The 72,089-nt window shown below is 39.4% G+C and overlaps 1 protein-coding gene across 1 annotated transcript; it reads right to left on the bottom strand.

The window, feature by feature from the left end:
• Nucleotides 1-39,281: 39,281 nt before the first annotated feature.
• LOC107780757 (phosphatidylinositol N-acetylglucosaminyltransferase subunit C-like) lies at nucleotides 39,282-44,633 on the bottom strand. The gene is made up of 2 exons (XM_016601338.2): nucleotides 43,997-44,633; nucleotides 39,282-40,558 (listed from the first exon to the last, which is right to left on the bottom strand). The coding sequence occupies exon 2, from the start codon at nucleotides 40,528-40,530 to the stop codon at nucleotides 39,619-39,621; it is 912 nt and encodes a 303-aa protein (XP_016456824.1). The 5' UTR covers nucleotides 40,531-40,558; nucleotides 43,997-44,633; the 3' UTR covers nucleotides 39,282-39,618.
• Nucleotides 44,634-72,089: the final 27,456 nt, after the last annotated feature.

Here is a 72,089-nt window from a genome sequence, read left to right as displayed (position 1 = left end):
TTCTTCTTCTACCATATTACAGTAAGCATGCTGATCACGGACCTGAATCTGCAAAAGGTCCACATAAGCCTTATCTGGATGATCTAACATTGACGCCAGAGTAGCCAAAGCATCGGCGACTTCATTATGGATCCTTGGGATATGCCTGAATTCTATCGACTGAAACCGTTGACAAAGATCATGCAAACATTGTCTGTATGGTATGAGTTTCAAATCTCGTGTTTCCCATTCTCCCTGAATTTGGTGCACCAAGAGGTCCGAGTCACCCAAGACCAAGACTTCCTGGACACCCATATCCACAGCTAACCTCAAACCCAAAATACATGCCTCGTACTCAGCCATGTTGTTGGTACAGTAAAAACGAAGCTGAGCTGTAACAGGGTAGTGCTACCCTGTTTCAGAAATAAGTACTGCTCCTATCCCCACGCCCTTTATGTTTGCAGCCCCATCAAAGAAAAGTTTCCGCCCAGGCTTCTCGACTTGCTCCAAGTCATCAATGTACATCACCTCTTCATCGGGGAAATAAGTTTTCAAAGGTTCATAATCTTCATCAACCGGGTTCTTGGCCAAATGGTCCGCCAAGGCCTGTGCCTTCATTGCAGTTCGAGTCACATAGACAATGTCAAACTCTGTGAGAAGGATCTGCCACTTTGCAAGCCTCCATGTGGGCATAGGCTTCTAAAAGATATACTTCAATGGATCCAAGCGATATATGAGATAGGTAGTGTAAGATGACAAATAATGTTTCAGTTTCTGTGCCACCCAGGTTAGGGCGCAACATGTCCTCTCAAGCTGAGTGTACTTAACCTCATACGGCGTGAATTTCTTACTAAGATAATATATGGCCTGCTCCTTCCTACCAGTGATGTCATGTTGATCCAATACACAGCCGAATGAATTGTCCAAAACCGTCAAATATAGAATCAACGGTCGCCCTGGTTCTGGCGGGACCAATACGGGTGAATTTGACAAATACCCCTTTATCTTATCAAACACCTCCTGACATTCATCTGTCCATTTGACCGCATCGTCTTTCTTTAACAGTTTGAAGATAGGCTCGCAAGTTATCGTGAGCTGAGCGATGAACCTGCTGACATAATTCAATCTCCCCAACAAACGCATTGCCTTGGTCTTGTTCCTCGGAGGTGGCAATTCCTGGATGGCTTTGACTTTCGATGGATCCAGTTCAATGCCCCGACGGCTGACTACGAACCCCAACAACTTTCCAGACGGCACCCCAAAAGCACACTTTGCAGGATTAAGCTTGAGATTGTACCTACGAAGCCTTCGGAAGAACTTCTTCAGATCCCTGACATGGTCAGACTGCTTTCTAGACTTCACGATCACATCATCCACGTACACCTCAATTTCCTGGTGTATCATATCATGGAATATTGTTGTCATTGCCCTCATGTAGGTTGCCCCAGCATTCTTCAAGCCAAATGGCATGACCCGATAGCAGTACGTTCCCTGCGGCGTGATGAATGCCGTCTTTTCTACATCTTCCTCATCCATTAATATCTGATGATAACTCGCGTAACAGCCCACAAAAGAACCAATCTCATGTTTGGCACAATTATCGATCAAGATATGGATGTTTGGCAATGGGAAATTGTCTTTTGGACTCGCCTTGTTGAGATCCCGATAGTCAACACACACCCTGGTCTTGCCATCCTTCTTCGGTACAGGCACAACATTGGCTAACCAAGTGGGATATCAGGTGACCCGAATGACTTTGGCATCGAACTGTTTGGTGACCTCTTCCTTGATCTTTACACTCATATCCGTTTTGAACTTTCTCAGCTTCTATTTGATAGGAGGGAATGCCGGGTCTGTGGGCAACTTGTGAACCACTAAATCAGTGCTTAGGCCTGGCATGTCGTTATAGGACCATGCAAAAACATCTTTGTATTCGAATAGTGCTTAAAATATCTCCTCCCTAAGTTGAGGTTCCAGATGGACACTTATTTTAGTCTCACGGACATTATCTTGGTCCCCTAGATTAAAAGCTTCTGTATCGTTCAAATTAGGTTTGGGCTTTTCCTCAAAATGACTTAGTTCCTTACTAATTTCTTCATAGGCCTCATCATCATCAAATTCCAACTCGTCATCACACTCAATTTCTTGTATTATTATTTCAGAGTTAGATTGGGTTTTAAAACTGGGCCAAAGATTCCTCATGCATGTCATGTCATGTCATTGATTTCAGCATAAAAAGAACTGTACAAAAGAAGAAAACAAATATAAAATTAGAAGAAATGAAGGAAAATGAACAATTGCATTTCATTGAATATAAAGATAATAGGGTTTTAACACATCCAACTGGACAAAACATAATATCTGAATTACAGACCCTGGAATAATCCAGACAACAAAATAAAATCAAAATCCACTACCAAGACTCCCTCCGGGTAGGAAGAGGAGTAGCTTCCCAGTTGTTGACTTTTGCACGTGGTCCCACGAATTGCACATCTGCCCTGCTAGACCCTTCCCCAACCTGAACCATGTTAACCTCGGCAAATAACCTTTCGAACCCCTTCTCCAAGTCTCCATCGGCACCAATCAGTGATCCAGGAACTTTTGACAATAGTTTCTTCCTGATACCCGGCCTGACGAATAATCTGGACAGACGCGGGATTGGCTTTGGCAATGCCCATGCAACGGTAGGCTTGAACCCCAGACCAAAAGTATCTAGATTCTTTGGAAGAGAAACTGGAGGCACAATACCTTGCAGAGATGCACCCAAACCCTTGACCGGTACAAAACCGTTTTTCAACATTTCAACAGCTACCATGACTAATGCAGTAGCCATCTTTGGAGTTGGAGCGCACTTTCCTTCCGGAATTTTCTCTACCGATACTGTGTCGAAAACCTGATAAACCCATGGTCCCTTGCCATCATCAACCTCTATGAACGGAACAATGGCACCATTGGGCACACACAAATTATCTCGCCATGTACAAAAATTTCATGTTGATCCCATTCAAACTTGACCATTTGATGCAGAGTAGACGAGACTGCTTTGGCAGCATGGATCCAGGGTCGTCCCAACAACAGATTGTACGAAACAGCCACATCGAGCACCTGGAATTCCATAGTAAATTCAACTGGCCCTATTGTGAGCTCAAGCACTATGTCCCCGACTGAATCCTTACCCCCACCGTCGAATCCCCGAACGCAAATAATGTTCTTGTGAATTCTTTCATCCTCCACTTTCAGCTTGGTCAATGTGGAGAGAGGACAAATGTTCGCGCTAGACCCATTGTCAACCAATACCCGAGTAACCACAGAATCTTCGTATTTCACCGTTAGATAAAGGGCTCTATTGTGCTCGGTACCCTCCACGGGCAACTCATCATCAGAAAAAGTGACTTTGTTTACCTCAAATATCTTGTTAGCTATCCTTTCCAAGTGGTTTGCTGAGATTTTGTCAAGAACGTGAGCCTCGTTCAAGATCTTCATCAAAGCACAACGGTGTTCGTCTAAATGGATCAATAATGACAAGAGCGAGATCTGAGCTGGTGTCTTCCTTAACTGTTCCACAATGGAATAGTCTTGCGCTTTCATCTTTCTCAGAAATTCCTCTGTTTCTTCCTCAGTCACCGCTTTCTTCACCAACACTGGATTATCTTTTGAGGTCTTAGCTTTCCTCAACTCTTCGAGGGTGAAGCATCTCCCCGATCGAGTCAAACCATGAGTCTCACACACTTCTTCTTTAACCTCTTCCCCTGGTAAGTTACTGTCACTCATTCATAATTCCACGGGACCGCCTTGCTGTTGATCACTGGAAGCTGAGTTACTGGTTTTATAATAACAAGCTCTGTGCGGGCACTCTTCACGACCACAACAGGTTTACTTGTAACCCCTGGTACCACCACTTTAGCTTTATCTGGTTTCACTGTGACAGCGCTTGACGACCCTTTCCCGGCTACCACAGTTGGATTATTGTCTACCCCTTTCAACTGGTCCACTGATTTCCTACTGATTACCTTTTCCTTTGAACTAGTTTCACTGGAGCGGATCATCATCACCGTCTGCGAGGGTTTCTTAGCCTCCCCTCCTTGTGTATCAACTCAATCATATGGGTCTCATGGAGAGCTGGCAGCGGATTCTGGTTGATATTTGGTGCTTCTGGGTCCTGAACCTCGATCCGATAAGTATCAATGAGCTCCTGTACAGCTGTTTTCAATTTCCAGCATTTCTCTGCGTCATGGCCCGGGGCCCCTGAACAATACTCACAACTCAACGAGCGGTCAAGATTTCTGGGAGGAGGATTCAACAATTTAGCCTCGATTGGATTCAACATACCCAACTGTCTCAGTCTGTGGAATAGACTAGCATATGATTCTCCTAGTGGAGTGAAAGTCTTTTGCTTCTGCAACCTCTCATTCTTAAAGGCTTGGTTGGGTCGAAAACCCATTCCAGGAGGATTTCTGTAGGCCTTTGGGGGTGGATGGTTATTTTGTGGAGCTTGGTATGGGTTTTGTGGAGCTGGAGCACGCCATTGTGAGTAAGCGGGCGGCTGGGTATAGGTTTGTGCATGATGGACAGAAAAATGGGGATCTGGCGGTGGGTAATACTATTGTGGTGGGTTATATGGAGTGTGGGGGTAAGTTTAGAGATAGGGTCGCGGCTGGTTTTAGTAACGGAGAAGGTTTCTGGATCCAACCTAAGCTCCCGACTCAATTGTCGCAACATCCTCCTTCTTCTTCTTCCCGAGCACACCCCCAGTACCGTTTTGAATGGCCTGAGTGGTCGCTTTGATCGCTGAATAACTCATGATCTTGTTAGACTTGAGTCCCTCTTCAACCATGCCTCCCATTTTCACGACTTCATTAAAGGACTTACCTACTGCTGACACCAAGTGACCGAAATAAGTGGGTTCCAAGGCCTGCAAGAAATAATCAACCATCTCGCTTTCTTTCATCAGAGGGTCAACCCTTGTTGCTTGCTCTCTCCAACGGAATCCATATTCCCTGAAGCTCTTACCGGGCTTCTTCTCAAGCTTTGTCAACGACAGATAGTCTGGGATAATTTTGAGGTTGTACTGAAAATGGCAGGCAAAGGCCTGGGCCAAGTCGTCCCATGTGTACCACCTGTTGTGATCTTGTCTAGTGTACCATTCTAAGGCCGATCCACTTAAACTTTGACTGAAATATGTCATCAGTAATTCATCTCTTCCACTTGCTCCTCTCATTTTGCTACAAAATCCTCTTAAGTGCGCTACTGGGTCACCATGCCCATCGTACAGATCAAACTTGGTCATTTTGAACCTTGCTGGCAACTGAACATCTGGGAACAGACATAAATCCTTATAGGCCACACTCACTTGAAATCCCAGCCCCCTCATATCTCGGAATGATTGCTCTAAGCTTTTGACCTTTCTGATCATCTCTTCATGCTCGGGATTTTTGGGCAGTTTCTCGGTTTCTGCCGGGATATCAATATGAGGGGTGTAACGATATGGTTCTGGAACTTTGAAGGTGGGTTCAGGGGGATAGTACTGGTTGTCTTGAGTTTGGAACAGGGGTTCACTGGAAGATCGATGTAATGTAGCAGGTGGAGGTGCCACAAAAACAGGTATAATTGGTGGGGAAGGGTATGGGACTTGTTTGGGTGGTGGAGCTTGAGAAGTATGGGAAGTGGCGTCATGTCATTGTTGGTAGAGGGGAAAGGCTGGGGATGAGTTCACAGTAGGAGGCTCCGGAGGTTGGGTTGATGGTGAGATATAAGCAGGGTTGGCGGGATAAATTGGTGGTGGATGCCCCTTCGCCCATGCTTGGTACATTTCAGCCATCTGCTGCTTCAGCTTATACATTTCTTCCCTCATCGCATTAACGTCCATTTCTTCCACCTCTTTCGATGGGTTGACAATACTTGTTTCCGGTTCCTGGTCGACCATATTCAGCCTGTCTTTTGATCGGGTGTTATAGGAGTGAGTTGCCAGAATGCCAATCAACTAACCACCTGCCTAGACTTAATACATCAAACAACAACCTTGTTAGTGATTAGGCTTTAACAGATTGGTAACCGCACATTGGGCATGAATGCACCTAAACAGTTAACCATATCTATTATGTATTTGATCGGTTGCATGTGTCATCCCGGCCTTTTCTTTCTTTTAATTCCAAATATCCCATTTTCTTTTCTTTTCTTTCCTTTCCTTTCATTCTTGCCTCTGTTCTCTCTTTGTTTTTATTCTCTCTTATTTTCTTTTTTTCTTTCTTGTTTTTCTGCTCTTTTCTTTACTTTCTTGTTTTCCCTCTTATTTTCTTTCTCTCTCTTGTTTTTTCGCTCTTTCTTTCTCTCTTTTATTTGGTTACGGTCGAATTCTATGGAGATTGCCTACGTATTATGACCCCGCATAAATCAGACCAAGCGTAGTTCTTGTAGATAAGTGCGAAATAAAACATTTTTGGGATTTTCTGTTTTCATATAATAAAACAACAAATGCTTCCATTACAAACTCAAAACTAACAAATTCCAAAAGACTAACAGATTTCGATGCAAAGATGAAATACAGACTCCAAAAATAGACATTATATTCCAACAGAAGAAAATACAGACTCGAAAATAATTTGACGGACTCTAGCAAAAAGAAAAACTTAACATGACTGACAGACGCTTAACAAAAGGGAAATGCAGACTCAAGTGAAAAAAATCATGAATACATCAATGCTCCTGGTGCCCACGGGACATCATTCGGTCTCGCCGCGGGCCTATATGCAAGCTCCCTTTGAAGTCGATCCAAGTCGCTCATTATCTGTTTAACAAATGTCATTACTGCTGCAAAGAAGGTAGTGCAGGTCATATCCTCACAAATCTGGCACTTCATAACGATGTAGTCGGCAATGCTTCTAATTCTCTCTCTTATGGCACCCTTTTCTTGTAACAAACGCCCAATCTGCGGGGCCTTGGCTTCCAAAGTTTGCTCGGCCGCATGATTTTGCTCCTGAAGTTGTTGCAAATCTACTACTAATTGCGCCAATGTTGTATAACAATGTTCCCTTTCAACATTGAAGTCTTTTGCCTGTTTGATCATTTTGTTTTCCGTGGCGATGACCCTTTTCTTTAACCCTGCGACCTCATCGTCGTACCTTTATTTCAATTGCTTAACCAGACATACTCGTTCATTTGCATTTTTAGCCAATTGGTTTCGAGCCTTGGCCAGTGTGAGCACGTGATTTTTGCCTCACAGGAACTACTCCAAAAGAAATCAAAAAAGAAAATAGTTTTTTTTTGTACGCAATTTGGAGAATTTTCGTGGCATTTTGTTAATTATTCGTGTTGTCTGTGCATGTTCATCTTTGTTTTAATTAAAGAAAAATACAAAAATAGGTTGCATTGACATTTAGGATTTAATTCTATAATTAGGAGTAGTTAAGTGTGTTCTACAAAAATGAAAAATTCACAAAAAATAATGTACTTCGAGTTTTAATATTTAATGCCAAAATTTTGTGATTTTCTTTTATTCAATTTTGTGTGATATTTATTTTTAAGAGTTAATTAGCATTTTAAGTTAATTTTGGTTTTACAATTTAAATTAGGATTTTTAGGTTTTTAATTTTGAAGATTAGTTTAAAAAGAAAAGAAAACAAAAATGAAAAATAGAAGAGAAATCGGACTGGGCCATATTAATTTTGACCAAATTCAACCCAAATTTTGTGTCTAACCCGGTCCAACTGATCAGCCCACTCAGACGTTCCAAACGACGTCGTTTATGTCACTTTCAATCAGTGCCGTTGGGTTAAATCAATCCAACGACCGAGATCATCTCTCCCTTACCCATTCCCCAACCCAACCCATTTACTGGAGATGGATCTGGTCTCAGGAGTGCCTAAACGGCGTCATTCCACTTAAATGATCAATCCAGGTCGTTGATCTCATCAGATCAAATGACCAGGATTCGTTTCCCCCTCTGGTATATAAATCTAATCCCTTACCCAGCCCCCCCAAGCCAAACCCCTCCCCTTCGTCTCCAAGAACCAGAGAACAAACGACTCCCTGAAACCCTAGCCGCCCTCATGCCCCTTCACCTGAAACCCGGTGGCAACAACGCCGTCGGCCACCCAAATAACACCCCTGAACCTTCTAGTCACCCTCTCCACGAATCCATGTTCCGTTTACTTCGAATCTCAACAGAACTCTTTGAATCTTCAATCGAAGATCGTCCAAAAAACCTCACCTTCTCCGATTAACCTCAAACTTACACCACTAAGCCACCTGACCTCCCTTGTTCCCTAATCACCCCTACTTTTGTTCGAATCCCATTAGAACTAGTCTAATCTTAAATCGACTAACAAACCCTAAAAAGACCAAGACTGGAACCTGTCCAAAATTAGGAGAGTTTTGAGGTTGTTAATCGACCTTAGTCGAGTGTTCTCAGTCGAGAACACTCGATTAAGGTCCATTTTTGGCCTCAGAAGTTCAAGTCGGAATTACGAAGGTCAATGAGAACGGAGTTCATTTGGTTTCTGATTTTGAGGTATTTCTCCTCTTTTCCTTTTCCTTTTTTGATTGTTGTTTGTTGTTTGCCTAATTAGGTTTCATTGCTATGTTTGTCAATTACTTCTTCCCCCCTCTTTCGGACCTTTTTCTGGTCCAAATTTTCATCACTGTATTAATTGGATTTTATAGTTAATTGGATTTAGTTGAAATCGCTCGAACCCCTGTCTGTTTGGTTTCACTCTGGATTAGTTTCTTCTTTACATTGTTGAGTATTTCGAGTTAGGCAAGTTCAGTGAGTGATTGTATAAAACTGTGATCGTTTGATATTACTGTTGGTTCAAATTGTCTTATTATGTTATGTTTGATTTTTTCCTCTCCGTTGCCAATCAGTTTGTTGCATGTGAATTCGTGATATTACAATGTTTCATTCATTTTTGTCTAGGTTTGGTTTAGAATTGTGAATGTTGTCAGTTATTCCCATATACATGTGCATCTTAGCAGTTTAATATCAGTTTGCTATTTGATCTAATCTGTGTAGTTTGAGTTGCTGTTTGATTTTGATTAAGGAAATTGGTTATAGCTGATGAGGTACAGGGGATTGGACTAGGACAGTAAATCACAGTAATTTCAGGGGTAATTTGGAATTGAAAACTTGAAGAAATGGTTTAGTTTAAGTGGGCTGTCAGTAAAGTAACAATATAACCATTAAATTAATACATTTATTTAAAAGTAGTGGGGAATAAGACTTAATGATATAAAGAAAGAAAAAAAGGGACTGGAAAGTAAAAGAGACGGGGGTAGTAATGAAAAGCTAAAAGGTACACATAGTAGAGGAATATTACAAGCTGGAAAGTGAAAGAAACATGGGGGTAATAATAAAAGATCTCTTTTACAACTGTAAAGAAAAAAAGGGGGCTAGAAAGGGTTCAAGGGTTTTGGGTATAAATAAGGAGCATTTAGGACAGAGTTGGGGATCCTTTTTTTTATCAGTCTTGGGTAGTTCAGTTGAAAAAGAGTTAAGAAAGTTTTTTTTGAGAGTTGTCAACCTTTGGGGAATCAGTCTGCTCAGTTTTTTTTACTCAATTGAAGAGGAATTTTAGAGAGTTAAAGAGTTCAAAGTTTGAATACAAAAACAAAGTGTTGAGAGTTTGAGGAACAGTTTTCTTGAAAGCTTTTAAAGCTGAATTCTTCTACACTTTGAAACCTTAAGAGTATTGAGAGAGTGCTTTAGACAATCAGCTCACACTGTTATATTGATTTTAAGAGCAGAAACAGTTGAAATCTCTCTGTTTCTGTTATGTACTTGGGTGTTCAGGACACTTGAAGGTATTTGGTGATTTATTTGAGGGTTGTTGGGTATTATCTGATTGCTGAAATGTGTTCTATGACTGTCTAGTCTAATTTCTAGTAGATTCAGTGTTTTGGTTAAGCTTCTTTCTTCCTGGGCATTTTGACTGTGGTTTGGTCTTGAACTTGGCTCTGTTTGTTGTTGTTGATTGTCAACCTGCTGATGCTATTGTTATCTGTTGTAGCTGACCTCCTTTCCTTCTTACGCATATTTCAACTTCCAGGTACACAGCTGTAACTTTGGCATTTGTAAGCTGAAAACATGAAGTTTGAATATACGTGAAGAGTTGAAATTCTACTTTGGTTTCTATATGACTGGTGTATTTAAATTCTTTAGTCACTGATGATAAGTAGATCCCTGTTAGTATGTAGTAAGTGGACTGAAATGGAGTTGTATGAGAATTTTTTTTTAATATAGTTCATACTGAAACATGTTAGCATCAGGTAACTGATTCTTGTAGTTAAAAATGAGCTTGTTGGACTGTTAAATTAATCTGAACTGTGACTGTTAGATTACTGGATCATTGGATTATGTTCGACTAGTTCTGAATATCAGTTTTTTATGCCAATTGTTAATTCAGGAAAGTACTACATCAATTGAAAGGAAAAGGAAAGTGTAAAATGTAAATAGTATTGGAATTTGGTTAAAGCATTGACTGTAGGCATTAGCTATAGTTAGTTTAGCGTGTTTGTTCAGTTCAAACACTTAAAGCTAGAAAATAACTGGAGTTAGCATTCTATTTTGGAACATGTGATATTGTGCTTGCATTAATGGCCGTTGTTCAAATTGGTAATAGCAGTCATGTAAATGTCGAACTAGATGTTAGTATGGCAGTGGCATAAGACGTTGGATGATCCGTTAGTTAAAGACAGAGTTGGAGTGTCAATTGCATGTTTTGGAAATACAAAATCATTTTGCGAGTTGCTTACCTGCTTTCAGTGTATTATTAATTCGTTTTAATTACAATAGGTAATGAATTAGTGAATTAGTATTAAACTAGTAGCTTAGAAACTTCATTCAGGATCGTTTAAGTTAATATGAGCAGTCTGGGCTATACCGTTGCCCAATTGTATGGATCATTCAAATTTGGTAACAAGCCCACCTCCCTTTAGGCCACTAATATGCTTGCTAGCCCGATGCTTTGATCAAAGGCCCCAAAATTGGGCATTTTTTTAAACACGCAGGTTTTTAAATATAGTAGTTCATAAATTAACTAAGTTTTTTTTATTATTTAGAGACAATAAAACTAAATAGAAAATCGTAGTTTACTTTAGGTTTTCCTTTAATAATAAAACGAGACGAGCCTCGCCAAATAAAAAATACAAAGATCGTGGGGCCCTCGTTAAATGTATATATTAAAATACTTAAATTTCGGGACGGGCCGTTTAGCGAATTTCACGGTTTTCCCCAAAATAATAACGTGCTAGCCATTTTAGGCGCGCTTTTAATAATTTACTTTCTTAAACTCGGGTGCACATTTATGTGACCCAAATCCAAATCTCAACGGAGTCTAAATGTGTCAATAACCATGGGTGCGTTGATGTAACGTGGTTCGAGATGTGTTTTCACGACGTTGCAATTCTCGTTAAAAATAATAATAATAATAAAAGCAGTAAAAATAAAATTTGCACACAGGTTCAACATGTATAAAAATCAGATAAATAAGCCGAATATGACAATTGAGCGACCGTGCTAGAACCACAGAACTCGGAAATGCCTAACACCTTCTCCCGGGTTAACAGAATTCCTTATCCGGATTTCTGGTTCGCGGACTATAATACAGAGTCATTCTTTTCCTCGATTCGGGATTAAACCGGTGACTTGGAAAAACATAAATCTCCCAAGTGGCGACTCTAAAATAAATAAACAAATCATGTTTCGATTGTCCTTTAATTGGAAAAACTCCCTCTACGCCCTTGAGGGTGCGAGTAAAAAGGAGGTGTGACAGCTCTGGTGACTCTGCTGGGGACAAAAAACCTAGAATCTCTGGTTCAGGGTTCAAGAATTCGAGCTTAGACAAATTGTTATATTTGATTTTATGTGTTATCTTATTTTATTTCATGTTTGAGCCTAATGTGCTAAATGTTGCTTTTGCCCGCTTTGATTTTATCTGAACTGTATATAAACTGTTACGAAACCCTTCTCTTCTCATCATCGGGGATGTGCTCGCTGGTCGAGACTCCCCATTCTGTTAGTGTCATACCTTGAAATAAGAAAGAGGCTCGGACAAGTTACTAAGCCGGATGGCCTTTTGGTTCCCAGTACGTAGCCCCCTCCTCGACTCGAGTTGTCCGCTCGGGTACACAGTCTAGAACAAATACCCAGGTTATAAACCTAGAATAACTCAGCTTCATGTCAGATCCCTAGTAGGAATGTTTGTTTGCATCACGTGCATTTGACTTTGGAGGCTCAACACAGGGGTTGGGTCTGTCTAGGACAGGTGTACCAAAAATGACAAAAGACCATCCTGATGCATCTTACTTGCTACTTGTGCATTTGTTTGCTTCGGACTTGCATGCTGACCGGCTTTTGAATATTTTGAGGAAAGAGAAATAGCAGTATGAGGGTTAAAGAGAGTTAATCGCCTGTTTTGAAAAAACCAATGTCCAAATAGTGTCGAAACTCTGCCGAATTTTTGAGAAAATGAAAAAAAAGAAAAGAAAAAAAAAATATAGTTTTATTTGCCAATAAAAAGAGTCTGATTTTCAAAAGAAGTTTGTTTTATCGGTCCGAACTACTCCAGGTTTTCAAAAGAAGTTTGTTTTATCGGCCCGAACTACGCCAATTTGATTCTCACAGGGTGTGAGATACGTAGGCAACCCCCATCGGGTCCAACTTCACTTTTGCGAAATTAGCCAAGAGAACAAAAATTTTATTTGAAAATAATTAGGGTGATGCCATTCTTGCTAGAAATAGCCGAATGTCCCTAAAAGGGTGCCGGAAGGCTATTTTTGCAAGAACAGCCGCCTGTGGTCATTTTTTTAGACTTTCACCGGCTAGCCGACACAGCCTTAAAATATTCGACCCCGAGGTGCTGAAAGTATTGGCAAAATCAGGTTTTATTTTAAATGAAAAAAAAAAAAGAAAGAGGAAAGTGTCCATGTTATCTTTGAGTCAATTGAATCGTGATTTTTGCTTAACCACCCTGATAAATGTGGAAAATGAGCACAAGTCAGAATTTACACGTAACAATTGTGAACAAGATCCCTTTGGAGTTGCATATGTGGTGGGATGACTTGGGCGAATCAGGGCGCGACACAGTCAATCTATACCTGGGAGGCCTCACTGGGTTGCTGAAGATTAATCCTAGGGGGGATATCATAAAGGCCTTGGTCGCATTCTGGGACCCGGCTCACAACGTATTTCATTTCTCAGATTTTTGAAATTACTCATACATTGGAAGAAATAGCCGGATACATCGGGGGTCCCAAGGTTCCTCTGAGACACCAGTACCTGATTGCTCCAAGGGCCATAGCCGTACACAGGTTCCTAGACTCTTTGAAAATAAGCAGGGGGGTCCACAATCCAGACTTGGCAGCTGGTTTTTGTACTTTGCGGTTTATATACAACAGATATGGCCACATAGGGGGTTCAACAAGCCGGAAAACAAAATCTGTAGCAAAGGAAACCGCCTTAAGTGGGAAGAACATAGTTGTTTTGCATTCATGGTAGCCTTTTTGGGACTCCTGGTGTTTCCTAGAAAAGACGGGAACATTGACATACGAGTATCTGGGGTTGTCAGCACTTTACTTACTCAGGCCAACAACACCCTCGCACCCATGATAGTAGCTGAAATTTTCCGCGCTCTCACAGCCAGCAAAGCCGGGGGAGACTTTTTTGAGGGGTGCAACGCATTGCTGTAGATGTGGATGATCGAACACCTATGTCGCCGTCCTCAATTTATGAGTTATGGGTCGACGGAGAAAACGTGCATAGAGGAATTTCCTATGAGGGTTGACGGAATCAGCTTACCAGAAGGGGTGACAGAGTGGACAGCGCGCCTCCGTTCTGTCACGCGGGCCAAATAGAATGGACATTTGGATGGTTGCCTGTGGATGAAATCATATATATGCCAGCCACTGGACCTCATTTCCTTTTGATGTGGCTCAGGAGTATCCAGCCCTATACCCCTTATCGAGTTTTGAGGCAGTTGGGGAGATGCCAAATAGTTCCGAAAGATGAAGATCTTAGTGGCCAAGTAGTCGAGATTGGGCCCAACGGATAATTTCATGAAGCAGTTGTCCGCCAAATTTGGAGCGAGTATCAATACTTAACGGCAAATACGTGTGTACGTGATCGGTCCAAAGGTGAAGTTTCGCCGGGATACCTTGCTTGGTATAGGAGAGAAATCGAGTTTGGGAGGCCAGCCAAAAGACCCCATCTCTAGGAGTTCGTCGAGGCGTCGCAAGGACAGTGGGATTGGTTGACTAAAGAACATGAGTATAGAGCCGCAATAGTCAGACTGGAGAAGCAAGTCATGGAGCTTCAGTTTTAAAATGGTGTTCAAGCCGCTGCAAACAAGGGAGAAAAGAAAAAACTAGCTCAGGAAAATGAGGTCCTCAAAGCTCAAATCCAGAAAATGGAAAGAAACCCGGAGAGAAGCCAGGCTGATAAAAGGCTCATAAACGGTCTGAAGAAGAAAGCCCTCGAGTATCAAGAAAACCTGGAAAAATCTGAAGCTGGTCTAGCGAGAATCCAAGCGAAATGGATAAAGAAGGCATAAGAGCAAGTACGGTTTTATGAAGGGACCATCACTATCCTAAGAAGAAAGATAGCCATTCTCAAGAATGAGGCAGTCAAGCAGGCTCAAGATTTCAAAGCTGATAGGGAACATTGTTATGATCTGATGGCTCGGATAGAGGAAGGAATGCAGCAGTTGCAAAATCAACACCTTCAGGACTCTCGAGTGTTAGAAGCCCGTAATCAGCAAATAGGGCGGTTGCTTCAGGAGAAAGGCATCATAAGAGAGAGAATTAGAAACATCGCTGACTACATCATTATGAAGTGCCATATTTGTGAGGATATGACTCGCACTACACTCTTTGCAGCAGTGATGACCTTTGTTAAATAAATAATGAACAACTTGGACCGACTTCAAAGGGATCTTGCACATAGTCCCGTGGCGAGACCGAATGATGTCCCACGGACACCAGGAGCATTGATGTACTCGTGATTTTCCGTTTGAATTTGTATTTCCTTTTCTGGCAGAGTCTGTGAGTCATGTTAGGTTTGTATTTTCTTTCTGTTTTGAGTCTGTATTTCTTTAGAGTATGATAGCTTAATTTCGGAGTCTGTTTGTCGTCTTTGCGTCAGAGTCTGTTAGTCTTTTGAAATTTGTTGATATCGAGTCTTTGTAATCGAAGCATTTGTTTTTATAAAATCTAAAAAACCCAAAAATGTTTTATTTACTTGCACGCTTATCTGGCTAAACTACGCACGGTCTGATTCATGCAGGGACATGATACGTAGGCAATCTCTATAGGATTCGACCACCACTAAAAAAGAAAAAGGGGAAAATGAAAATTAAATAAAGAAGGATAGAATTAAGGAAGCTTAAAAGAAGGGGCACAATTATGAGAGGCCGGAATGACGCACGCAACCGAAGCAAATGCATGATAGAAAATGGTTAATTACCTAGGTGCATTGCCTCCCAACGTGTAATTGCATATGTGTTAAACTCTAAAACTAACAAAGTTGTTGTCCAGAGAATTCAAGCAGTTAGTTTATTTAGAGACTGGCACATTATCATTACCAAACCAGATCGAAGGGACCAATACCGGAAATCATGTTTATCCCAGATGTCGACACTAGTGTTGAGGTAGAGGAGTTGGACGTCTATAAAATGAAAGAGGAGATTCTCAAGCTTAAGCAACAGATGGCCAAAATGTACCAGGCCTGGTCCAAAGGGCAATCACCGCTAGCTTACCCTGCTAACCTTGTTTTTAACCTACCATTAGCTCAGTCTCAGGATCATCCCACCACCGATCCAAGTTTTCCCATTTATCAACACTACCATGGCACTACTTCTCATACGCCACAAGCTCAACCACCAAAATCAATTCCATACCCTCATCCGCCAATCACCCATGTCTTTGTGGCATCTCCACCAGCTGCACTCCATAAATCCCCGAGTGAACCTGTGTTCCAAGCTCAGGACAACCAGTATTATCCCCCGGAGCTTACCTTCAAAGTACCCGAAACCTATCCATATGATCCACATTCTGACCTACCGGGGAAAACAAAAAAAATGGCCAGAAATCCTGAACGGGAAGAGATGTTCAAAAAAATGAAAAGCATAAAACAATCCTTAAGGGATATGAGTGGGTTAGGAGGTCAGGTAAGCGTAGCTTACAAAGACTTGTGTTTGTTCCCAAATGTACAACTACCGGTGGGGTTCAAAATGCCCAAATTTGACTTGTACAACGGACACGGTGATCCGGTGGCTCATCTGAGAGGTTTTTGTAGCAAGATGAGGGGAGTAGGCGGAAGAGATAAATTATTGATGGCGTATTTCAGCCAAAGTTTGAGTGGATCGACGTTAGAATGGTACACCAGACAAGATCATAGCAGGTGGTACACATGGGACGATTTGGCCCAAGCATTCGCTTGTCACTTTCAATATAATCTTGAGATCATTCCGGACCGACTATCCCTGACCAAACTGGAAAAGAAGCACAGTGAAAGCTTTAGAGAATATGGTTTCCGGTGGAGGGAGCAAGCAGCAAGGGTAGATCCCCCAATGAAAGAGAGCGAGATGGTTGATTACTTTTTGCAGGCTTTGGAGCCGACCTACTTTGGTCATCTAGTGTCCGCAATTGGCAAATCTTTTAATGAGGTTGTAAAAATGGGAGGCATGGTCGAGGAGGGGCTTAAGTCCAACAAGATCATGAGTTATTCAGCGATCAAGGCAACCACCCAGGCCATTCAAAGCGGCACTAGGGGTGTACTTGGGAAAAAGAAGAAAGAAGATGTCACGACTGTTGAGTCCGGAACCTGGTTCGGATCTAGAGGCATGTCACCCTACTATAGCCAACCATGACTCTACCACCAAAATTACCCATACACTCCATATAGCCCTCCACAACATTACTACCCACCGCCAGATCCCCATTTTTCCGTCCATCATGCACAAGCCTATACCCAAACCCCGGCACACGCACAATGGCGTAAGCCGGCTCCACAAAATACATACCCAGCCCCACAAAATACATATCCACCTCCAAGGGCCTACAGAAATCCCCCGGGACAGGTTTCCGACCAAACCAAGCCCTCAAGAATGAAAGGTCACAAAAGCAAAAGACTTTCACTCCACTAGGGGAATCATATACCAATCTTTTCCACATATTGAGGCAGTTGGGCATGTTGAATCCAATTGAGCCTAAAATGCCAAATCCTCCCCCTAGAAATCTTGACCACTCGGTGAGCTATGAGTACTGTTCAGGGGTCCTTGGGCATGATACAGAGAAGTGTTGGAAATTAAAAACAGTTGTGCAAGAGCTTATCGATACTCATCGGATCGAGGTTCAAGCCCCAGAAGCACCAAATATCAATCAGAACCCACTGCCAACTCACCATGAGACACACATGATTGAGTTGATACACAAAGAGGGGGAGCCCAGGAAGCCCTCACAGACGGTAATGATGATCCGTTCCAGCAAAACCAGCTCAAAGGAAAAAGTAACCAGTGGTAAATCAGTGGCCCAATTGAGAGGGGTAGATGATAAGCCAGCTGTGGTAGCCGAGAGAGGGTCGTCAAGCATTGTTGCAGTGAAACCAGAGAAAGCTAAAGTAGTAGTGCCATGGGTTGCAAGTAAACCTGTTGTGGGCGTAAAGGGTGCTCGCGCAGAGCTTGTTATTATAAAACCAGTAACTCAGCTTCCAGTAATCCACAGCAAGGTTGTTCCTTGGAATTATGAACGGGTGACGGTGATTTACAAGGGGAAAGAAGTCAAAGAAGAAGTTTGTGAAGCGCAAGGCTTGACTCGCTCAGGAAGGTGTTTTACTCCCGAGGAATTAAGAAGAGCTAAAGATAATTCAACGCCGGTAAAGAAAGTTGTAACTAAAGAAGAGGCAGAGGAATTTTTGAGGAAAATGAAAGTGCATGACTATTCTGTTGTAGAACAGTTGAGGAAAACGCCCGCTCAGATCTTATTACTCTCGTTGCTAATCCATTCAGATGAGCACCGTCAGTCACTGATGAAGATCCTGAATGAGGCCCATGTTCCCGACAAGATCTCGGTAAACCATCTGGAAAAGATAGCCAACAAGATTTTCGAAGTAAACAGAGTCACTGTTTCCGATGACGAATTGCCGGTAGAGGGTACTGAGCATAACAAAGCCCTTTACCTGAGAGTGAAATGCGAGGATGTCGTGGTTACCCGGGTATTGGTTGACAATGGTTCAAGTGCGAATATCTGTCCTCTCTCCACTCTAATCAAGCTGAAAGTGGAAGATGAGAGGATCCATAAGAACAGTATCTATGTGCGGGGATTTGACGGCGGAGGCAAAGACTCAATCGGGGACATAATGTTGGAGTTGACCATAGGTCCAGTAGAATTCACAATGGAATTCCAAGTGCTGGATATAGTTGTTTCCTACAATTTGCTATTAGGGCGACCGTGGATTCACGCCGCTAAAGCAGTACCATCAACACTCCATTAGATGGTCAAGTTTGAATGGGACAGATAGGAAATAGTGGTGCATGGCGAAGATAATTTGTGCGCTCACAACAACACCATTGTGTCATTCATTGAAGTGGAAAATGACAAGGGACCATGGATCTACCAAGTTTCTGAAGTAATGTCAGTCGAGAAAGTTTCAGAAGGGAAGTGTATCCCAAGTCCAAAGATAAACGCCGCATCAGTCATGGTAGTATATGAAATGTTGAAGAATGGTTTTGTACCAGGAAAGGGTTTATGATCAGCGTTGCAAGGCATCATACAGCCCGTGTCTCTTCCTGAAAACTTGGGAACATTTGGTCTGGGATTCAAGCCCACAGTCGCAGACATAAAAAGAGCCAGGAAATTGAAATAGAGGACATGGGTCATTCCAAAGCCGGTCCTACGTCTTTCCAAATCATTTGTCAAGTCCGATACAAGGAGTCGCCCAGTGACAACAATTCCCAGTTCTGCGATTAATCTTGACAAGAAGTTGATTGAAAGATTGGAGCAGTTGTTCGACAGTGTGAACATGGTGGAAATTGGAGAGGGTTCTAGCAATGCGGAAGTGCAATTTGTCGGGCCAAAAACAAAGCTTAATAATTGGAAGGCTACTCCTCTCCCTACTCGGAAGGAGTCTTGGTAGTTTGCTTTGATTTTCCTTTAAGTCTGTACGGATTATTCCAGGGTTGTAATCCAGATTTTATTTTTTCAGTTTGTTTGAGTGTGCAAACCTTGTTATCTTTTATCAATTAATGAAGTGCAATTTTCCTTTATTCATCATTCCTGATGGTTTTCCTTTTATTTTGTTTCCTTTTCTATACAGTTCTTTTTACGCTGGTTCTAATGACATGGCATGCATAAGGAATCCTCAGCCCAGTCTTAAAAATGATTATCCCGAAATGTTAGTTCAAGAAGTAGATTGTGATTACGAATCAGAATATGATGATGAGGATGAAGCCTTCGAAGAGATTAGTAAGGAGTTAATTCACTTCGAAGAAAAACCCAAACCCAATTTGAAAGACACAGAAGCCGTCAATTTAGGGGACACAGACAATGTCTGAGAGACTAAAATAAGTGTCCACCTCGAGCCAAAAATCTTGGAGGAGTTAATCAAAGCACTCATCGAGTACAAAGATGTTTTTGCATGGTCATATGACGACATGTCAGGTTTAAGCACTGATTTAGTGGTCCACAAACTGCCCACTGATCCGGTGTTCCCTCCCGTCAAGCAAAAGTTGAGGAAATTCAAAACTGATATGAGTGTGAAGATCAAAGAAGAAGTTACCAAACAGTTGGATGCAAAGGTTATTCGGGTCACCCGATATCCTGTTTGGTTGGCTAATGTCGTGCATGTGCCGAAGAAGGATGGCAAGATCAGAGTATGCGTCGATTACTGCAATCTTAACAAAGCAAGTCCGAAGGATAACTTCCCACTACCCAATATCCACATTCTGATTGACAATTGTGCCAAGTGCGAGATTGGATCTTTTGTGGATTGCTATGCCGGGTATCATAAGATTTTAATGGACGAAGAAGATACGTAAAAGACAGCCTTCATCACGCCATAGGGAATTTATTGCTACCGAGTAATGCCATTTGGGTTGAAGAATGCTGGGGCAACTTATATGAGGGCAATGACTACTGTGTTTCATGATATGATACACAAGGAGATTGAGGTATATGTAGATGATATGATCATAAAATCAAAACATCAGGCCGACCACGTCGGGGATTTGAGGAAATTCTTCCAGAGGCTCCGCAGGTACAACATCAAGCTTAACCCCACCAAGTGTGCATTTGGTGTTCCATCCGAAAAACTGTTAGGATTCATAGTCAGTCGGCGAGGCATCGAGTTGGACCCATCAAAGATCAAAGCCATACAAGAATTTCCCCCTCCGAGGAACAAGACTGAAGTGATAAGTCTGTTAGGATGGCTGAACTACATCAGCAGGTTTATTGCTCAGCTCACGACAACTTGTGAGCCTATTTTCAAGTTGTTGAAGAAGGACGCTGCGATCAAGTGGACTGATGAGTGTCAAGAAGCGTTTGATAAGATAAAAGGTTACTTGACAAACCCACCTGTGCTAGTTCCGCCAGAACCAGGGAGACCTTTGATTCTTTACTTGACAGTCTTGGAAAATTCATTTGGTTGTGTACTGGGGCAGCATGACGTCACCGGCAGGAAGGAACAAGCCATCTATTATCTTAGCAAGAAGTTCACGGCTAATGAGGTTAAGTACACTCACCTGAAAAGGACATGTTGCGCCCTAACTTGGGTGGCACAGAAATTGAAACATTATTTGTCATCCTACACTACCTACCTCATTTCGCGTTTGGATCCGTTGAAGTATATCTTTCAAAAGCCTATGCCGACAGGAAGACTTGCAAAATGGCAGATTTTGCTCACAGAGTTTGACATAATCTATGTGACTCGGACTGCGATGAAAGCCCAAGCATTGGCCGATTATTTGGCCGAGAACCCGGTCGATGAAGAGTATGAGCCACTGAGGACTTATTTTCCTGATGAAGAGGTGATGCACATTGATGAACTAGAACATGCTGGAAAACCAGGTTGGAAACTTTTCTTTGATGGGGCTGCTAACATGAAAGGAGTCGGAATAGGAGCTGTGCTTATTTCTGAAATAGGGCATCACTATCCTGTTACGGCTTAGCTTCGGTTTTATTGCACCAACAATATGGTTGAATACGAGGCATGCATTTTGGGTTTGAGGCTAGCTGCAGACATGAATATCCAGGAAGTTCTGGTCTTGGGAGACTCGGATCTTCTGGTGCACCAAATTCAAGGAGAATGGGAAATGCGAGATCTGAAGCTCATACCATACTGACAATGCTTGCATGATCTTTGTCAATGGTTTAGATCAGTGGAGTTCAGGCATATTCTAAGGGTCCATAATGAGGTCGCCGATGCTTTGGCTACCCTAGCGTCAATGCTTCACCATCAGGACAAAGCCTATGTCGACCCTTTGCACATTCAAGTACGAGATCAGCATGCTTACTGCAATATGATTGAAGAAGAATTGGATGGCGAACCGTGGTTCCATGATATCAAGGAATACATTAGAATAGGAATATACTCAGTGCAAGCCACGGGGGATCAAAAGAGAACAATTCGACGGTTGGCAAGCGGATTTTTCTTAAGTGGAGGAGTTTTGTACAAAAGAACACCAGACCTGGAATTGTTAAGATGCATAGATGCTAGACAAGCTACGTCTATCATGTCCGAAGTACATTCAGGAGTCTGTGGACCACATATGAGCGAATATGTGTTGGCAAAGAAAATTCTCCGAGCAGGATATTATTGGCTCACCATGGAGCGAGATTGTATTAGTTTTGTGCGCAAATGTCATTAGTGCCAGATACACGGAGATTTGATTCATTCTCCGTCATCGGAATTACACACAATATTAGCGCCATGGCCCTTCGTCACTTGGGGCATGGATATCATTGGACCAATTGATCCAGCAGCATCCAACGGTCATAGGTTCATTCTAGTAGCCATTGATTATTTCACCAAATGGGTTGAGGCCAAAACTTTCAAGTCTGTGACCAAGAAAGCAGTGGTCGATTTTGTTCACTCACATATCATCTGTCGATTTGGAATCCCAAAGGTGATCATCACAGATAACGGTGCTAATCTTAACAACAATTTGATGAAAGAGGTATGTCAACAGTTTAAGATTACACACCGCAATTCTACCCCATATCGTCCCAAGGCCAATGGAGCAGTTGAGGCAGCCAACAAAAACATAAAGAAGATACTTCGGAAAATGGTAGAAGGTTCTAGGCAATGGCATGAAAATTACCATTTGCATTGCTGGGTTACCGCACTACTATCCGTACTTTAGTAAGGGCAACTCCTTATTTGTTGGTATATGGAACTGAAGTCGTTATACCTGCGGAAGTTGAAATCTCGTCCCTTCGGATTGTCGCTGAGGCTGAGATTGATGATGATGAGTGGGTCAAAACCTGTCTGGAGCAGTTGAACTTGATTGATGAAAAATGATTGGCAGCTGTGTGTCATGGCCAGTTATATCAAAAGAGAATGGCAAGAGCATACAACAAAAAGGTGCACCCGTGGAAATTTGAAATGGGTCAGCAAGTGCTGAAACGCATCCTTCCACATCAGGTTGAAGCAAAAGGCAAGTTCGCCCCGAATTGGCAAGGGCCATTCATTGTAACCAGAGTATTGTCCAATGGTGCTTTATGTTTAACAGATATCGAAGGAAAATGCATAGACATGGCTATCAATTCTGATGCGGTAAAAAGATATATTATGTATGATTTCTTTGGTATAATTGTTGATTGTTTGTATTTGGCATTATTTCGAAGATTGAAATGACGAAGGCAATTTGTTCTACTATCTAAACATTTTATCCTTTGTTCCCCTTTTTTTTAGCCTTATTTATTTCTTTCATACCCCTCTTTTGGAATCAATAACGAAAAAAGAGAAAAAGAAAGAAAAGAAAAAGAGAAAAGAAAAGAAGCGAAAAAATATAACAACAAGAAAACAAAGGAATTAAGTTAACTACGTTTGACCTGATTCCTCAAAGAGGATACGTAGGCGCTTCACGGCTCGGTCATAGTGTAACAAAAATCCAAAGATCCCAAAGCAAGAAAACTGGGGCAGGAATTGTGTTTGTTACTTTGGGGAAAGAAAACTTGATTCCAAGAGTTGTAATGTCTTACCCATCAAGATTATTTTTAAACTTTTTGATCCCCTTTTCTTTTAGCCACACACCAAAAACTTATATCGATGCCCAAAAAGACCTCCCAATCAGTATCCGAGAAGTTCCAAGTCTGAAAAATGGAAGTCTGGGGTGACACTCTGGTCCCCAGCAGAGAAGAAATAAAATGAGAGTCTTATCGGTGAAAACCTTCATAGGCACCATAAGGCGACGGGAGTGAGAGAAATGAGAGAGTCTTATTAGTAAAAACCCCTCAAAGGGCACTATAAGGCGACAAGGAATTAAAAGTGGACAAACGAGGTAAGGTTGATAGAAATGATCCGTCGAGGCATCAAGCAGAACAAAGATGTTGATTCGGCAAAAGAGTTGGGTTGCAGGACCTTTGAAATGCAAAGTAAGGCCATCAGAAAGATTGATTGATATAATAGACTGGGTTGATTAATCTGAAATGCACGACATGATCATTGAGATCCGTTATACCATTCAGATAAGTCCTTTTCCTTTTCTTCTCTTCAAACAATTTTTTAGGAAGACTTTTCTTTTTATCTTTTGAAGTCATCATCTTTCATTTCTTTTGGTTAAAGATTTTTATAGTAGTTTGTTTTTGAGAAGGATTTTCGGAGCTTACTACCAGTTTCCAATATGGTGCAAAGTAAAATGTGGATAGGACAGGCCGAAGATAATGTGACGGGACAAGAAAGACGTCATTATAAGACCAAATGATGGATTACTCTAAGATGTCGTGGAAAGTATGGAGTAAAAGTGGAAAACAACGGTTGAGAAGTTGGTGAATACAGAAGCATCAAGAAGGTCGAAAGTTATCGGCCAAGTTTCAAGATGGTCGAACAACGCAGAGCATGGAAAAAAGAAAAAGGGAAAACCATCCCCAGCAGGAACGTCCCCCACGTTTTAAACTAACAAATTTTCTTTGATTTGAAGCAGGGACAGGAAATGTTATTGATGACGGAAAGACATGCCACAAGAAAGATTGTCAAACTGGGGCAGAAAATTTTCTTTCATTTCGAAAATTTTCTGGAAGTCTAACACAAGTTTTGAGGGAAGCGGTATCCCCAGCAGTTTTCGAAAGAAGGCAATACAAGTATTAAAGAAAGTAATTTCGGGAGGAAGATAACAGAAGTCTTAAGGGAAGTAGTTCCAGAGGAAGGAAAACACAAGCTTTAAGGGAATTAGTCTTTGAAGGAGGAGAATAACATATTTTTGAATGAAACACCGGTGTTATCCCCAACAGTTTTCATAGGAAAGAAACACCAGTTTTGAGGGAAGCAGTTCTGAAAGAAGATAATTTAAGTTAGAAGGAAAATGGTTAAGGAGGAAAGGGAGAACAATGCCAATGTTATATTTTTAAAGTTGTAATTGAAGTCAGGAGCCCGCCTGAAAAATGGAGGTGTTATATTTTTTAGAAGTTATATGGAAGTCAGGAGCCCGCCTGGAGAATGGAGGTATTATATTTTAAGTTGTAGTCGAAGTTAGGAGCCCGCCTGGAGAATGGAGGTGTTATATTTTAAGTCATAATTGAAGTCAGGAGCCCTCCTGGAGAATGGAGGTTGTTATCATTTCGAGTTGTAGTTGAAGTCAGGAGCCCGCCTGGAGAATGGAGGTATTATATTTTAAGTTATAGTTGAAGTCAGGAGCCTGCCTGGAGAATGGAGGTACGTTATTTTTAAGATGAAGATGAAGTCAGGAGCCCGCCTGAAGAATAGAGGTTGTTATCTTTTCAAGAAGTTGTTGAATTCAGGAGCCCGCCTGGAGAATGGAGGTGTTATATTTTTAAGAAGTTGTTGAAGTCAGGAGCCCGCCTGGAGAATGGAGTTTGTTATTATTTCAAGTTGTAGTTGAAGTCAGGAGCCCGCCTGGAGAATGGAGGTTGTTATTATTTCAAGTTGTAGTTGAAGTCAGAAGCCCGCCTGGAGAATGGAGGTGATATATTTTAAGTCGTTGACGAAGTCAAGAGCCTGCCTGGAGAATGGAGGCGATATATTTTAAGTTGTTGACAAAGTCAGGAGTCCGCCTGGAGAATGGAGGTTGTTATATTTTAGCCATAACTGAAGTCAGTAACCCGCCCGAAGAGCGGAGGATTACAACAAAATCCCCAGCATAAATTCAAGTTCAGAAACCGAAGGAAAAGCGATTCACAAGAAGGGAATATTACCAGTCAAGTTAGAGATGAAAAAACATCAGAAGAAATTAGGCCCAAGAGACACAGGAAGAGCAAGTAGAAGATCTAGATAAGATTTTGTAACTCATAGACTAGTTTAGTCTAGCTTCTTTTTTTTTTAGCATGGTGTAATAAGGAAGTTGGTACGCAGTAGCAGTAACAGCAAAATCACAGTTCCACGGTAGTCCCAGCTACCAACACTTCCCGAACTACATTGACCTGATTCCCTTTTAGCCAGGGATATGTAGGAAAACCTTCGAAGCAGAGGTTCGGTCAAATCTTTCAAGAAAATGCTTCACACGGAGTGTTCAAACAGGCAAAAGTCGCTCGTATCCGCTCACTTTATCTTTGCACGAAAACTCTTTGTGTTTTTGGACAAAGAGGGGCAGCTGTGAGCACGTGATTTTTGCCTCGCAGGAACTACTCCAAAAGAAATCAAAAAATAAAATAGTTTTTCTTTGTATGCAATTTGGAGAATTTTCGTGGCATTTTGTTAATTATTCGTGTTGTCTGTGCATGTTCATCTTTGTTTTAATTAAAGAAAAATACAAAAATAGGTTGCATTGACATTTAGAATTTAATTCTGTAATTAGGAGTAGTTAAGTGTGTTCTACAAAAATGAAAAATTCACAAAAAATAATGTACTTCGCGTTTTAATATTTAATGTCAAAATCGTGTGATTTTCTTTTATTCAATTTTGTGTGATATTTGTTTTTAAGAGTTAATTAGCATTTTAAGTTAATTTTGGTTTTACAATTTAAATTAGGATTTTTAGGTTTTTAATTTTGAAGATTAGTTTAAAAAGAAAAGAAAACAAAAATGAAAAATAGAAGAGAAATCGGACTGGGCCATATTAATTTTGACCAAATCCAGCCCAAATTTTGTGTCTAACCCGATCCAACTGATCAGCCCACTCAGACGTCCCAAACGACATCGTTTACGTCACTTTCAATCAGTGTCGTTGGGTTAAATCAATCCAACGACCGAGATCATCTTTCCCTTACCCATTCCCCAACTCGACCCGTTTACCGGAGATGGATCCGGTCTCAGGAGTGCCTAAACGGCGTCGTTCCACTTAAATGATCAATCCAGGCCGTTGATCTCATCAGATCAAACGGCCAGGATTCGTTTCCCCCTCTGGTATATAAATCTAATCCCTTACCCAGCCCCCCCCCAAGCCAAACCCCTCCCCTTTGTCTCCAAGAACCAGAGACCAAACGACCCCCTGAAACCCTAGCCGCCCCCATGCCCCTTCACCTAAAACCCGGTGGCAACAACACCGCCGGCCACCCAAATAACACCCCTGAACCTTCTAGCCACCCTCTCCACGAATCCATGTTCCGTTTACTTCGAATCTCAACGAAACTTTTCGAATCTTCAATCGAAGATCGTCCAAAAAACCTCACCTTCTCCGATTAACCCCAAACTTACACCACTAAGCCACCTGACCTCCCTTATTCCCTAATCACCCCTACTTTTGTTCGAATCCCATTAGAACTAGTCGAATCTTAAATCGACTAACAAACCCTAAAAAGACCAAGACTGGAACTTGTCCAAAATTAGGAGAGTTTTGAGGTTGTTAATCGACCTTAGTCGAGTGTTCTCAGTCGAGAACACTCGATTAAGGTCCATTTTTTGCCTCAGAAGTTCAAGTCGGAATTACGAAGGTCAATGAGAACGGAGTTCATTTGGTTTCTGATTTTGAGGTATTTCTCCTCTTTTCCTTTTTCTTTTTTGATTGTTGTTTGTTGTTTGCCTAATTAGGTTTCATTGCTATGTTTGTCAATTACTTCTTCCCCCTCTTTCGGACCTTTTTCTGGTCCAAATTTTCATCACTGTATTAATTGGATTTTATAGTTAATTGGATTTAGTTGAAATCGCTCGAACCCTTATCTGTTTGGTTTCACTCTAGATTAGTTTCTTCTTTACATTATTGAGTATTTCGAGTTAGGCAAGTTCAGTGAGTGATTGTATAAAATTGTGATCATTTGATATTACTGTTGGTTCAAATTGTCTTATTATGTTATGTTTGATTCTTTCCTCTCCGTTGCCAATCTGTTTGTTGCATATGAATTCGTGATATTACAATGTTTCATTCATTTTTGTCTAGGTTTGGTTTAGAATTGTGAATGCAGTCAGTTATTCCCATATACATGTGCATCTTAGCAGTTTAATATCAGTTTACTATTTGATCTAATCTATGTAGTTTGAGTTGCTGTTTGATTTTGATTAAGGAAATTGGTTATAGCTGATGAGGTACAGGGGATTGGACTAAGACAGTAAATCACAGTAATTTTAGGGGTAATTTGGGATTCAAAATTTGGAGAAATGGTTTAGTTTGAGTGGGTTGTCAGTAAAGTACCAATATAACCATTAAATTAATACATTTGTTTAAAAGTAGTGGGGAATAAGACTTAATGATATAAAGAAAGAAAAAAAGGGCTGGAAAATAAAAGATATGGGGGGTAATAATGAAAAGCTAAAAGATACACATAGTAGAGGAATATTACAAGCTGGAAAGTGAAAGAAACATGGAGGTAATAATAAAAGATCTTTTTTACAGCTGTAAAGAAAAAAAGGGGGCTGGAAAGGGTTCAAGGATTTTGAGTATAAATAAGGAGCATTTAGGACAAAGTTGGGGATCCTTTTTTTTTATCAGGTTTGGGTAGTTCAGTTGAAAAAGAGTTAAGAAAGTTTTTTTTGAGAGTTGTCAACCCTTGGGGAATCAGTCAGGTCAGTTTTTTTTACTCAATTGAAGAGAAATTTTAGAGAGTTAAAGAGTTCAAAGTTTGAATACAAAAACAAAGTGTTGAGAGTTTGAGGATCAGTTTTCTTGAAAGCTTTTAAAGCTGAATTCTTCTACACTTTGAAACCTTAAGAGTTTTGAGAGAGTGCTTTAGACTATCAGCTCACACTGTTATATTGATTTTAAGAGCAGAAACAGTTGAAATCTCTCTGTTTCTGTTCTGTACTTGGGTATTCAGGACACTTGAAGGTATTTGGTGATTTATTTGAGGGTTGTTGGGTATTATCTGATTGCTGAAAGGTGTTCTATGACTGTCTAGTCTAATTTCTAGTAGATTCAGTGTTTTGGTTAAACTTCTTTCTTCCTGGGCATTTTGACTGTGGTTTGGTCTTGAACTTGGCTCTGTTTGTTGTTGTTGATTGTCAACCTGCTGATGTTACTATTATCTGCTGTAGCTGACCTCCTTTCCTTCTTACGCGTATTTCAACTTCCAGGTACACAGCTGTAACTTTGGCGTTTGTAAGCTGAAAACATGAAGTTTGAATACACGTGAAGAGTTGAAATTCTGCTTTGGTTTCTATATGACTGATGTATTTAAATTCTTCAGTCACTGATGATAAGTAGATCCCTGTTAGTATGTAGTAAGTGGACTGAAATCGAGTTGTATGAGAGATTTTTTTTAATATAGTTCATACTGAAACATGTTAGCATCTGGTAACTGATTCCTGTAGTTAAAAATGAGCTTGTTGAACTGTTAAATTAATCTGGACTATGACTGTTAGATTACTGGATCGTTGGATTATGTTCGACTAGTTCTGAATATTAGTTTTTTTATTGCAATTGTTAATTCAGGAAAGTACTACATCAATTGAAAGGAAAAGGAAAGTGTAAAATGTAAATAGTATTGGAATTTGGTTAAAGCATTGACTGTAGGCATTAGCTATAGTTAGTTTAGCGAGTTTGTTCAGTTTAAACACTTAAAGCTAGAAAATAACTGGAGTTAGCATTCTATTTTGGAACCTGTGATATTGTGCTTGCATTAATGGCCGTTGTTCAAATTGGTAATAGCAGTCATGTAAATGTCGAACTAGATGTTAGTATGGCAGTGGCATAAGACGTTGGTTGATCCGTTAGTTAAAAACAGAGTTGGAGTGTCAATTGCATGTTTTGGAAATACAAAATCATTTTGCGAGTTGCTTACCTACTTTCAGTGCATTATTAATTCGTTTTAATTACAACAGGTAATGAATTAGTGAATTAGTATTAAACTAGTGGCTTAGAAACTTCATTCAGGATCGTTTAAGTTAATATGAGCAGTCTGGGCTATACCGTTGCCCAATTGTATGGATCATTCAAATTTGGTAACAAGCCCACCTCCCTTTAGGCCACTAATATGCTTGCTAGCCCGATGCTTTGACCAAAGGCCCCAAAATTGGGCATTTTTTTAAATACGCAGGTTTTTAAATATAGTAGTTCATAAATTAACTAAGTTTTTTTATTATTTAGAGACAATAAAACTAAATAGAAAATCATAGTTTACTTTAGGTTTTCCTTTAATAATAAAACGAGACGAGCCTCGCCAAATAAAAAATACAAAGATCGCGGGGCCCTCGTTAAATGTATATATTAAAATACTTAGATTTCGGGATGGGCCGTTTAGCGAATTTCACGATTTTCCCCAAAATAATAACGTGCTAGCCACTTTAGGCGCGCTTTTAATAATTTACTTTCTTAAACTCGGGTGCACATTTATGTGACCCAAATCCAAATCTCAACGGAGTCGAAATGTGTCAATAACCATGGGTGCGTTGATGTAACGTGGTTCGAGATGTGTTTTCACGACGTTGTAATTCTCGTTAAAAATAATAATAATAAAAGCAGTAAAAGTAAAATTTGCACACAGGTTCAACATGTATAAAAATCAGATAAATAAGCCGAATATGACAGTTGAGCGACCGTGCTAGAACCACGGAACTCGGGAATGCGTAACACCTTCTCCCGGGTTAACAGAATTCCTTATCCGGATTTCTGGTTCGCGGACTATAATACAGAGTCATTTTTTTCCTCGATTCGGGATTAAACCGGTGACTTGGGACACCATAAATCTCCCAAGTGGCGACTCTAAATTAAATAAACAAATCCCATTTCGATTGTCCTTTAATTGGAAAAACTCCCTCTACGCCCTTGAGGGTGCGAGTAAAAAGGAGGTGTGACAGCCAGTTCACTTTTTGCTTTGTTCAAATCAAAACTATAGTCATTTACTTTCTGCCTCGGGTTAGCTATGAGTTTTACATCTCTGTCGCTTCGGGCTGGATTTTCTGCCGCTACTTTCATTTTTTGAATTTGAGCTTGAAGGGCCTCATTTTCTTTGGCTAGCTTTTTCTTTTCTCCTTCATCCGCCGCGACTTGCGAGCTATTCTCGAATTGAAGTTCTCTGACTTGCTTTTCCAATTTGCTTATGGTAGCCCTGTACTCATTTTCTTTGGTCAGCCAGTCCTATTGCACTTGTGCTCCGTCGATAAATTGTTGGACATAGGGCCTCTTTGCGGGTATGTTAGGTTCATGTTGCGCTCGGGATCTTTTACCATACCAAGCAGTATAACTAGGCTCTACCTCGCCTATGGATAGGTCTCGTACTTGAGTATTAGGCCCTAAGAATCTGCACTGATGCCAAATCCGGCGCACTTTCTCTTCTGGGAAGGCAGCTTTTGGATCTAACTCAATGACTTGACGACTCAAATCTTCATTGTGTGGGATGGTTTGGTATCGGCCTAACTGATGCAAGACTCTGTGCGGATCATAAGGCTGGATACTCCGAAGACCCATCAACAGCAAATAACACACCTCAGCCGACATATAGATTACTTCGTTGACCATGAGCCACCCGAATGTCCATTCGATCTTATTTGCGGTCAAGGATCTCAAATGAACATGCCATGCTTCCGTACCATCCGGAAACTCATAACCCTCTACTCGCTTTTCATGTTTTTCAATGCACTCAATGCCAGTCATACCGTAATTCAAGTAGTCGGGACAGTGGCAAAGGTGTTCCTCCATCCATATTTGTAACAGCATATTGCACCCTTCAAAAAACTTCGCTCCTTCTCGATAGAGAGAGAGAGAGCTCGGTAAATTTCTGCCAAGATCAGCGGCACTATAGTCCCATTTTCCTTTTTCATCATAAAGTTGGCTATCCCTACTATCCTCATCTCAATGTTCCCGTCTTTTCTCAGGCAAACCAAGATACCCAAGAACACCACTATGAAAGCTAATCCTCTTTGCGTTTCCCACTTGTCTGGATTTCCAGCGTGAGTAAGACCGGTATCTGGTGTTTCGAAGTCACGGGGATTCCCGTAACGTCGATACAGAAAGTAGAAGGTACAAAATTCTTTGGCCAAATTTCCGTCTCGGATGTCCCGACTGATGCTTAATACGTCCAAAAATTTGTGAGGGGTCACTGTTCTTGGTGCTACCGGGTATTGACTTCTGATATTCCCTTCGAAACCGGCATAGCCTGCTATCTCTTCTAGCGTAGGAGTTAACTCGAAATCCGCAAAGTGGAACACATTATGTGTTGGGTCCCAAAACGATATCAAGGCCTCAATCACATCTTTTCTGGGCTTGACCTTCAAAAGCCCAATAAGACCGCCCAGTGCTTTTGTCACAACTTTCCTGTTGTCGCCCCCCAAATCGTGCCACTACATGTGTAGCTTCAAAGGGATCTCTTCACGGACTAAGAAGGGTTCATTTTGATTTGTGCTCATCCTGCACATTTATTAAGGTGATTTTAATTAGAAGACAACCATGATCCGTTTTGACTTAAGAGAAATGACCATTTTCAAAAATTTCCACAAAACATCCGGCCTTGCCAACACGGCCTTTCAGCACTTCAAAACGAAGATTTTAAGGCTGTGTCGGCTAACCAGCCAACAAAAGTGGTTCTTCTTGCAAAAACAGCCTTTCGGCGCCCTTTTATGGACATTCGGCAATTTCCGACAAGAATGGAATCACCCTAATTATTTCAAATTAAAGTAAAATTTTGTTCTTTTGGCTACTTTCAAAAAAAGGAAGTTGGACCCGATGGGTGTTGCCTACATATCTCACACCCTGTGAGAATCAAACTGGCGTAGTTCGGGCGAATAAAACAAACTATTTTTGAAAACAAGACTTTTTTTTTATTATTATTTCATTGGCAAATAAAATTATTTTTTGAAAACTAAAACTTTTTTTTTTCTTCTTCTTTTTTTTCTCAAAAATTCGGCGGAGTTTCGACACTATTTGGACATTGGTTTTTTTCAGAACAGGCGATTAACTCTCATACTGCTATTTCTCTTTCCTCAACTTTTCCCAATATTCATAAGTCGGTCAGCATGCAAGTCCGAAGCAAATAAATGCACAAGTAGCAAGTAAAATGCATCAGGATAGTCTTTTTTATTTCGGGTGCACCTGTCCTAGACAGACCCAACCCCTGTGTTGAGTCTCCAAAGTCAAAATGCACATGATGCAAACAAACGTTCCTACTAGGGATCCGGCATGAGGTATTGTTATTCTAGGTTCAAAACCTAGGTTGATTGTTCTAGACCTGGCTTACCCGAGCGGATAGCTCGAGCCGGGCGGCAGCGTATCGGGAATACAGAAGTTTCACCGACTTTGCAATTTGTCTGAACCTCGTTCTAAATTTGGAATATGACTCTAACAGAAAAGAAGTCACACGAAGTGCACACTTCTTCATGATTTAGAAGACTCAGAGAGAAGAGGGATTTTGCAACAAACTATATACAGTTCACGGAATATCAAAGCGGTAAAAGTAATCAATTAGCACATTAGGCCCAAATCATGTAACAAATTCAGATAATGGATAAAGCCAATTATAACAATTATAAGCTTGAATTCTTGAACCCTGAACCAGAGATTCTGGGTTCGGTCCCCAGCAGAGTCGCCAGAGCTGTCATACCTCCTTTTTACTACACCCTGTAAAGGGTATAAATACAAGGGAGTTTTTTCAATTAAAGGGCAATCGAAACGGGATCGTTTAAAGATTCAGAGTCGCCACTTGAGATAATTTTAGAGTGTCCCAAGTCACCGGTTTAAATCCCGAATCGAGGAAAGAATGACTCTGTTTAACAGTCCGCGAACCAGAAATCTGGGTAAGGAGTTCTATTAACCCGGGAGAAGGTGTTAGGCATTCCCGAGTTCCGTGGTTCTAGCACGGTCACTCAAACTGTTATAATCGGCTTAATTATCTGATTTTTAACATGTTTAATCCCATGTGCAATGTTAACTTTAACCGCTCTTATTCAATTTTAAAGAAGATTGAACGTCGTTTAAAATACGTCTTTGGATCGTGCCACATGAAATGCACCCGCAATCCTAAACGTATTTTATTCAAAGTTTTAAGATTTGATTTGGGTCACATGAAATGAACATCCAAATTTAGGAAGGTAATATTATTAAATGACGCGCCTAAAGCAACTACGCATTTTTAACATTGCGAGGGCCATGAAAAATTTGCTAAATGGCACGCCTCGAGTTCTAAGGATTTAAGAGAAGCAATTAAATGTGGGCCGCGCATTTGAGATTTTATTTAGCGCGGTGCACCTCAATTTCAATTCTAAAAGGGAATTCGAATTAAACTTTGGAGGGCCATAAACTACTTATATTATCCAATATGGCTCACCTCGTAATGTAACTAGTGTGAACTCAATTAATTAGAGGACAGAATTATCAACACTTTTAAGACTAAAATTTCGGATCAATTTAAAACTAATAGACCAACAATCAGGTAGGACGAGCGGGTGGAATTAAAGAGCATTGGGCTCGGAAGACTGGCCCTACTGCCAAAAGACCTGGCCTGCCCTGATACAGGCCCAACGCGAGCCCCAAGCCGTAGAGAATGGACATCAAAAAATGCGGGACTCCGGATCGAGTCTCTACACATGCAAAACATCAGAATTATTTGAATTAATGGCCATGATCTCATTAACTGGGCCATCGCTAGGCCCAAGTTCAGACTCGCCCTTTGTGCACAGTGGATTGATTGTAAATAATTCAAGATACTACATGAAACATAAGATGGAATTGACCTCCCACTTCTGAATCTCAATTATTCAAGCCTGAGATGACCAACCATTCTCAGCAAAAATGCTCAATGTACAATTAACTGCTTGCACTTCAATTAAGCAACTCGGTGAAACATGAAATGAAACTAACCCTTTATTTCTGAATTTTAACTATCAACTAATCATTATGAGTTGGCAAACAACAAATCTAATTCAAACATGTTCATAATTAACACCAAAATAGACTAATGCTTCTGAGTTTTAGCCTACTAACTGAACATTCTGAATTGAAACAACTAATCCAACTAAGCATGCTCACAACCAGCAGCAAAATGAACTGACGCCTGCTTCTATTATTAGAATACTCTGGACCAATTCTTCCCCTTTAAATATGACTTCATACTCACTAAAGTTAAGAACACATTTAACTACGATTACATGAACACAACACCATCCAAACACAACTAATATGTTGTATCAACTTAAACGAACTTATTATAGCAGACAAGACTCCAATGCAGTCCACATTATAGGATTTAGCATGATTGACTATAGGTTCTAACTACTGATTCAATACAACAAATTATTCTCCAAGTTTTCGTAGCAGTCTCAAGTTAGCTACAATAGTAAAAGTTCACTATCCAAAACAGAATCTCAACTAGACGATGTACACATCAAGTTACTGAAAAAAAACATAACAAAACAATACAACTGAGTCACAAAATAACTGATGATATGCTCTAAACTTTGCTTTCCATTTCACTCTTCAAGTCAAACCTTACATGAGGTAGAATTCAGAGATCATGTACCTGGGAATAAGGGGAAAGCAAGAAGGAGTAAGGATCAGTAGGCAGCAACAACAGAACAGAGTCCCAGATTCAGCAGTAGAACAGTGAAATCAGCTCAAGAATAATCAATGAAATAGTAACCTTGACCCAGAACTCAACCCCAGACTTTAAAAAAAGAACAAGTTCAAGTCATCTCATACACCCACTGAACCAAAGATTGCCTTAAGCAAGTTGGAATTCAAAAAATCAGAAATGTATCAATGGAACAGTGATTTTTCTTCAAATTTTAGCCGTTCTCTTTTTCTGAGTTTCTTAGCTCTCTGAAATCTGCCTTGAATGGCAAGGAAAAGATGCCTTTATAGGTAAGCAAATAGGGCAGACCCAAGGAAATATTTTTTTTCCATTCAGTCCTTTTTAATTTTGCTTTTTGCTAACTAATCCTTACCTGATTTTCCCTTTTTGCTGAATTACCCTTAACATGATTAACCAATTACCAAAACAGCCCCCACCTCAGCTTCCTAGAATCTTCCCCTTCTTGTTACAAAAGATTCCCCTTCCCCCATTTCCTAAACTGCCCCCGAATGCCCTGTTAATTTACTCTAGGAAACCAACTAGGTCAGACTGGCCCGATATTTAAACCAAAATTTGGGCTAAATTCTGACCCAATGACCCAAATCAACCCCTTTGGGGTGAGGTCTATAATGGCTTCAAAGCCCAAACTAAATCAAATCAGTCAACAAACAAAAGGCAAACACTTGAAAGATTTCGATAATTAAAACTTACACTAGTCAACTGATTATTATACGCAAATAAGAAAGAAATTAGCCAAGTCATTAAAATAACCCTAATTTAACTAGGTGACTAAACGAGATATGAAGTTAGACCTTTAAACGGGCTGATAACACCACTAAGGAAACAGAGAACAACTTTCACGAAGAAGAGAAGGACAATGAACAGAAGACCAATTCAAACTCGAAAGATTAATCAAGTTTCAGCCGGACTAGACTAAGCTAAAAAAAGGGGAAGGAGGAAGAGAACAAGACAGCAAAAAAAAAAAGGCAAGAGAAGAAAGGAGCTTACCGATTCAGACTCAAAATCCATCGGAGACAAAAGCCCTAAAAAAGCTAAGGTCAATCGTTTGAATCCGAACTTCAAGACTCGAAGAACAGTACCTTAGGACCATGCATGTACCAGGTCCGATAAAAAAAATGATTTCTGAACTTTAGGGGTCGATCTTAGATTTAGGATTTGAGCAGCTCCGGCAAGGTTCGAGGGAAACGGAGTGAGGATTTGGCATGAGGGGGTCGTGGTGGCTATGTGGTGTTAATTTGGGGTTGATTGGAGGCGTTAGGGTTTTGGTCATTCCTTTTGATTCAAGATTCGAGAGGCTGGGTTAGGATTTGACGGTGGGGATTTGGAGACTTGGAAATAGGAGGAGGAGGGGAATTTTTGGTGTTAATCTGACAGCGATTGGACCGATGCCGCCGGCGGAGACGATTTCCGGCGGGCGGTTTAGGGCGGAGGCAACGAGGGATTTTCTGGGGTGTGTTGGGACGATAAGACCGGGGGGTGCAAGGCATTTGGACACTTTTATAGGTGTGACCCAATTAGTTCTGGACCGTCGGATGAAGCAAGATGAAGGGCCCAGATGTGTTAAGGTAAACTGAACTCGAAACGACGTCGTTCCACTACCTTACAACGTCGTTTCAACGGCCTGGGTGATGGGCTATTTAGACTGGGTAAGACAAAGGACTTTGGGCCGGGTATTGGGTAATTTTGTTTGGGCTAGGGACAATTGAATGGGTTTTAGCCCAGATCTGGATCTCCTTTCACTTCTTTCTTTTTCTTTTTCAATTTCAAAATTCTTTTCTTTTTCCAAAATTAAAATAAATCCTAACTTAATTAATAATAATTTTTAAACTGAATTAACCTACCCAATTAGATTAATCACTCAACATGGTATTTACAATAATTAATTAAATCCTAAATTTAAAAAAATTACAAAATTCAAAATTAAAAAGTAAAAATGCAAAACGAATTACTTTTGTGATTTTCATTTTTTATAAAACAAACTAATTTTCTAATTAATCTAAAAATATAAAATTAAATCTTAAATGCAGATGCAACATATTTTTTTTATTTTTCATGAATTAAATAACATAAACGTGCACAGACAAATGCAAATAATTAACAGAAAATGCCACGAAATCCAATAAAATTGCAGATACTGAAAGAAATTATTTTGCTTTGAATTTGTTGGAATAATTTATATAGGGCAAAAATCACATGCTCACAATGATGCAAACTTGTAACAGATGTAAGCTTGTCATGTACATTTGATGTATGATAATCATCTATAGAAATACTATACGAGCTTGTTGCTCTTCGATTTTTATACTCAGCATGCCTGAATCTAGAGTTAATTATGCTCGGCTAAGATTTACCTTCTATATCTCTATTAATTAGTTTAACAAAAAATTTAACACTTTTTTTTGTCAAACACTTGCATCTCACACCACTACCAAATTACATAGCTTGAGAATATAATACCTACAAGTAGTTAATTTTCTCAAATTGCCCCACAGTGTTTAACAATTCCTAATTTAAATAAAAACCAAAATATACGGTGTTCAAATAGTCCAATATCAAATGTAAAGTAAAATAATTGATCTGCATGTTGAAAGGGAAAACTAAATATTCCAAAAAAATTTAACGTAAAAAAAACAAATTCCTAAAATTCCAGTCTTAAATAAATGAGAAAAATACTTTTTCAAGAAGGGATCAAATTTTCTTCAATTCCTAAAAGCCTAAGCTAAATAAAAAAGAAAAATATCTTTTCAAGAAGGATTAAAATTATTATCAATTCTAAAATTTCCAAACATAAAAGAGAATATTATATACTTTATTAAAAAAAGAATTATAGCTTATTCTGTATGGGCTAATAAACAAATACTACAAAACTCATGTACCGGAATTTCAATAAAGCATTTGATGATTGAGAATTTTTGTGAGGTAATGTTTCTTTGGTTATAGAATTAGCTAATGTATATCAATGTTCATCGTATTTAGGAACTTTTATTATTTTTCTAATTTTTATTTTATGACTCAATACATACTTTTTACTTTATATAATTTTTATTCATGATATAAAGTACACGCGCAAAGCGCGTACCTTAAGATTAATATTAGAAAAAAGAATAAAGTGCATTAAAATTTTGGAAAGTTGTATCCTAGGTCAATAAGATGAATATTTAGGTATCTTAAGCTATAATATAAGTATACAACAACTATTATCTCTTTAAATAATTGGAAGATCTTTTTGTTGCTTTTTTTTTTTCTCTTTTCATGGAAAAAAACGAATAATTTGAAGATCTAATCTACTACTATTAAGGATATACGTAAGGCCAAAAGAGAGAATAGGGACAACTTATCTGGTCCTTCAATATTTGTTTGTGGAGGTGTAAAAACGCAGTAATTATTTGAGTATTCCCCTCCCTTCTTTACTTAGAATTTAGAAAGTAATTTTTCACATAAAAGTTTAAAAAGTGATCCATGCTAGTAGATCTTTTTTCTCTCAATAAAGATCAAAGATTTTTAATTGTCAAGTCAACCTTTGCGATACATAGATATACATTATGTTTTATGTATATATTATGTATTGAATTCTCTTGACTTTTCTATATTTAATTTTTAAACTTTTAACATTCCTTAATAAAAGTTCCAACTCCACTACTGTGTGTATCATAAAGGTATGGACTTAGAGATAATCGTTAAACTGGTCATCCTTCAAAAGTTTTAATATAGTTATATAATTATTCTCTAGCCACTATTTGTATATGTTCAATATGAGTTTATGGTATTTTCTAAAAGTTCTTTTGGTAGAGAGAGCTGATTTGCTAGGTTTATCTCTCTCCCGTTTTGGGGCATGACAATTTTTGAATGGATAGAGAATGAGTTTCACCTATATAAATACATCGGCTTTATGAAGAAACTTTATATTATCAAGTCATTCAAAAATATTTATAGGTAACTTTCCATTAAAATTAAATTTGTATCTCAAAAATAAGACAAGTTATACGCTATAAGCCTACAACATGTAAAGATCACTTGATAGTGTAAAAATTATTTATACTGTCTGTGCATAAAACTTACGATCAAACTTCATAAAGTGAATATAGTTTGATACTCCATCCATTTCAAATTGAATATTTACCTTACGAGTTCAACTTTACTTTAGTGCTCTTAGGGTTGAACCAGCCTTGTCCAGGACTTCCAATATAACTGTTCCACCTTTAGTAAAGCAAAGTCGAACTCGTAAGGTACTGAACCACATAAACCAAACTCGAAAAGTAAAAGATGGAACCATACCAAATTTATTTTGATATGGTATTGGTATATTATTTTTAAAACCAAAAATCAAAAACATTGAAACAAAATATTTTAAATCATGCCAAACCGACCAATGAACACCCCCAAATAGCTACATGACTAGTTAAATCTCCTGTACGCAGTAATCCAGGAGATTTGAATACAAAGGAGATGCCTAAAAATATAACCTCTTCATACAGCAATGTTAAAACAGCCTCTGGCAGAAATGCAGGGTAAAGCTGCGTACAATAGACTCTTGTGGTCCAGCCCTTCCCCGGACCCCGCGCATAGCGGGAGCTTAGTGCACCAGGCTGCCCTTTTATTCTGTAATGTTAAAACAGAGCTTAGCCTCATCCCAGGGGCCATTAATCTCAAACTTGTACTCTTGAATCCTTATCAGCCAGTAAGGACAAACCAAATTGACGAAGACAAAAATGCCCAAAAGCAAAATGAAAAGCAACTTATGCAACTGGTAAGCGAAAATTAGTGTTAGAACCAGTAACTGAAGGGAAAAGCAAATATGCAGCTTAAAAGAACGCTTCTTGACACAATATGTGACTAAAGGAGCAAAAAGGAAAACTTGCAAGGAGAATAGCACAATAGCAAAGACATGAAGCCTCGATGGAAGGCGAGAAGAAATCAAAAGTGAAGCCACGATTGACGCATTCAGAGATATATTGCTTGTCAGGGTTGGATTTTCTAAAGCTCCAGGAGCCTTTACGGTGGACCCTGAGTAATTGTGCAGAAAGAGATGGAGTATGAGAAGGGAAGCTGTTAGCGCCCATATGGAATTCGAGCTTATGGACCTTGTAAGTGTATGGTAGATAGGAGACAACATATATAAGGCAGTTATGAAAAAGGTATATTTTAGGAGATAATTGAGGAGGAGATTAAAGGGTATCATGTCCGCAGTTAAGAGCAGAATAAAGAAACCCGAACCAAGAAGGCTGACATTCAAGAGTAAGAGATATTTTTCATTCAAGGTATTTCTGAGGGTGTAGGTCCAAACTAAAACCACAAGGGCAACAATGCAAAGATATTGTGAGATTGAAACTGCGTCGAGCACCACTTTCAATAAGTCTCTTTTGACAACATTAGCATTCATGATCATTTCCTCCAAGAAGGACTCATCCGTGTGATTGTCACCAAAGCCAGGTTGCATCCCACCATAAACAACTTTTCTCCATTTTGGATGGGTTGGAGAAGAGCTCCCACTGATGCTAGCTTCCATTTTATCATACAACTTTATTCCACAGCATCTGTGAACAATTATTGAATGGCAGTCAGCACTCAGGGATCCTAAATCATAATCATCTTAATAGTTAATACAACAAGTTAGAGATGAAAAAGGGAAAACAGAACAAATAATGCAATCTTGCTTAGGGTTTGGAGCCACGTAATATTTTAATCACCTTTCGCCAATCGCCAATTACATTAGGTATCAAGAACACACTAGTTCAAGTAACTAGACACCGCTGTCTATTGAGTAATTTTCAAGCTAGGTAAACACATTGCAGACACTAAAATTCACATTGCATATACGAAATCAAAAGAAGATACCGAGCTACAAAATCTCTTTATTTTGCAATATCAAGCTTTTTCGAATCTTATAGAATAATACATTTTACACCATCCAATTTCATTTCGCATCACTAACTCCTCTTAATTGGTAAAATATACTCTTGATATCTTCAGCTTTTGGACTAGAGTAAAGCCTTTAAGTTTCTCTCAAAGTGTATAATATAACCTTCTTATACTAAAATGAGATTTTTGGTATCAATTCATAAGTATCAAATGGACTTAAAAGTTATCTATATCGCCCTTTAACCTCAAAAGAATCCCATCCTAGCCCCACAACTCGATGAGCCCCTCTAGCCAACCCCAAGATAATGCTGGATGAGATATCTTCAGAAGAAGTAAACTGTACCTATATCTTATACTATTATGATCGCACCATCAACCATTGCTATTGGCAAGGAAACCACAAGCAGAAGAGAAAAGAGCAGTATAAGCTCAGATAACTACTATAAAATGCTGAACTCAGGAGATAGAGCTGGCAGTTTAATTTTTTCGAACATCTATCTTGAATGAGTATTGGAATAATATGGGCTAAATGGAGTGGGATTGATAAAGATGATTCATATAGTAGACTCAAAATATTTAAGCATTGAGAATAGCTGATTGAAGATCTGTCTTAAATGACTGATAGCATTACCAACCAAAAAAGGTAGAAAATTCACACAAATAGAAAATAAGATAAACCGCAAGTAATCACCAGAAGAAAGTTGATTGCAAAAATTCAGAATGATGAAAAATATCAAATACTTTAGGGTCAGAGTGCTGACTATATGACATTAATGGAGTTATCTTGCTTTAGACTTTTAAGGTAAATTTTCTTATGTGTGTGTGTGTGACGTTTATGGAGTGTAAATCTGATTATCACACAGTGTTTCCAAAATATTTGGCCACAATGGTCTGTTCACAAATAATTTTTCAACAAATTCCACTTGTCTCTACAGCTTCTGCCTTCAATTCAATTGTCATATATTCTTTCTTCGTATCTATAAATAATTTGTATTCTTGGTCATTCTTGAAGAAGTAAAATTGGTCCACAGATAAAAGGCTAGAGGAAATTCAGCACGTTGCAACATGAACGTATTTCAAGAGATGTCAAGGTCTATTACTAAACTGAGAATGTTATTTCAAAGAGAGAAGATCACCAAGAGAATCCAGTATGACCAGCCCCCAGGGCTTATTTCAAGTGCCAAAGGTTGAGGGACCTTGTTCCATGCGAGCTAAGTATGATATTTAAGTGGAGAAGGATAGAGGAATGGGACCATTATCCTCAAGTTTCAAAGGCTGCGGTTGGTCTTAAGGATTGGCCTCATACGGTTTTCTAGATCATCAAAAAAGAAAAGAAAAAAAGAATCTAGCATGACCAACAAAAGATTTAAAGAACACCCTCTGGCATATGTTATAATCTTCTTTTGACAAGTTACAGACATATGTTATAATCTTATCCACACAATATCAGAGAACTCGGAAAGTGTTATTAACAGCCTGACAACTAAAACTTTGAGCAAGTCGATCAAATAAACTTTCACTGTATAATCTAAAGCAAATAAGCTAAAAAATGTAGACGGCAAAGACATCAATGCGATCCTCTGACTCTTGGTGAGAGTATACTGCAGCATATGTTTCATGAGGCATAGGAAAGGGTCTTGACAAAGGGAGCAAGGAAAAAAATCTGAAAGAACAAGAGAGTTATAGGCCACGATACATGTAAAACCTTTTAAGGATTCAAGGAAACACTGTGACCAAATGGACTGACATATACACCCCAAAAATATTCATTTCACTGGAGGTTCTTCATATACAATTACAGCCGCAAGAGGAAACCGAAACACTAGGTGGTTCCAGAAGATTAAGCTTGTATCCAGTTGGATTAGAAATCTTCACTAATTAACTACAATTGAAGCAGATTAGACAACCAGGACTGTCATTTAATCATGGCAGCTATTGAGTGAATTCAGATATTGGCAATTCCAACTGAATGGCATCTGGAACATGTTCAACCAATTCAAGGACTTAATGCTGGAGCACTTTCTGTAGATAGCAGCTTAAAACAAGGATTCGTAGGAAATAAGAACCACGTCAGTAAGGTGAAGGTTCTAACCTGTAACTTGCGCCTAACTCACACATCACATACTCCGCTCTTACCACCAGACCAAAGTCTTAGGGACTATTGAGACTTAGAAGCAATGTTTTAAAAGGGTAAAAGGAAATTTGGAAAACAAAATATGAGGATCCTTCAGACAGGTTTTGAGCTTCAGGGAAATCCAGTTATCTAGACAAAGGGAAGACAGGCACTAAGAAGTTGGGGGAGTGCAATAAGGCATCTATACTTAGGCAATTTTGGAACATTTCCGGTGAAAGAGACGATCTCTAAAGTTCGAACGTTGGAACATAAGAGTGCCCGGGCTCAATACTGTTGCGACAATGGAAATTGTATATTTTTATGAGAATACACTTAGTTCTACATACTTCAATAAAACAACAAAACAACTTCTAGTTGGACTTACAATTGGCAAAATACACAAACTGAAGAGGAAGGATAAGTCACCATTACTGATCACTACAGTTATAAGTGGCACATATATACTGTACACATTTATACCTTGTTCCCATATTATCTTCCCAAAATTAAACTACATGACAGTAATACATTGACTTCAATCAAATTTTACAAGTCACCAATGGAGCAACTCTAGGTTGCATCTTTGTCAGCTGGCTCAACAGACGGAAAATAATTTTAAGCTCCAACAAAAATGATAATGGACAGAAATGTTTAGGTCCATTCGCTCACTTTAAGGGGCGGATAAAGAATTTAAACTTGATCAGTTCTGACTTAAAAGTTATTAACACTAAATTTTTGGAGTTCTGAAATTACGGGTTCATAACATAATAATTATTAAAATTTAAGTGATTTTTTCACATATCGATGTTCTATGTAAATATACACCACATCTCCTATAAATCAACCAATACTTCTAAGACCATCAACTTCAGAAAACCCAATTCAATTTAGCTAATTTAATCACACCCACATAAAAATGTAATTTTTTCACCAATAAGTTCAACAAGACATGGCCAAAAAAAAAACAAGTAAAAAAGTGAAATTATCACAGAAAGTAAACCTGAGATTGGATGTGAAACGCTCTTCCGATTAATGACAGCTGATTCTGGTGCGATCAATAAAAACAAGATCTGTACGAGTTGAGTTTGTAGTTATGTGGGATCTGTTAGTTTTTCCAACAATTATGGTGATGTAGGGCACAGATAAGCAATGATGCAACTCTCCTTAGTGAGATAAGCAATGATGCAATGAGTGGTAGGTGAGATTTGCACTTTTGGTCCCTATCTCAAAACTATAAATACCCCCTTCCATTTCATTGTATAACACACCAAAAAAAAATATATCAAAACTCAAGAAGAAAGAGTTTGAGAGGGAGAGAGATGTAGTTCCTTTAGGAATGTTTCCTAACAGGGGAGTGACAAAATAGTGAGTAGAAATACTAGTCGGGTATTTTTCGGGAAACACTTTTGTGTGCACCACTATTTTGGGTAGAGCTTAGGAATTGTTGTACCTCCAAATTATTGGGGAAGTCTCTCTTTGTATGCCTGCTAAATGTTTTAGTGGAAGTTGGTGTCGGATTTGTGGACGTAGCCTAAACGTTTTAGGTGAACCACGTTAAATATTGTGTCATTTATTTTTGGTTTCGTTGATCATTTATTTTATTCCGCTGTGCAGTAGTGTTTAGTGCCACCGGGTCCTAACAGGATCTTGGTTATGTATGTATATTTATATCTATATGTATGTATACTATATTAAAAATAAGAAATCTCATTGGCCTTTTTTACTCCATAAAAATTAATTTTATATTAGACAAAACTGTCATTTGAATTAAATTCTTATTATTTAAGACTTTAAAATAACTAAAACTTTAATTATTAATTCTTTACTTATTTAATTATGTTAGAAGTTTTGAATTAAATATTTTCCTTATATAAACAGGTGAAAATCATTTACCCTCCTCAACTTTGTGTTAAAAATCAAACTCCCCCTCAACTTTGAACAATAATTGTTCTCCCCCCTTTATCCTACACAATACCTTTTTTGCCCTTGAATTTTCAATTTCCTCCTCAATTCAATATTTTTTTTATTATATGATATATTTTTATGGTTTTAGCTATAACTTAAATTATGTAATACCTATTATAAATTGTAATTAGAGTTCATTAAAATTATAAGTAGAATAAGTAATTAGAGTCAATTAAAATTACCTTATCTTTATGATTGTTATTTTAATGTAATGCATATTAAATATATATTTAAGTTATATTTTCTTAGCGACGGAGCTAGAAATTCATATAAGAGGATTGAAAAATACCCCAATTTTTTTTTATATTTCGGATTGAACTTGTAAGCTAAGATAACTTGGGGTGTTTTTCAATCTTCTTATATGAAAAACCCGGATTGAACTTGTGAGCTAAGAAATTAATGAATTCTATTCTCTTAGCTCACAAGTTCAATCCGAATTTTTCATATAAGAGGATTGAAGAACACCCCAAGTTATCTTAGCTCACAAGTTCAATCCGAAATTTAAAAAAAAAAGAGTATTTTTCAATCTTCTTATATGAATTTCTAGCTCCGCCGCTAAGAAAATATAACTTAAATATATATTTAATATGCATTACATTAAAATAACAATCATAAAGATAAGGTAATTTTAATTGACTCTAATTACTTATTCTACTTATAATTTTAATGAACTCTAATTACAATTTATAATAGGTATTACATAATTTAAGTTATAGCTAAAACCATAAGAAATATATCATATAATAAAAAAGTATTGAATTGAGGAGGAAATTGAAAATTCAAGGGCAAAAAAGGTATTGTGTAAGATAAAGGGGGGAGAATGATTATTGTTCAAAGTTGTGGGGGAGTTTGATTTTTAACACAAAGTTGGGGAGGGTAAATGATTTTCACCCTTATATAAACTCCTTTAAATATTCCTATTCAGTCACTTACTATTCTCTTTAACCGTGGACAAAAATACACACGAACTCCTTCAATTTTTGGAATAGTAATTTTGGTAAGTAAAATTATTTTAAACCCCTTGTAATATGACTCAACTGGTAATACACATATCGTGTGTTAAAATCAAATATTTATACAAATATATTAAACAAATATAAAAGTGTTATTTTTATTTTTCAAAATCAAACAGATTTAAATAGAGTTCACACTAGACAAAATAGTTATTTGATTATTCTCCTAGCTAATATTTTGATGTTTGAATTAAATCAGATTTATTATTTTTAAATGTTTCCTTATTTGAATTAAGCAAGAATTCTTTACATTTAGGACTTTAGAAAAATTTACCTAGAATACATATAAGAAAATACTAATTAAAACACTTTATTTCCAAGGCAATACATTAATTTATGGTAATGCTTATTTCTGTCAACTAGATGAAAAGGACATTTTTTTGTTAAAAAAATTTTATTACAGAATTTGACTTTAAAAAATATATAGGAATTAACTTTGAAATTCGTCTCATAGATAACAGGGTATTTTTTTGATAATCTATCACTAACCCATAGCTAAATTATACTCAATAATGAATATTTGCCTTTTAGCGATAGAATTTTTTTTATTTTCTTTAGTTGCCCTGTCTAGAATACATATTACCTAGACAATTATTTCCATCCGAAGTTAAAATAAAAGAAGAATAAATAATAGATCACTAAGCTATCGAAATTATTTTTGTTGACCAAATAGGATTAATATTCGTCATTTGTAAGAGCTTATATTTTTTAAATTCTATTTTATAACTCAAACACATTATTTAATAAATATTTATATAATTTTAAAATTTTATACTCATTGATTTAAGGTACACGCGCAAAGCTATCCCAAGACTAGTTCACTTAAAAGGAAGAAAGTCTGCGGTGACATTTTTCCAAGTGTCGAATGCATAAAATGTCATGTAGCAATTTTAGGATAAATTAATTAATTTAGGTAAAATTAGTTTCTTTTTTAAATTTTGAATTTGAAAACAATTAGTTAGGTATTCTATATTTTAAAGAATCAGTAGCTTCTACGTTATTTTGAAAATCCTTCGATGTCAAATGCGGTGACATTTTGCCAAGTATCAAATGCATAAAATGCCATGTAGCAATTTTAGGAGAAATTAGTTATTTTTGGTAAAATTAGTTTTTTTTTAAAATTTTGAATTTGAAAACAATTAATTAGGTATTCTATATTTTAAAGAATCAGTAGGTTCTACTTAAAAAGAAGAAAGTCCGCGGTGACATTTTGCCAAGTGTCAAATGCATAAAATGACATGTAGCAATTTTAGGACAAATTAGTTAATTTAGGTAAAATTAGCTTCTTTTTTAAATTTTGAATTTGAAAACAATTAATTAGGTATTCTATATTTTAAAGAAACAGTAGTTTCTACGTTATTTTGAAAATCCTTCGATGTCAAATGCGGTGACATTTTGCCAAGTGTCAAATGCATAAAATGCCATGTAATAATTTTAGGACAAATTAGTTAATTTAGATAAAATTATTTTCTTTTTAAATTTTGAATTTGATAACAATTAATTAGGTATTCTATATTTTAAAGAATCAATAGTTTCTACGTTATTTTGAAAATCCTTCTATGTCAAATGCATAAAATTCCATGTAGTAATTTTAGGACAAATTAGTTAATTTAGGTAAAATTAGTCTCTTTTTTAAATTTTGAATCTGAAAACAATTAATTAGGTATTCTATATTTTAAAGAATCAGCAGTTTCTACGTTATTTTGAAAATCCTTTGATGTTGTACCCGGAGCCCATCCACATTAGGCTCACAAACGCGGCCCTACAATTTCAAAGCTCCATCATCTCCTAATGTAACCTGCTTGGCACCACCGTGCAGTACCGTGTCCCTAAGAACACACAAATGAGGATCATCATACTCCCGATCTCGGATACTCTCCAATAAAGAAGAACGAGCGACTGTGCAAGCTAATACACGGCTGGGCTCAAAAACATCCAACCTCACGAACTGATTGGTCAAAGCCTGAACATCCAAAGCAAGCGGTCTCTTGTAACACCCCAAACTTTAGACAGAGTCCTACATCGGCAAAACACAAGAGAGATGCTAGCTATATAAGTTAACAAGCCTTAGACCCTAGTGACGCATTTTAAACCCGTGAAGGCCTAGGCCCAAAGCGGACAATATCACTAGCGGGCTGGGCTGTTACATATGGTATCAGAGCCACTCTTGTGTCAGCCTTGCCGATGGTGGGTCAGAGTTCAACTGAGTTTAGACAAATTTCGACTAGGCGGGGCAAACCTCAGTGCTGAGTCTAGGCGAATCCCATGCGGTGGGGCAAACCTCAGCGAGGACGCTAAGTCCATAAGAGGGGGTGTATGTAACACCCCAAACTTTAGACAGAGTCCCACATCGGCAAAACACAAGAGAGATGTTGGGTATATAGCCTTAGACCCTAGTGACGTGTTTTAAACCCATGAAGGCCTAGGCCCAAAGCGGACAATATCACTAGCGGGCTGGGCTGTTACAACTCTCACCGACCGGAATATAAGCAAGACTGCCCATACTGGTTGACTTCCTACTCAAAGCATCGGCCACCATGTTGGCCTTTCCCGGATGATATAAGATGGTGATATCATAGTCTTTCAATAACTCCAACCACCTTCTCTGCCTCAAATTTAGCTCCTTCTGCTTGAACAAGTATTGCAAACTCTTGTGATCCCCGAACACCTCATATGACACGTCATATAGATAATGCCTCCAAATCTTCAATGCGTGAACAATGGTTGCTAACTCCAAATCATGAACTGGATAAGTTTTCTCATGAATCTTCAACTGACGCGAAGCATATGCAATAACCTTGCCATCCTGCAACAACACTGCACCAAGTCCAATACGAGATGCATCACAATAAATTATACATGGCCTTGAACTTGTAGGCAAAACCAACACCGGCGTCGTAGTCAAAGCTGTCTTGAACTTCTGAAAGCTCGCCTCACACTCGTCCGACCACCTAAACTGGGCACCCTTCTGGGTTAACCTGGTCATCGGGGCTGCAATAGATGAAAATCCCTCCACAAACTGACGATAATAGCCTGCCAAACCTAAGAAACTCCGGATCTCTGTAGCTGATGCGGGTCTAGGCCAGTCCTTGACTACCTTTATCTTCTTTGGATCTACCTGAATACCCTCTGTTGAAACAACATGACCCAAGAAAGCAATTGAACTCAACCAGAACTCACACTTCGAAAACTTAGCATACAATTGACTATCTCTCAAAGTCTGAAGAACCACTCTCAGATACTACTTATGCTCCTCCCGGCTGCAGGAATAGATCAAAATATCATCAATGAAGACTATCACAAACGAATCCAAGTAAGGCTTGAACACTCGATTCATCAAATCCATAAAAGTTGTTGGGGCATTTGTCAACCCGAATAACATCACCAAAAACTCATAATGCACGTACCGAGTGCGGAAAGTTGTCTTAGGGGTATCGGATGCCCTAATCCTCAACTGATGGTAGCCAGATCTCAAGTCAATCTTCGAAAATACCTTGGCACCCTGAAGCTGATCAAACAAATCATCAATCCTCGGCAATGGATACTTATTCTTGATTGTAACCTTGTTCAACTGCCGGTAATCTATACACATCCTCATCGATCCGTCCTTCTTCTTAACAAACAACACCGGCGCACCCCAAGGAGAGACACTAGATCTAATGAAGCCTTTATCAAGCAAGTCTTGCAACTGCTCCTTCAATTCTTTCAACTTCGGTGGGGCCATACGATACGGCAGAATAGAAATGGGCTGAGTGCCCGGAGCCAAATCAATGCAGAAGTCAATATCCCTGTCGGGAAGGTCTGAAGGAAATACCTCAGGAAACTCAAGAACAATAGGCACAGAATCCATAGAAGGAACCCCAGCACTAGAATCACGAACATATGCCAAATAGGCTAAACACCCCTTCTCGACCATACGTTAAGCCTTCATATATGAGATAACACTACGGGTAGAATGACCAGGAGTCCCTCTCCACTCTAAAAGAGGCAACCCCGGCAAGGCTAAGGTCACAGTCTTGGCATGACAATCCAAGATAGCATGGTAGGGTGATAACCAGTCCATCCACAATATGACATCAAAATCAACCATATCCAAAAGTAACAAATCTACACGAGTCTCAAGACCCCCAATCATAACTATACATGAACGATGGACACGATCTACCACAAACCAGTATAGACACATATACAGGAGCACTCAAAAAATCACTAGGCATGACCAGATATGGTGCAAAATAAGATGACTCATAGGAGTATGTAGATCCTGGATCAAATAGAACTAAAGCATCTCTACTACAAACCAAAATAGTTCATGTGATAACTGTATCGAAAGCCTCAGCCTCAGGCCTGGCTGGAAGAGCATAACATCGGGGGTTGGGCCCCACCACTCTGAACTACATCTCTAGGATGACCTGCTGCAGGCTGGCCTCCACCTCTAGTGGTCTGACCTCCCCCTCTAGTACCTCTACCTCCACCTCTAGCACCTCTACCTCCACCTCTAGCTGGCTGAGCGGGCTGTGGAACACTCGGTGCCTGAACCATGGCACGGGAACCCTGATGCTGAGAGCTGCTCGATGCTCGAGGGAAAATTCTAGCAATATGCCCCATATAACCACAATTATAACAAGCCCTCTGCTGCTGAGACTGCTGACCTTGACGACCTGAATGACCACCCCGAAAACTCTAGAGCGGCGGTGCACTGATAGGGGCTGGCAGTGCATTATAGGACTGCTGATTAGAATACTGCATATGAGAACTACGACCACCTGAGGCACCGTGAGAAACCTGAAGTGCTGACTGAAAAGGCCTAGGAGGATGGCCTCTACCATACGAATCCCTACCTACAGACGAGGCGCCACTGAATCTGCCTGAATGACGAGGCCTCTTATCAGACCCCTGACCACCCCTTGTGATAGAACCATCTCAACCCTCCTGGCCACATTGGCCGTATCCTGAAAGGAAATCTTGTTCCCCGTCTCCTTAGCCATCTGAAGTCGAATAGGCTGAATGAGTCCCTCAATGAATCTCTTCACTCTCTCTCTCTCTTAGTGGGAAGTATAAGAAGAGCATGACGGGCCAAATCAATAAACATGGTCTCGTACTGAGTAACAGTCATAAAACCTTGCTGGAGACACTCAAACTGCCTCCGATAGGTCTCCCTTAGAATGATAGGAAGAAACTTCTCCAGAAATAGCTGAGAATACTGCTCCCAAGTCAAAGTTGGTGACTCGGCTAGTCTAGCCAAACAATAATCTCTCCCACCAAGTCTTGGCAGATCCAGATAAGTGAAAAGCAGCAAAGTCACCCCCATTGGTCTTCACTATCTCCATGTTCCTGAGAATCTCATGACAACTGTCTAAATAATCCTGGGGATCCTCAGAAGATGCATCGCTGATAGCGGTAGTGAAGAGCTTGGTAAACCTATCCAATCTCCACAAGGCATCAGCAGACATAGCTAGGGGTGGGCATAAAATCTGAAAAACCGAATTCCGAACCAAACCAAATTAATTTGGTATTTCGGTTTCAGTTTTTTCGGTATTTCAGTCTAATTCGGTACTGGATTTTCGGTATTTCGGTATTTCGATTCGGTTTTCGGTTTTATAATTAAACTATTTCGGTAAATCGAAATACCGAAATTTGGTAATATAGCATATAGCCCAAACCCAATTACCTATTTTATAGGGCCATACGCCCACACCCAGCCGCGTCTCACTCCCACCCAGGCCCATCTCCCCCAACTCCCAACCCAATCCCAATCCCAATCAAATAATCGATTAGACGATTACCCAAGTCAGACACTCAGAGTCTCAGACTCAGTTAATACACTAGGGCTGGGAGATATCATCGAGATAGGGTTTGCTTACTGCTTCAGTGCTTAGGAGATATCATCGAGAACGAGAAGAAGAAGAAGACGAGAATCGACTGCGACTCTAGGATATCAGTCTGCGAGTCGAGTTACGACCAGTCGACATTCGAGCTCGAGTCTCATCTCATCTTCATCGGTTAACTTCACTACTTTTGTAAGTTTTGTAAGTCTCATCTCATTCTCATGATCTCATCCCAGTACTCGACTACTCTCTGAGGTTTTTTTTGAGTTTTAATTTCTGATTTTTTGCATCAAACTAATTTAGGGTTATAGGCGGTGATTCCCAGCTCGATTCGATTCCTCACTCCTCACAAATTCCGGGCAAACGAAGTGTCGAAGATGCTGCTGTCTTGTTCCAGTGTTCCGAGCTCGATTCAATTTCAATTTCAAAGGTATGTTTCGTTTTCTTTTAGTTGTACTGCTGATTGAATGAACTGTTGTTCCGAGCTTTTCCCTTTAGTAGGCAAATATCATCTGTATCACGTTCATGTTGTTTAATTAATTTGCTTGTATAATAACAGTTGTGATTACACGACTATGTGTTAGGCTTACCATATGATTACTTTGTTTAGGTATGATTTTTAGAACTTTCCTTGCATTTTTCTTGTGATAGACACTTTAGGATGATGACAGTTGAGTGAATTCACTGTTAGTCTTCTTTGTTGTGACATTTTTATGGTTGTTGATTGCTAGAGTCATAATAAGTTAGCTTATTGAAATCTTAGTTTCTTTCAGGAATATTTCACAAGGATAACAGAATGTGAAAAGAGTTATAATCATCTCTTGCTGGAATCTTGATACTTTTGCTGGGACTCATGCAGATCTTGCACCAAGTCGCCCTAGTACCAATTTAGGTAGCAAAATGGGTGCATTTCTTATGGTCTTGTCAATACTTCTTGGCCTCCTCTGCTTCATTCTCTCCCTCATTGCCGAAGCCACGCATTCTCAAGTAGGTTTCTTTTTCGTATTTAACTTATATACGCAGATGGTGTAAAAGAACTGTATACTATAAGTATGTCTTAACATATTGCAACATGTAATTTACTTTATGTTTCAAATTTACTTTATCGTTATCTTTTAGGTGACCTGATTTTTGTAAGAAGTTAAATTATGCTACATAATTTTTCTCAAAAAGATGTACCATAATTTCTGTTGAAAACAGGGAAAGGTTCATGAAAGAAGACCAATTTTAGTTAAAAACATCTTTTAGAACAGTGAATTGTTGCATATTGGAATTGAAAAATACTTATGTTAAATGGAAATTGCAGGTGATATTGAGTGGGAAAGGAGGAAGGAGAAATGAATGCACATATAGTGGTAGTGGGAAAACACCTCTACTGTGTGCTTCTGCTGCATTTTTGGCTCTGGCTATTGCCATGGTGATTGAACACACATATTTGTTGATTGTTGTGAGCAAAGCAACTCCTCCTCATATACTTTATTGGGATCCTCATTCTGATTCTCTCAACACTCTTTTTTGGCAAGCTGAGGGTTTCTTTTGCTGTTGCGGAGATATTGTTACTAATAGGGCTAAGTGTAGAGTCTGGACATCTAAAAAATTGGGAAATAGCAAAGGAAAGTTGTTTAGTAGTAGGACAAGGATTATTCTCAGCTGCTGGAGTTTTTGGTCTACTGAGTACTGACAGTTTTCTTGGCGGATGGTTTATACATGATAGCACTAAGAGCACAAAGACTATTGCTTCATCAAGAAAGTATAAGTGCTAATTTTGTTAAGACTGCTGCATGCCTGCATCTGTTGCCCCTTGATAATTTATTGTTTTTATTGTTAATTTTGTTAAGTTGTTGCATCTGTTGGTTAAGACTGCTGCATCTGCATCTGTTAATTGGTAATGCAGCCAGTAGATGAGCTATTTAGGTGTTGCATCTGTTGCCTCTTTGAGACTTTGAATTGTGCATACTGCTGCTGCATGTGTTGTTGCCTTTTGAATTTTTAGCTTTTGCTTAGTTGCAGTTACATTAGACTGTTGCTGCATCTGTTGGAAAGATATTGTTAAGCTGATGCATCTGTTGGTTAGACTGTTGCTGCATCTGTTGGTTAAGATTGTTGCATCTGCATCTGTTAATTGGTAATGCAACCAGTAGATGAGCTACTTAGGTGCTGCATCTGTTGCATCTTTGAGCCTTTGAAGTGTGCATACTACTGCTGCATGTGTTGTTGCCTTTTGAATTTTTAGCTTTTGCTTAGCTGCAGTTACATTAGACTGCTGCTGCATTTGTTGGAAAGATATTGTTAAGCTGCTGCATCTGTTGGTTAGACTGCTGCTGCATCTGTTGGTTAAGACTGTTGCATCTGTATCTGTTAATTGGTAATGCAGCCAGTAGATGAGCTATTTAGGTGTTGCATTTGTTGCATCTTTGAGCCTTTGAATTGTGCATACTACTGCTTCTTGGAATATTTGATACATAATATTGTCATGGCCCTGGTATTCCTTGCTTATTGACATGATATTGTTCAACCCACTTTCCCAAGGGCACTGACACGTAAAATATTTAAGGGTTTGTCAAACTATCAACCATTGTCTACTTGTCTCTGGTGTGTGGTAGCTGAAGAGCTAGCTACTTTCACTTGAATCAATTTACATGGACTCGTTTACGGGCAGATATTACTCCCATTGTTCTAATTTTTTTGGTTAAATTACTGAAATGCAACAATCTGAATGGGTCTTGGTTAAACCGAAACCGTACCGAAACCATACCGAACCAAAATAAGAAATATCGAACCGTACCGAAATAATTTGGTACGGTATTTGGTATACACAATCGATACCGAATACCCAAATACAGAACCGAAATTCTTAAATACCGAACCGAAATACCGAATACCCACCCCTAGACATAGTTGCTCCATCACTGGTCTGGGCTACCACACTCGGCTGAACTGCTCCAACTGGATGAGCTGCTGGAGTCTGAAACTGGGGAGCCATCTGCTTCGGAGTGCGAGTAGCAGGAGTCTGGGCTCCTCCTCCAGCCTGAGAAACGGTTGGTGCTACAGGAAGCAAGCCTGCTCGGGTGACACTCTCCATAAGGCCCACTAGATGGGCTAGAGCATCCTAGAGTACTGGGGTAACAATGAACCCCTCTAGGACCTGAGCTGGGCCCATCGGAACTGCCTGGGCCGGAACCTCATCATCAAACTCAATTTGAGGCTCCGCCGCTGGTGTTGCTGCTCTGGACAGAGCTCAGCCTCTAGCACGGTCTCAGCCTCGCCCTCTGCCCCTCGTGGGAGCTGCTGTTGGGGGTTCGGTTGCTTATCAGTGGATGAGGAAGTGCGTGTTCTTGCCATCTGGGAAAGAACAGAGTAGAAATTCAATCAGCATTGAGAAACCAAATCGCACGACATGAAAGAATAGATGTGAAATTTTTCCTAACTCTGTAGCCTCTGGGGGATAAATACAAACGTCTCCATACCAATCCCGCAGACTTTACTAAGCTTGTCCGTAAATTGTGAGACCTAAGTAACCTAGAGCTCTGATACCAACTTGTCACGATCCGGATTTCTCACCCCCGGGAGTCGTAATGACGCCTACTAGTAAAAGCTAGGCAAGCCAACCATTTGAATTATCTACTTGTTTCCCATTTTTAACCCTTTAACAAGTATGAACCAACATTATATAAACAACGGAATTAAAATAAGCAGAAGAACAAAATAAAATCATTTAATTATTTCTAATACAATTCTTTAAACAAAGACTACCCAGAACTGGTGTCACAAATTCACAGATGGTCTAGGATTACTACGGATAAGAGTCCGAAAAATAAATACAATATAGTCTCGGAAATACATAAATGAAACATGATGAAAGGATAGAAGGAGACGCCAAGGCCTACGGACGCCTGCAGGACTACATCGGGTCGCCTAAATGGACTGAAGACAGCACCCTCACTGCGATCTGAAAGCTGTTGCACCGGGATCTGCACACAGTGCAGAGTGTAGTATCAGCACAACTGACTCCATGCGCTGGTAAGTTCCTAGCCTAACCTCGGCGAAGTAGTGACGAGTCTAGGACCAGACTACCAAATAAACATGTGCAGTTAATTCATATACAATAGAAAAATAAAAGCAAAACTTTACAATTAAAGTTAGGAAGGGGGAAATCATGCTGCGGGGGACAACAAATAGCAACATAAAGCAACAGTTAAATATAAAGAACAGCGTAACTCAATTATCAATAGAAATCAGGAAAATCAAAGACAAGTGCACGACTTCACCCTTTGTACTTTTACTCTCGTCCTAACCATAAAATCAACAGAATCTGCATAACATAACCCTTCATGCTTTTACCTCACATAATAATGGCACGGAATTGTACATCATGCGTCACTGCATCACCCTTCGTGTTTTAACACTCTCTCACAAATATCATACACGGCATCACCCTTCGTGTTTTATACTCTTCCTCACAAAAATCATACACGACATCACCCTTCGTGCTTTAATACTCTTCCTCACCCAAACAACAATCACAAAGCAATAAGGGCAAGGGAATCAACAAATTCACAAATACATCCCGGCAAGGGAATAATTGTACAACAATCATATCCCGGCAAGGGAAACAATATCCAAAAAACAACATCCCGACAAGGAAAATAACATTAAAACAACAACATCCCGTCAAGGGAGACAATATCATAATCCTCTTTTCTTTTTTACATTTACTTCACAACCCAATTCAATTTGAGCCAATGCTCTATGAGGTTCAATTACCAATTATACTTCCTCAAATCATTTTACAACTTGAGTCAACGCTCTTTAATGTTCAAATACCAATTTTACTTCCACAAGCCTTGCTCTACAATAGAAATCATCACATAATACATGAACAATACAAACGGAGTCACATTAATCATAGTATAAGACTCACAGGCATGCTTGACACCAACGTATAGATACTCGTCATCATGCCTATACGTCGTATTCAACAACCAACACATAGCAAATAGGACACAACTCCTAATCTCTCAAGCTAAGGTTAGACCAAACACTTACCTCGATGTCACGAACACAATTCAGGCCTCAACTACCACTTTACCTATTGATTCCACCACTAATTCGTTTGTATCTAGCCACAAGTTACTTAACTATATCAATAAATGCTAAGTGAATCAATTTTAATGCATGAAAATAGGTTTTCTAAAGTTTTTCCCAAAAAGTCAAAAATTGACCCCGGACACACATGGTCAAAACCCGAGGTTCGAACCAAAACCCGATTACCCATTCACCCATGAAACCAAATATATAATTTATTTTGAAATCGGACCTCAAATCGAGGTCCAAATCCCCAAAATTTAAAAAATCTAGGTTCTACCCAAAACACCCAATTTCCTCCATGAAAACCCTTGATTTGAGTTGAAATTATGTGAAAAGATGTTAAAGAGTACTAAAAACGAATTAGAAGTGACTTACAATCGATTTGGAAGAGTACTTGTCTTTGAAAAATCGACCAAAGGTGTTTAGGTTTTGAAAAGGTTTGAAAAAATAAAAAAATTTGGCTAAGTTATGAATTTACAGGTGGCAGATGTTGCAATTGCGACTAGGGTTCGCAATTGAGAACCCTTTAGAACCTGCTAACTTCGCAAATGCGAAGATTTTGTTGCATTTGTGACACTGAAAGAATCAGGTCCACTTCGCATTTGCGAGGGACCTTTCGCATTTGCGATATCACATTTGCGACCTAAGGCAACCCAGATCATCTTCGCAATTGCAGGCTCGCATTTACGAAGCCTGCAGACCTGCAACATACCAGCAATTTTCTATAAAAATTCATTTCTCGAGTTTGGGACCTCGAAATTCGATTCCAGGCATACGCCCAAGTCCCATATTTTCCTACGGACTCTCCGGGACCGTTAAATCACAAGTCCGGGTTTGTTTACACTAAATATTGACTGAAGTCAACTTAAATTAATTTTAAAAGCAAAATTCACTATTTTTCATAGATTTTCACATAATGACTTTCCGGATACACGTCCGGACTGCGCACGCAACTCGAAGTGAGGCAAAAAGGAGGTTTTAAGGCCTCGAAACACAAAATGTATTTCTAAAATAAGTGATGACCATTTGGGTCATCACAATGTTGCAGTTTCAAGAGTAACAAGTAGAAAGGAGTTGAAGATCATATGTTATGATAAAGATAGGAAAATAACAAATGAAGCTACAAATATAGTGTATAAAGAAGTTTTCCGAAATTTAGAGGATAGAAGTTTTTAATGAGTAAGTATCAAATGAGCATCACCAATAATAAGCCCAGTGTACATACTCAGTATATAGTTGGTCATGCTACATACAAACATAAAATTAGAAGAGTTAAACATTTTTCTAAATTTAATTTACTTTGATATACCCTGTTATAGCTTAATTGTTTTTTATTCACAGGGAAATACTTTTATTTATTAAATTATATATTTATATTTGCAGTGAATCGCTTCAGTTAAATTGTAAAATTGCAAGAATATGGATTATCAACCATCATTTCACATTCATTGATTGCTACTAGGTATGTAATATTACTTAGAATGAATTTAAGTAGAAAACTAGTTAATTGATCTGCGCTTCGCGCGGTAAGATAATTTATTTTTTAAATTTAGTTGATATAAAATAGATAAAGAATTTATAGCACAAAGAATTTTCAAAAAAAAAAGTTTAATCTTAGAAATAGAGCAAGAAAAATGCACAAATCTTCATACCTTATCCATAAAGGGGTTTCAAGAAAGTCCCTTGGCATTCTGGTAAGACACAATAGAACATAGAAATAAAAGATGAATATAAATAAAATCAACAATAATTGACCAAAACATCATGAAAAAACTACAATAACGATAAATTATTTATTGATACAAGCACAATTGTCGTGAATAAATTAAAATACCAATGAAATATCTTGTATGATGTAGCTCCAAAAACAAAGCAAACTATAATAAAACTACTAACAAACAATTAAATTCTCATAAAAGTATTTCTCCATCACAATATTTCATATATATATCCCAAAAGTAAGACAACTATCAAAGATAATGAATACTTCAAAATTAGTAAATTAAAGCGCTAAAATCGGTAATATAAATTTCAACTTCATAAAGAAAATTATTAACCTCAAAGAAAAAATAAATTGTTGAAGAACTTTCAAAAACTTTTTCCTTTTTAGTGATCCAGGTTATTATTCATACCAATCTGGCATAAGAAAGCGGAATTATAAACTAAAATGGAATTATAAACTAAAATGGATAACAAAGAGAGATGAAAATGGCAAATCATGATAACATATGACTGGTTACCATGGTCGAAGAAGAAATTTGGAAGAAAGACTTGGATAGTAAAGGATTTAAGAGAGAAATGAGCAAAAAAGGAAGATGGGTCAAGGGTAAAAAGAAGATTCGGTAGGATGATAACTTATTTTACAACTGAAAATTTATGTGTGGAATTTGAATAGGAAAACAAAATTAAATGAATTATGGAATTGTAACTGAAATTTGTACAAAAATTGCAAGAGAATTCAAGTGTAACCATAGCCTATTATGTAATTCCAATCCAATCATTGTAACCGAGTTGTATGTCTTAAGTGTTGGAATGGTTACACATAAGGAAAAAATAGATGTTTGAAGTAGATAAATGAGAGAAAAAGCAAAAAATTAACAAAAAAGATAAATGCCTTTCCAAGCCTAAAAGAGGTGCCACATAGGCATTCCTATTCCCACTTTTATATTATTATATAGATATATAATAGGAGTGGTAGTCTGATATCAGAATGCTCATTATGAATAGGAAGAAGAATATCTTCAAGTTAGCACATGTTGAATATATAGCTAAATTAAGAATATTTATACCAAATGTAAAATTGTTGCATGGTGCTTTGTATATGGTAAGCAGATAAAGAACCTTTCTCTTACGGATTCACCAAATGGTGTCCCTTTTGCTCACTGCTGCAATATTGCAGGTGATAGCTTTAATTCCTCTTTAGTAGTAGTAGTTTGTGTAGAGCCAGAAGTCTTTAAGGAATGGGCATCATCTTAGAGAATCAAGGTAGCTTTTAATCTTCAATATTTGGCCAATGCATTTACATTGGTCAAATGCTTCACTTAAGGCAACTTGTGTGGAGGACATCATTTAGATTTAATGTTGCATTGCATTAACCATCATATTTTGCATGTCTTATCATTAACTCTGCACAGAGCACATAAGTTGTGCTTATATTCACACAGGTAGAAAATTACAACTTGCTTCTAGAGCTTCCCATAAAATATACTGGTAATTAAATGTTTGGTCAACTTTTTTATTCTGATGATGGCTTATTTTGATATATTCCTGTTAGTTACAATGATTGTTGCTTTATATAAAGGCTGTGCAGAAAATTTTCATAACTGATTTCGACTACCTTTTTTTTCCCTTCTCAATACAAGATGATTTACTACTTGTTAGTTCATTTTGGGTAATTTATATTTATAGGACATGTCCTGAGGAGTGTAGAGAAGCTGTAAAATCTTTAATTTTTGTAGCAGCAAGATTCGCCGATGTCAGAATTACGCCAACTAAGAAGTGTATTTACTAAGATATATGAAAATTCCTTTGAATGTTATGTCAGTAAAGAGGTACTTACTTATCTTTTCACTGTCATAATATTTGTCCTTAAACTTATAAGTGCAACATTACTTTTTTCCTCTGGCTCTAAAAAACATAACAAATTTTCTTTCTTCAAAGTTTGTTCAAAACTTAAACTCAGTAGCTACAAATGAGATGAAGCTCAGTTGATGCAAGACATATCATTAAAATTTGATATAGAATGGAGTTCCAAGGCTTTAGAGAAGAAGCTTTACAAATCACTCGTATCAGAACAAGTAAGCAGAACCTCATATTCTCCTCTATTCTTGCATCTAAGCCAACTTGAATTGTTATTTAAAAGTAAATTTGACCAGTACATAATTGAAAGTAGTTTTAATTTTTAACACTCTCTTATCTTTTCTTATTGGAATTTTCAATTTTCTGAAATATATCATTCTATTTCTCTGTTGCTTGACTATGCACATTTTAGATACGTTTGCCTATGCCTACTCATTTCTCGCACAACTTCTACTTTTGCTAGACTTGAGTACTCCGATGATTATGAAGATATTAATAGATCAAATTATATGAGAAGAAAAAACATCTAATACGTCATCTTTGTACCTTGTGAAGAGCAAAACTGGCTGTTCCGACTTCTATTGTAAAATCACTAGAAACATCAGCCATTGGCCTGCAATAGAAGATATTGTCAATGATCAAAAGTTGGAAATAAGAAATGTATCGAGAAACTGCTCGTGTATAATAATCTCTATTGTTTCCTTTAGGATCTGATGGAACTTTAGATTCTTAGAGTTTAAGTTAAGTTCCCTCACAAATTGACAATCAATTTCTAAAGCTATAAGTATATTGCAATCTTCACTTAGTCAGCTCCTAAATATGGTCTGTAATAAATGCATTTATTTGGAAGCTATAAAGTCTGCACTAACTCATAAATTCAGATATTTTGGTGTTTGTAGAGTTTAGTTCTTTTTCTTGCATTAAATTATTCTATGATCCATATAGTAAGAAATGTAAACTTCTTCCTCTAAGTGAAATTTTTTGTGATACATTGCAGAAACTCCCCTTTTATAATCTAATAGAATTAGTATCTACGTGACTAAAGCTCACAACAAAATTATAAACTCCAATGTGCAGCTCAATTTTTGCATCAATGTGCTGCAAAGGGTACCAAGTAATGTGAAATTTGTGCGCGATATTAAGCTACAACTTTGGCTACTATGGCCCGACATGGAGTGTGAAGATCAGCACTTTGTGTCATTGAGTGTGACACCTTGCGCGAGACGCAGCATTTGACACAAAAGTTAATGAGAATGTTGGATCTTACCAACAGGAGCACCAACATGAACTTAAAATTGCAAACAATCAATAAAATGAGCTATCAAAGTGAAAGAAAAGGAAATTTCGCATGGCTATAAAAACTTTGAAAGAGGACAAAGATTAGAGCAAACGGTGTAAGTTTTCTTTTGCCAATTTTTTCTCTGTATCTCTAAAAATTGCACAAGAAAGCACAACTACATGTTATATATTACAGACGAATCACATTAATTTTGCTAAGCCACAAAGCTTAAGCTAAGTATAATATTATTTAGTTGTAATGATAAGTGCAGTACTTTGAAGCTTTAAATATTTTTGAAAAATATGACAATTCATACAATAAGATTTTTGTTTATTTACTTTTTTAGTACTTTAATTAGTATTAGTGGATTGAAAAAAATTTATTATTTGAGAAAGTGCATTTATCGAGGATGACGGAAAAGAATTGGTGTGAGGAAAGCTTATTTTTTTAATAAAGAGGCACTTGAGTGAGCTTTTAATTATTTCACTGTTTTTTTTTGTACAGGTTATATTACATACATATTCTCCCTATTGACTATTCAAAGTGCGGTATTAGCACTTGATGTTTATTCTGCTGAGAGATTGTCAATGAATGAAACTACCATTTGTGAGTTCTATCCGCAAGAAGAGGATGATGAAGTTGAGTTACTGATTTATTAATTCTCTAAATAGCTTATTGATGATTTTATCCACAAGGAAATCGAGAACTTATGCAATTTATTTTTGCATTAAACTATTGATTAGAGGTGAAACCTTGAGCACGTCTTTGTTGATTGCTTGGTTTCTTAAGAGTACGGTAATTCCCCTGTATCAGATGGAGTCTGAACAAACCTAAGAATTTTTTCTTCTTCTTGATTTTCCCGCAACAAACAAAAATACAGACAGTAAACCTTATAGCACTTTATGTTCATTCTGCTGAGAGATTGTCAATGAATGGAACTACCATTAGCGAGTTCTATCCGCAAGAAAAGGATGACGAAGTTGAGTTACTGATTTATTAATTCTCTAAGGAACTGTATTTACCCGGTCATGATGGCGCCTCTCGTGAAGACAAGGCCAGCCAATTAAACCCAATTCACCTTTAAACGGTTAAATAACATAAAAGCAGTCTGAAACATGATATAGCAATACTAAGTAGCGAATAATGCCAATAAAGTGTGGAAGTACATCCCAACACAGCCCTAACCGGGGTGTCACAAGTCATGAGCATCTACGAGTTATAATACAAGTCTGCTAGATCCAATAACTAGTACAGTGTTTGATAGGAATAGAAATAACAAGATAATGGAGACACGGGGCTGCGAACGTCAACAACTACCTCGTAATCCCTGAAAGTCGCCTGGAACTGGATGAATCAACACTCAAGAGTGGAACCAAAAATGCCTGAATCTGCACACACGATGCAGGGAGTAATGTGAGTACTCCGACCTAGTGAGTAACAAATATAAATAATGACTGAAAGTAAGAAATCACGTAAAACACAAGGCATTCCATACTGAAGCACTAAAATCACTTAAAACAGTGAAAATTCCTTTTTCAACAAGTAAAACAAGTAATTGACAAGTAAGTAAACAAATAGAAATTTGCCCATCGAGCACAGTATCAACAAATCCGCCCATCGGGCAACATCTCAGAACAGTACCAGCCCCTCGGGCTCAAATCTCATAACAATACCAGCCCCTCGGGCTCAATCTCACATCACAATGGGTACCCGCGCTCACTGGGGGTGTACAGACTCCGGGATGGGCCCCTTATGGCCCAAGCGCAATAACAAGTTATCTCGTGACATCAAATCTAGTCCCTCGGCCTCATATAAATCAAACTACCTCGTGGCGTATATATGTATCTCAGGCCCTCGGCCTCATATTAGTATCAGTGTATCCTCACAACTAGGCCCTCGCCCTTACTCAGTTCGAAAATCATCACAAGCCCTTCGGGTATTAGAAAAATACTATTTCTCAGCCCAAAACATCATTTAAAATATCATTTAAGTCTCAAAATCTAAGTAAAAATGGTTGAGTAGTAAAATAGTGAAAAATAACATGACTAAGTTCAAGTAACAAACCAAAACAGTGAGAAAATATCAAATATAAGCCCCGAAGGGTTCAAATAGTTGGCACGAAGCCCAAATATGGCATTCAGCCCAATGATGATGATAGCAAATAGTTTTAAATCAAATACGCGGTAAAACCATCAATCGGGACGGACAAAGTCACAATCCCCAATAGTGCACGACCCCACGCCCGTCATCCAGCGTGTGTCTCACCTCAATATAGCACTACGATGTGCAATCTAGAGTTTCAAACCCTTAGAATATCATTTACAATCATTACTCACCTCAAACCGGCTAAATCTCTAGCTCACAACGCCTTTGCCCCTCAAATCGGCCTCCATGCGCGTCGAATCTATCCAAAATCAGAACGTGGACGTCAAAATATGCCAAGGGAACAAAGCACAAGTAAAAACAATCAAAATATAACACAATTCCCAAAATTATCAAAACCCGAGCCCCGGGCCCATGTCTCAAAATCGAGAAAAATTTATATTTTCAAAATCCTCATACCTCACGAGTCTAACCATACCAAAATTATCCAATTCCGGTTCCATTTTGTCCTTCAAATCATCATTTTATATTTTTGGAATATTCCACAAATTTTCTTCCCAAATTCCATCCCAAATCACAAATTAAATGATGAATTCAATGATAGATTCATGTACTCTAGCCAAATCTAAGTTAGAATCACTTACTCCGATGAATTTCTTGAAAAACCTTCAAAATATCGCCAAAATCCGAGCTCTCTAGGTCAAAATATTAAATAAAACCCAAAACCTCGTATTTATAGAGTACCCCGCAGATTTCCACCTCTGCGGACCGCACAAAAACGACCACGGTCCGTACAAAACCAGTGCGGTCTGCACAAAAACGACTACGGTTGCACAGGTTTTCATCTGCAGTAACATGCTTTAGTATTTTGGTCATAACTTTCGCTACAGATGTCCAAATTGTGATATCTTTAGCTTTCTATAACTAGACACTAAGGGCTACAACTTTTGTTTTTAAATCATCTCAAAATTCCTCGTAGATCAATAGATTTGAACTTCCGAAATAGGACCAGTGAAATGTTCTCCATCGTGGCCGTACTGCATTTTGTGCGGTCCACACAGCACCTACCACGACCGCACTTCATTTTGTGCGGTCCGTACAGCACCTACCATGGACACACTTCTTTTTGTGCGGACCGCGCTAGTGGGTTCCGAGGCCTGCAAACCTTCTGGATCTGCTACAACTATGATTTTTGGCCTAAAACATCCCAGAACCTACGGAACTTCAAACCAATTGTACCAACACATCACATGACATCGTTCAAACTTGTTCAAAACTTCGGAACGGTCACAACAACATCAAATCACCAGTTTAACATAGGATTCAAGCCTAAGAACTCCAAGAACTCTTAAATTATGCTTTCGATCAAAAAATCTACCAAATCTCGTCCGAATGACCTGAAATTTTTTATACACATTCCAAATGACACAACGAAGCTACTGCAACTCTCGGGATTCCACTCCGACCCCTATATCAAAATCTCGCCTATCAACCGGAAATTGCCAAAATATCAACTTTGCCAATTCGAGCCTAAATCTTCTCTAAAACTCCAAAACCCATTCTGATCGCACTCCTAAGTCACAAATCACCTCCCGAAGCTAACCGAACCATCGGAACTCACATCCAAGCCCTCTAACACATAAGTCAACATCCGATTGACTTTTCCAACTTAAGCCTTCTTAAAAGAGACTAAGTGTCTCATTTCTTACCAAATCCTCCCCGAACTCAAACTAATCAACCCGATCACATAAAACACAGATAACGAAGCATAAGAAGCTGAAATAGGGGAAACAAAGTGGTTACTCATGAGATGACTGGCCGGGTCGTCACATCATCCCCAACTTAAACAAACGTTCATCCTCGAATGAGTCAAGAAACATACCTGAAGCCTCAAATAGGCAAGGATATCTACTCCGCATCTCCCGCTCGGCCTCCCAGGTAGCCTCTTCCACGGGCCGACCTTTCCACTGCACCTTTACTGAAGCTATATCCTTTGATCTCAACTTCCGAATATGATGCTCCAAAATAGCTAATGGCTCTACATCATTAGTCAAATCACCCTCCAACTGAACCGTGCTGAAATCCAGAACATGAGACGGATCTCCAATATACTTCTGGAGCATAGAAACATGAAATACCGGATGCACACTCGACAAGCTGGGTGGCAAAGCAAGCTCATAAGCCACCTCCCCAATCCCCCTAAGCACCTCAAAAGGCCCAATGAACCGAGGACTCAATTTCCCTTTCTTCCCAAATCTCACAACACCTTTCATGGGTGAAACTTTCAAAAGAACCTTCTCGCCAACCATGTAGGACACATCTCGAACCTTCCTATCAGCATAACTCTTTTGCCTCGACTGCGCTATATGAAGCCTCTCCTAAATCACCTTCACCTTCTCCAAAGCATCCTGTACCAAATCAGTCCCCAATAGCCTAACCTCACTGGGCTCGAATCAACCAATTGGAGATCTGCACCGCCTCCCATACAAAGCCTCATATGGAGCCATCTGAATACTCAACTGGTAGCTGTTGTTATAAGCAAACTCTGCAAGCGGTAAAAACTCATCCCATGATCTTCCAAAATCAATAACACAAGCACGCAACATGTCCTCCAATATCTGAATAGTACGCTTGGACTGCCCGTCCGTCTGAGGATGAAAAGCTGTGCTCAACTCTACCTGAGTACCCAACTCTCTCTGCACGTCCCTCCAAAATTGTGAAGTAAACTGAGTACCTTTATCTGAAATGAGGGAAACTGGGACACCATGCAAGTGAACAATCTCTCGGATATAGATCCCTGCCAACCGCTCTGAAGAATAGGTAGTACACACAGGAATGAAGTGCACGAACTTGGTCAGCCGATCCACAATCACCCAAATAGCATTGAACTTCCTCAAAGTCCGTGGAAGTCCAACAACAAAGTCCATAGTAACTCTCTTCAACTTCCACTCAGGAATACCCATCTGCTGTAGCAAGCCACCCTGTCTTTGGTGCTCATATTTCACCTGCTGACAATTGAGACACCGAGCTACAAATCCCACAATATCTTTATTCATTCTTCTCCACCAATAGTGCTGCCTCAAATCTTGATACATCTTTGCGGCACCCGGATGAATGGAATACTGCGAGCTATGGGCCTCCTCCAGAATCAACTCCCGAAGCCCATCCACATTGGGAACACAAATCCGGCCCGCATCCTTAACACCTCATCGTCACCGATAGTCACATTTCTGGCATCATCGTGCTGAACTCTGTCCCTAAGGCCAAGCAAATGCGGATCATCATACTGGCGCTCTCTAATGTGATCATATAAAGAAGACCGAGAAACCACACAAGCCAACACCCGACTAGGCTCCGAAATATCCAACCTCACGAACTGATTGGTCAAGGCCTGAACATCAACTGCAAGAGGTCTCTCCCCAACTGGAATATATGTCAAACTCCCCATACTCACTGCCTTTCGGCTCAAAGCATCGACCACCACATTGGCCTTTCCTGGATGGTACAATATAGTGATATCATAATCCTTGAGCAACTCCAACCATCTTTGCTGCCTCAAATTAAGATCCTTTTGCTTGAACAAATGCGGAAGACTGCGATGATCAGTGAATACCTCACAAGATACGCCATACAAGTAATGTCTTCAAATCTTCAATGCATAAACTATGGCAGCCAACTCCAAATCATGAACGTAGTAGTTCTTCTCATGGGGATTCAACTGACGAGAAGCATAAGCTATAACTCTACCCTCCTGCATCAACACACAACCAACCCAACTCTCGAAGCATCACAATACACGGTATATGAACTTGAAGCTGATAGCAAAACCAATACTGGAGTTGTGGTCAAAGCTGTGTTGAGCTTTTGAAAGCTCTCTTCACACTCGTCCGACCATACAAATGTAGCACCCTTCTGAGTCAACTTGGTCAAGGGCGATGTGATAGATGAGAATCCCTGAACAAACCGGCGATAATAGCCTGCCAAACCAAGAAAGCTACGAATCTCTGTGGCTGAGGACGGTCTAGGCCAACTCTGAACCACCTCTATCTTCTTTGGATCAACCTGAATACCCTCGTTGGACACCACATACCCCAAGAAAGCCACTGAAGTGAGACAAAACTCACACTTAGAGAATTTTGCATAAAGCTTCTCCTCCCTCAAGCTCTGCAACACCACTCTCAAATGCTCCGCGTGCTCCTCCTGGCTACACGAGTATACCAGCATATCATCAATAAGAACTATAACAAATGAGTCAAGATAAGGCCAGAACACGTTGTTCATCAGATGCATAAATACTGCTGGGGCATTGATCAGCCCAAAAGACATAACCAGGAATTCATAATGACCATATCTGGTCCTGAAAGTTGTCTTAAAAATATCCGAATCCATGATCTTCAACTGGTGATAACCTGAACGGAGATCAATCTTGGAGAACACCCTCGCTCCCTGAAGCTGGTCAAATAAATCATCAATGCGAGGCAAAGGATACTTGTTCTTAATTGTTACCTTATTCAATTGCCTATAATTAATGCACATTCTCATAGTGCCATCCTTTTTCTTCACAAACAGAACCGGCGCACCCCAAGGTGACACACTAGGTTGAATGAACCCCTTATCAAGGAGTTCCTGAAGCTGCTCCTTCAACTCCGTTGGTGCCATACGATACAGCGGAATAGAAATGGCCTGAGTGTCCGGCACCAGGTCAATACCAAAATCAATATCCCTGTCCGGCGGCATACCCGACAGGTCTGCAGGAAATACATTAGGAAAATCCCTCACAACTGGAACATAATCAATACTGGGAGCCTCAGCTCTGACATCCCTCACAAAGGCAAGATACGAAAGACAAACCTTCCCAACTATATGCTGGGCCTTCAAGAAAGAGATCACCCTACTAGGAACATAATCAGTCACACCTCGCCACTCGATCTGCGGCACACCCAGCATAGCCAAAGTGACTGTCTTAGCATGACAGTCCAGAATAGCACGACACGGAGATAACCAGTCCATGCCCAAAATAACATCAAAATCCACCATGCTCAATAGCAATAGATCAACTTGGGTCTCCAGACCCCCAATAGTCACCATACATAACCGGTACACATGGTTTACAACAACAGTATCGCCCACCGGGGTAGATACATGAACAGGTAAAGCAAGAAACTCCTGAGGCGTACCCAAATAACGAGCAAAGTATGATGACACATAAGAAAAGGTGGAATCGGGATCAAATAGTACAGAGGCATCTTTGTGGCAGACTGAAATAATACCTGTGATCACAATATCTGAAGCAATAGCATCGGGTCTGCCTGGAAGAGCATAGAAACGGGCCTGACCGCCCCTTGATCGACCTCCCCCTCTGGGGCGACCCCTGACTGACTAACCTCCACCCCTAGCTAGCTGAGTGGGTGGTAGCGAAGCAATTGGTGCTGAAGCCGATGACTGACCCCTCTGTTGGGATGAACTAGAAGCACGACGAGGACACTACCTCCACATGTGACCCATCTCACCACACTCATAACAACTCCCCGACACTAGGGAAGGGGATTGAAGGGAACCCCTTGGAGTGACTAGCAGATGCACCCGACATAGAAGAACCCTGAGCTGATGGGGCAAGAGATGAACTCTGAGCTGGGAGGGCGCTGAGTGATGACTGGCCCTACTGAGATCCATGATAACCATAACGTGAAGATGTCCCACGATATCCTGGGCGAGCTAACTGAGCAGGCCTGAATGAACGACCTCTATCATGCTGAAACTGGCCCCTCAAAGGAGCACTACTATAACTGCCCGATCCTCGAGGCCTCTTGGACTCCCTCTCCTCTCGCTCCTGACAGTGAACCGACTCAATCTCACAAGCGATATCAACCACCTCCTCGAATGTAGCACCCATCACTCTCTCTCTGGTCATAAGAATACGGAGATGATAATTAAGGCCATCAACAAATCTTCTGATCCTCTCTCGATCTGTCGGAACCATTCCGATGACATGACGAGCCAAGTCAAAAAACCTCAACTCATACTGTGACACAGTCATATCCCCTGTCGCAACCACTCAAATTGACTACGTAGCTCCTCTCTGCGGGACTGCGACACATACTTCTCCAAGAAGAGAACGGAGAACTGCTGTCAAGTAAGGGGCACTGCACCAACAAGATTACGCCTCTAATACGCCTCCCACCAAGTGAAGGCAGCCCCATAAAATTGAAAGGTATTAAATGCCACACTACTAGTCTCAAGAATCCATGTTGTACGAAGCATCCGCTGGCACTTATCCAAGAAACCCTAGGCATCATCTCCCTCTGCTCCGCTGAATGTCGGAGACTGGAGTCTACCAAACCTCTCAAGGTGACGCTGCTCGTCATCCGGCATAACTGGTACTAAAAACTCCTGAGCTGGTGCAACTGGCTGGGCTGGAGGTGCCTCCGGCGTTTGAAACCCCTGCATGACCTGTTCAGGTGTGCGAGCAATGGGAGTCTGGGTGCCTCCCCCTGCCTGAGAAGTAGCTGCGGTCGTAGTGGCTGAAACTGTCTGAGCCAGGCCAGTGCAAATTGATAAGATCTATGCCAAGGCCTCCTAAAGACCCAGAATCACTATAGGCACAGCTGGTGCCTGAACTGGTGCTGCTGGAGCAATCATAGCTAGAGCCTGATCCTGAGCTGGGCCAGCTGGTGAATCTACAGGTGCTGCCCTCGCTGCTTTACCTCTGCCATGACCATGACCGCGTTCGCGGCCTCTAGTGGCCTCAGCTGGTGACACTGGGGGTCATCCACCTCGTCTGGTAGCTCGTGTCCTCACCATCTATGAGAAAATAAAATAACAGAAGTTTAGTACTCGGATCAACAAGTTTCGTACGACAAGAGTTTCAAGAATATGAAGTTTTTCCTAAAGGTTCTGCAGCCTCTCGAGGATAAATACAGACGTCTCTGTACCGATCCGCAAGACTCTAGTAAACCTGCTCATGACTCGTGAGACCTATGTAACCTAGGCTTTGATACCAACTTGTCACGACCCAAACTTGGACCCGGTCGTGATGGCGTCTCTCGTGAAGACAAGGCCAACCAATTAAACCCAATTCACTTTTTAAACGGTTAATAACATAAAAGCAGTCTAAAACATGATATAGCAATACTAAGTAGCGAATAATGCCAATAAAGTGCGGAAGTACAACCCAACACACCCCTAATCGGGGTGTCACAAGTCATGAGCATCTACGAGTCATAATACAAGTCTGCTAGATCCAATAACTAGTACAGTGTTCGACAGGAATAGAAATGACAAGATAATGGAGACACGGGGTTGCGGACGTCAACAACTACCTCGTAATCCCTGAAATCCGCCTAGAACTGGAGGAATCAGAACTTAGGAGTGGAACCAGCAATGCCTGAATCTGCACACACGGTGCAGGGAGTAATGTGAGTACTCCGACCCAGTGAGTAACAAATATAAATAATGACTGAAAGTAAGAAATCACATAAAACACAAGGCATTCCATACTGAAGCAGTAAAATCACTTAAAACAGTGAAAATTCAAGGGAAAATCCCTTTCTCAACAAGTAAAACAAGTAATTGACAAGTAAGTAAACAAATAGAAATTTGCCCCTCGGGCACAGTATCAACAAATCCGTCCCTCGGGCAACATCTCAGAATAGTACTAGTCCCTCGGGCTCAAATCTCAGAACAATACCAGCCCCTCGGGCTCAATCTTACATCACAATGGGTACCCGCGCTCACTGGGGGTGTACAGACTTCGGGAGGAGCCACTTACAGCCCAAGCGCAATAACAAGCCATCTCGTGGCATCAAATCTAGGCTCTCGATCTCATATCAATCAAGCCACCTCATGGCGTATATATGTATCTTAGACCCTCGGCCTCATATCAATATCAGTGTATCCTCACAACTCCGCCATCGGCCTTACTCAATCCGAAAATCATCATAAGCCCCTCAGGCATTAGAAAAATAGTATTTCTCAGCCCAAAACATCATTTAAAATATCATTTAAGTCTCACAATCTGAGTAAAAATGGCTGAGTAATAAAATAGTGGAAAATAACATGATAGAGTTTAAGTAACAAACCAAAACAGTGAGGAAATATCAAATAAAAGCCCCGAAGGGTTCAAATAGTTGGCACGAAGCCCAAATATGGCATTCAGTCCAATAAATGATGATAGCAAATAATTTTAAATAAAATTCGCGGTAAAACCATCAATCAGGACGGACCAAGTCACAATCTCCA

Source organism: Nicotiana tabacum, chromosome 3, assembly GCF_000715075.1.
Source record: "Nicotiana tabacum cultivar K326 chromosome 3, ASM71507v2, whole genome shotgun sequence".
Lineage (NCBI taxonomy): Eukaryota > Viridiplantae > Streptophyta > Magnoliopsida > Solanales > Solanaceae > Nicotiana > Nicotiana tabacum.
This window is presented reverse-complemented; position numbering and strand designations above follow the sequence as displayed.

Coding starts and splice junctions, on each gene's coding strand:
- LOC107780757 (XM_016601338.2), bottom strand. CDS start 40,530: ATGGAAGCTAGCATCAGTGGGAGCTCTTCTCCAACCCATCCAAAATGG.